Here is a 72,089-nt window from a genome sequence, read left to right on the forward strand (position 1 = left end):
TACTGGCATCACCTATTTGCTCTGACACCCGATGCCCTACAGAGCATAAACAGAAAACACATGAGGAAAATAGTCAGGAAAACAGACAGAAGACTGTTACTGGGTTTACATTTTCCAGGCCTGATTTGCTGTAAATAGTTGAGTTTTACTGCCAAGGTAAGGGGCACTGGGATCCAGAGTGAGACCTGGTATTCTTGGCAAACAGAATTAACAGTGGCAATGATAGCACGGGGCTTGCACTGGAAGTGGGCAGACAGGGAAACCATGCTGAAAAAGTCATTTGTATTTTCTGAGGGCTCTGGTCCTCAGCTGCAAATTTCAACACTGAATCCATCACTGCTGAGACTTTTGATTAACAAAGAGCACCCTCCTGAACAGATTATTTTACTCCTCATAAAAGAAGTTTTATGACGATGAATCAGGTTTTATATGAGATAGTAGAGTAGTGAAATATATCCCACCTAATTTGGGAAGACTCAATCCCTACCTACACTGAATTCTAGATAAACAAAATCCGTATGCTGTACTTCTCACAGACCCAGTTCTGATCAGTCACAATACACTTCTGTCTGCAATAACTGCAAGTTCTGCTCAAAAAATGGTACCTAAAAGTGGTTTCCCTTGTGGCAGCATCTTGGTTTCTGAAAACAGACTGGAGAGATACAAACATCACAGTCCACCTCTGTAATGTCACAGCTTTTAAAGCTGGTTAGACCTCTTCAAATCCAAAGGTCTGCAGACACAATCAAGGCAAACTCCTCTTCAGTACCACCCTTGGCCTTTCCTGACCCCAAATGTGATGGAGGCTTTTCCAGTCCCTGCATTTACTGTTCATGTTATTTATGTTTCAACATAGCATTTGTGGCAGCCTCTGTTCTAATTCAGGCATTGGGAATATGGGGCATAGGAGGGATGGCTAGATTCAGCTGCATGGCAAAAATAATGAAGATTTCTTGACGCCTATGCCATGCTCTGTGTTGTACTTCAAGTGCAAGTGCATCCTCCACCTGTTTTCTTTTTTCCTATAGAGATATATCTTGAAATAATTAAAGCAAAGCAATATCTGAGCATTGCTTCTTTCTGCTACAGTCCAAGAACTATAAGCAAATGCACCAGACTTGTTGGTCCTAACTAATATTGTCTGCATGTCCAGAGTTAATGCAGTACATGTTAAAATGCTCTCAGAATGTACAAAAACTGAACAGAGTAGTAACTTCTGAGTTTGCTCAAATGCCTTATTAGAGTCTCCTTCCAAGCCCAAGTTCACTTTTCCTTACATCTTTTGATAACTGTAGAGACTGGCAAGGTCAAAAGTTTCCAAAAGTGACTGCCCAGAGCTTTAAAAATGCCCCAACAATTAAAATCCATGACAGTTAAAATGGTCACTGTTCAACTGGGAAGACTCAAGCTCTTAACTTATCAGTTACAGAAAAATGGTCTCTTTCCCTTCATCCCTGGAGCCTGTGAGCCTGCCCTGTTGGGATAGGGATAGCAGGCTCCCAGGGCCCCATTCCACTGCTATATGCTGCAGAAGACCCAGGGTAAGGGGTTGATCAGCTCTCTCTTGAACATTGTCCCAGGAAACCTAAAAGGGCTGATTTTGTCATCTTTTGTCACTTTTTTTCAAGGGTGCACAAAGGAGTGGGGGACTTGGGACTTGCTGACAGAGCCCAACTTCTCTACAGCCTCAGGAAACATGGCCTCTGAGAAACACACAGTGGTTCACATTTACACACTGTGAGTTTGGTATACATCCATTTAACCAAGCATGCCAACATTATGTATTCATTTGGCCCATGAGGTCTCCCCATTCATAAAAAAAGTAAAAACAGAGCCCTGGCTACCCAATTGCTCTAATTATTTAAAGATGTTTCTGATGCTGGCAAGGGCTACAGCACACATAATTCAGCCTCCCTACCTTTCTCAAAAACTAGACAAACACATCAGTGTATTTTATATAAGCCTTACAGGACATTGGTTATTTTATTTACCTCAGGCCCATTTCAATATAAGTGCTTTAAGCAGCTAAAGCCAAACAATGTTAACCCCCTAGCTGCCTTGCCATCCCAATTATAGTTTGAACTTCCCACTCTGTTCTCTCTGGCTTGTTTTTTTCAGGTATAAATAGTTTTTAAGAAGAATTTGCCTTAGGTGTAATAATGAGTAAGTTAAGCTTTTATTTCACAGAGTTTGAGAAATGTGGAAAAACTGCAGAATTTGAACTCCACTGCCACTTGTTAGGAGTTAACTCTAACATGTGCAACCATGCTCTCTTTGAACAGAGCCAGCACTGCCAGGCTGTGCGTGACATCTTGGGGTGTTGTAAGATTCTGCTCTCTGATTCCTGTGGCAGTACTTGGTTAAAAAGGCTCGAGGGTAATTGCTTGAGAGCAGAAAACTTTTTCCTTTCCGTTTAAGCACCTGGATGGGATTAGATGTGACATAGCTACATGTTGTCTTGCAGAAATCATTTAATCATTTAATTAGTCTGTTTTCTGTCCTTGTGTGAGGAGTCAGGACTGCCTTATCAAGCCCACAGTTATCAGCTGAGGAGATACATTCAGCACTTCCCGTGTAATGATCACAAACTAGTTAGTTCAGTCTTGGGTCTTATATGTTTCCTACTCCTAGCCTGGAGAGCAAATGATTTCATGATTTTAGAAGAGTGGCCACAGCCTCATGCCAGATGAGCAGTGCACCTTGGGTCCCACAAGTGGGGCAAAGATCTGGTATGTGAGACCCATTCCCAGGAAAAATTTCTCTAAAAATTGTGCAGGCATATCTTGTTTTATAACATACCTGAAGAGTATTTTCTTTGCCTATACCTACAGAAGTGGAGGCAGAAATTCCTCTTAGTGTTGGGGAGATGAACAGAATGGGTTGGACTGCAGCACATACCTGCCCCAAAGGATCTATATGCCTGTCAACCCTTTGCACAGACCTCTTGGAAGCAATTTATGACCTTTGAAATCACTATCCTCTGCTCTCACTTATATTTTGATCTATTCTGTGAACTCTCTTTCTCTCTTCCTCTTTCAACAAGTTTGACCTGTTCATGTGAATAACTACAGAAAGGCCAGCTATGATCAAAAGATAATGGACCAAGTCAGTAATGAACTTGGACTGAATTTGGACATGTAAGTGTAAAAAGTGCAAAACTATAACTTTCTCTGATGGTCCCTCACAGTAGCCTCTTCTCAGATCAGGAGCCATACCAGTTGGTGAGCATCAAACCCAGAACTTGTGAGTTTACTTGTGTTTCAAAATAGGGGAGCTTTTCCCTATTTCATTTACCCATGAATGACTGCATGCAAAGAGAGGGAAGCATGAGGAATCCTACATTGTTTTGTTGGCTGAAATATATGTCCACTAGCTATGTCATTAAAAAATGCTTTGTTAAAAGTTGTTGAAGTCAGATTTTAATGAGGATTAGATTAAGTGCAGTGAGCTTCCCTTCAGTGAATTCAGATTTTCAGCTGCTACCACCCAGCTGTTACCCAAAGCAATGTTTTTTTTAAACAAACACTATGTACCTTGAAAATTCTGCATGACATATGCTCTCAAAATGCAGATCTGTGACTAAGGCTGCTACCTCTGTTTGAAAATACCAAACTTTCTTACTGAGTCTTGGCCAGATTATCTCTTCTGTCAGTGCTAACACTGCTTACATACATCATATCTCTTTTTCTGCTGTTTTATCTTCCAGAGTGAGTAGGTCACTAAATTTTCTTCAAAAACTTAAGAACCTTCTCAACTCTCTTTGACTCTCTCGTCTTCTTCACTGGCTGCTTCAGGGGACAGATAAGTGGTCTGCATCCTTTTGCTTTCAGGCTTTGTTTCAATGGGTCATGATAAATCCTGCTTTAACTTACATGCAAATGAAAATACAGCACAGTAAAACTTTAAAAACTACTACCACGAATACTACTAAGCAGAAAACTCAGATGGAGGCCTCAGACTAGAAGCAATGGTGGGAGACATGAACATATAGAGATACAGAGCACTTGTCCATCCCATAGAAAATTGTGTTCAATGCCTTTTGTCTTCAAATTAGTGGCTTCCTGACTGCACAGCCATCTCTTTTGCAAACAAATCTTTCCCTGTGGCAAATCCCAGCACCAAAGTAGAGCCATTCAGTGTGGCCTACCTCTTGTTTCTTTGTGGTGCCAGCTCTTGGGTGGTTGGAAATTGCCTCTGTCAGGAAAGAGCACAGGCGATGGCACTCAGAAATGTTGTGATAAAAAGAGACAGTCAATGCCCTCCTCAATGTTTTGTTTTGATACTCTTCAGTTCTCCATTACAAATGATAATGAGAGGGTGAATACCCTGAATAATAACAAACCTGATAGTTTTCTTTTTCTGCCCACTCAGTGTTTCTGCTTCACAGTTCCTGGGATGCCCATTTCCCGGATGCCAGGTTAGCTCACACGCAGCAACACAGAAATGTGCCACCCAGCTGGCAGCATTCTTGATCCTGAGCCAGAAGTGGAGCCAGTAAGACTGGGAGAACAAGGTGGGTGCAGAGTGGACAGAGCTGCACCATTGCTGTGTTTCTGGAAGCAACAAAGCTCTGTTCTCACACCGCTGCATTTGAGCAAAGTCCTGCCAGGACCACGCTGGCTCTTTGCCTGTGGTACAGTTTACCCACAAATAAGATAATTCATCCATGGAAAATGAAAAGTGGATCTATCAGCTGTTTCTTTTGTAAAACTGCCACCCTGCAGCAACAACAATGAAGCATGACCTTGGTGTAGGCGCTGTTGCTCTCGCTTTGACGCCTTGTCGACAACGTTCCACATGGCAACAGCTCCAACCCTCAGTGAGCTGACACGGGTACCAGAAGATGAACCTCAGGAGGACTTTTTGCCTGTAGCAGTTATCCCAATCATTTGCTGTGTCTGGTTTCTCAGTTCCACCACTCAACACCAGTCCAGCTAGTTTGATGCAGTCCTGTTGTATGCTCTGTATGTGCCTTTGCCACCCAACCATGGTTTGGTTTGTCACAAGCTCAGTCTTCAGTCCTCTCACTTGCACTGTTTGAGATCAAGATTCTCTGGTAACCCACTGACCTGAGACTGTAAAGCAATACAGGCAAATCAACATCTACATAGATTCCCACAGATTTCTGAAAAATAAGCTGCTTGAATGGAAAGTGGCTAAAGCTGTGCCCAAGGATTTTTGAATATATCTATCAGCCTCTGCAGGTAAGGATTTGTCATGGGGACTTCAGCCTTTCACCAGCACTGGGAAATTACACATAGCCACTTAGCTACAGAACCCCAGTGTTTAGATATTTGTCCCCTACTACCTATATACCTCTAAACTTGTAGTCCTAAGGTCTTGGTCCTTTTTTCCTCATTATCTGAATAATTAAAACTCACAAAGCCCTCATCAAAAGGGCGATGATATTCTGAAATTGTTAACTTGAATTAATAAGACTTGGGGCGGTAGGGGGAGGTTATTTCAGTAGATGTTCTAGGTAGAACTGCTAACAGATTTGCTGTCTGAAGAGGCTTTCTGCCAGTCCACTGCATCCTGCCTTGCATGGACTTACCATGGCAAGCCAGAGCTCCTGTATTAAGAGAATCAAATGAATTATGGAACATTATATCTTAGTAACATAGTTGGAACTTGTTGATAAGCTTTTGATATTGTACTGTTTTTTAATATGCTGAGCTGTTACACAGTTACTACAGGTACTGGAGTAGATATTTACAAGAACCAGGTAACCACTTTCCCTTTGAACTAAACACATTTAGGAGATTGTTATATCAGGAATTATATGTCTTTCTAATGTGTGTTTTGAAGTCAGTCTCCTGTATACTAGATTTTTATTTCATCCATAATTATCGTAGATTAAACAGTGCATGTTCACCCATGGATGTTATCTATAAAATTCTGAATCCCTAGATGGAATAGCAAATTATAAGTTTACATTCTAGTATCCTGGAATATGACACCCGCACTTTCTGTGATAATCTTGTAAATGCTATGATCTTGATAATCTCAATACATTTTTCTTCTTAAAGTTACCCAAGAATTTTAGGAGATCTGTGTACAGATACTTAAAGAAATTAGTCCTTCTGTATATTTCATTTGGCCAGGTCCCACTTAACAAGTGTGTATTAGCCTTTGAGAGCATTTAACTAAATTCTCACATCCAACTTCATCAGAAAGAACCCTCATGCCATACTTTTATTTCTCTGTGCCCAGACTCGCAGAGTTATTCTGTCACTAATCCTTTGACTTCAGGGAAACTGCTGGGGGAATACGATGCTATTCACGTAAGTAAAGGCATCACAGTCTGTCTTTTCAAAAGATATTTTTTCTCTTTAAACCTGATCTGCATCTAACTAATCTGGTAGCTAAAATCTTAAAGGCTGTGTGGTTTACTCTCATCTACTAGTTCTAGTCATTTCACTACTGTGCTGAAATGCATGGGGAGACTGAAAAAAATGAGCCACAACATCAGTTGAGTAAAGCTTCACTTCACAAAAGAGAAAAAACTTGACAAATCTGACAGGCTAGTGCAAAAGGAGCATAGAAATCCCTACCAAAAATATGTGGGAGGGAACGTATATTTAAAATAGGACCGCCTAATTCGGCTGCTAAATCAGTGTAAGGAGCTCTGTACGTCTGTGTGTGCGGGAGGGAAAGGGAAAGACAGAGAGAGAGAGACAGAGAGGGAGAGAGGAGCAGAGGGAGGGAGGGGGGGGAAAGAGAGCAATGTGCCTTTCACAGAGCTCGGAGCTTGATGGGAATGTTTGATTAGCTCCTCTCTGAAAGAAAAAAGGTGTCCAGGCCTCCCTCTGCTGCCTGCCTCTCCTTCTCTAGAATAATGTTGGCTGGAGTTTGGGGTACAGAAAAGCTTGGAAAAAAAACCACTTTCATACAGTGTGGAGAAAAGGAATAAAAAGTTGCACACCTCAAGCAAGGTAATTCTGATGTTGTTTTTCTCCTATATTCATTTAGGGGGGGAGAGGGGGAAGTTGTATTTTTTGCCTGTTGATAATAGTTAAATGTTTTCACTGCTGAGAAACTGTAGGGACATAATGTTTTATTTAGCATTCCAGCTGTGTGCTTAGGATCAAAGACCTAAGAAGGTGAAGACATAAATGTAGAATGAAACTGTACTTTACTCATATATACTTCATAAAGTATTTATGAAAGTATTAAGCCCCTACTGTTAAAGTGGACACATATACTCACTGCCTGAACAGCAAGGGCTTAACTATGTGATAAAGAATGGTGTATATAAGCCACACACCAATAGACATATTCAAGCCTTCTGTTCAAACAGTTTGTGATAGACAATGCAACTTGTTCCTCAGTTTAAAACAGTTTTGGTTTCAAGCCTTTTTCACAAAGTCTTTTTGATCAATAGAAAGGTGTGTGTTGTTTCATTAATAAACACTACCTGACACTGGGGAGCACTAATCTCAAAGGCACAGAATGGAATATGGCATTATTCCAGTGATGTGTGTTTATGTGGTGTGAAGTCTCCTGGTAATGGATAGATGCAGATGTATGAACAGTACAGTAGCCTAGACACTACACATCCTTTTGTGCTGAGTGCTTGTTTTGGTGGTGAGGCTCCAAAAATGAATAGCATTGTCAAGCCTGCCACAGCCGCTCAGCTCTCTGCAGAGAGATTAGAGTCCTGATAAGTCTCTTCAAAATGTGATTTCTCTCCAACTAGTACAAACATGAACCAAATGCCCCAAGCTAAATATAAACTCTAGTTAATATTTTGTTCCTAGAGTTTACGGGAACTACACCGCATTCAGAGCAGAAAGCAAAATTACATATTACAGAGGCAAGTTCTCCTCAGAGCACATTGTTTTTTCTCTACCCTCTCCAAAATTTAAACAAAACATCAAAACAAGAAAACACACACAGAGAAAATTTTGTGTAGATGTCTTTTAAAATATATTTTACTGAGAAAAGCCATGGAGTTGTATATGTTTATAGCTTGTGTTTTCCTATATACACTCTGAAGTTAAAAACACTTTGCATTTGTCTACACTCAAAGAAAATCTTATGTTTTTCTGTGTTACCATCTTCTTCAGACTTTACTCAGTTCATCACTTGAATGACAGTCATGGCTCTAAGACTGATCTCTTTCAGAGATGCAAAGAGAATTCAAGCAAAAATAACTCCATTACAAACACATTAATTTTCAAATACTAAGTTAATATCTTATATTAAACAGGCTTATTTTGCTTGCATGTTTTACTTAATCCTTTGAGTTGTTTCACTGGGATGATAAAAAGGGCTTCCTGCCTTTTAGTTATTCAGGACATTAAAAGTATATTTTTAAGAATAAACCTTTTGCAAATACTGTGTTTCCACCTGTAGTAGTAATGTTATGTTCTTAACTTGGTCTTTAATTGTTCCTACCTTTACTTAACATAAGACACTTTTTTCCCTAGTGGTATAATTACAGCACTTACCACTGACTGGTTGAACCAAGCAGTTTTACTAGCTACACCAGGTTTCCTCACACGTGGAATGAAAGAAATATAATCCACGTGGATTCTTTTTTGTCTAACAAGCATGAGATCCTACAGAAGCCTTTCCTTTAGAGGAGGCATTAACAAGGTGTTCCCTTTTCACCCAGTTACTGATTTTACAGAAGTAGCAGGAAAAAATTGCACTCCTTTTTGTCAAAATTAATTGGAGTATTTCTAAAAGGGGACTATCTGAGCCACAGCGTGAACACAGAAGCTGAAAAACAGGCCAATTTCTTAATGTGAAACATCAGAATTATCTATTATTTCTGGCCATTGCTTCTTAGAAAACATTGCTAAAAATAAACCTGAAGTTTATGTAACAATGGCATCAAAAACTTGGCTGTATCTGATCTGCCTGGAGAATTTTGAACTTTTTCCCTTTTCCCTCTGAACCACAAATAAAGCTCTAGTCAGAAAACACTTCATGTGACATCCACAATTTCTCTGGACAAGCTGTGGCAGTGCCTCAGCACCCTCACAGTGAAGAATTTCTTCCAAATATCTAATCTAAACCTACTCTCTTTCAGTTTAAGTGTTGATAGGTAAGTCATTTAAGGCACCTGGAAGAAATGAGCAAGAAAAAGTGATAGCTCAGTTTACTACCTGTAACTATGACTGTATTCCTGAAAAAAAAGATGCTGTGGCACTCATAGGCATGAACTGCCCATGAAGAGTGGGACTGGCATGGGCAGGGCTAGAGCAGCGAGGTGTGTGCTGGCCCATTGCAATTGGCTGGGGTGGCAGTGTCTTTTCTGGATGGGTAAGGAAAAACAAAAGTTGGGATTTCCCGGCAGTCCTGGAGGGATGTTCTGCCCCCCCGAAGCTCTGGGTACACACCAGGGCTCCTCCAACCTGCAGCAGCATCAGCTGAGGTTCAGGTTTCTCATTCAGGGCTCAGGAAGTGGACACTGAACATACAATATGTCCTTCCTTCTAAAAACCTGTCCATCATACAGATCCCATTAATCTGTGTCGAAAAACAGAAACACAGAACTGCAAAACTGATGGTTTGGGGTGGGTTTTTTTTTTGTTTTGTTTTGTTCTTAACAAAATAAAAATAATAATCATATGTATTGTATAAAAAGCCAGGGAGGATGCAGCTACTGTAGTCACGGGTCTGTCCTCCACATCTTTCTCTTGTGGAGTAGATTTTTAAGTCCAGAGTCGGAGAGAGAAATAGGTGCTTAACACCTACTTAGAGCACTTGAATTCCTCTTTTGAACTTGCCGGGGCACAAGGAGCCCCCTTGTCCCAGGGCTGCCTGGGGAGCCTGTGCTGGAGCTCAGCTGGGACCTGGGACAATGCAGCCCCTGTTCTGGGCCCGGCTGTCGCACAGAGACTGTAATTATCTCTCTTCTAATGACCAGCCAGGCAAGATAACAGTTTTCATGCTATGTTTAGAAAACAATGTCTTACTACAAATTGACGGTTCATTCGTCTGTAAAAGAGCCTCTCTAACAGTCCTAAAGCAGCTGCCACTCTTGTGCATCCCAGTCCCTTTATTTGCTGCACATTTCCTTCTTGGAAAACCTGGGTAAATGCTGCACAGGCAGCACAGCTTCCCACTGCCACACAAGAGGCTCAGAAAGGCACAGAAATGCCCAGAAAATCTGTAGCTGTTTAGATTGTATCTCTGTTAGTAAATTAAACTCTGTGTGTCTGTCCTGCCAGAGCCTGCATCGCCCTTGTGAACTCTGTAAGCCCCCAGCCCAAAGGGGCTGCAGGCACCGCTGTGAGCACACAGGGCTGGAGTAAAACTGCTTTGTGCTGACTCGTGATAATGCCCTGTGGATAGCAAGCTGATGGAAAAAAAAAAAAAAAAAAAAAGAGGGATGTGAAGGGACTTGTTCAGATAAAACAGGAGCATGTATTGCTGATGAACTTTTCTTCCAGCTCTGTGGCCCACAGACAAATCAGGATCTAGTGAAATGTGTAGGTTCCAAAGGCATCTATGGGGTATCTGTACTGCCCAGCTGTGATTGCAGCTTGTGTGGGTACAGCTGCCCTGGCAAACACCAGGAGGTGCCAGGTTTGGGCAGTCCTGGCAGCGTGGCACTCATGGGCTAGCTACCCAAGTATTTGCTCTGGGCTCTGCAAACATTCTGCACCTAGCTCTGTTCTGGGGCAGCTCTACATTTAGTGGTGTCTGAGGGCTGCTACCACACCCTCTGCAGGTGCCCTGCCAGCAGAGAACAGAGCCCACTCCCTCTTTCTGCAGCCAGCTCACCCTCGTCTCTTGCTATCTTCTCTGTTCTCCTCTGCAGCAGGACGTGGCTGGGTTGCCTTGGGCTGCCTTTCCTCTTTGGGCCCATTTTTCAGTGACTGAGGCCTGGAAAAAAAACCAGAAATTGTTGATCAGAACGAAAATTTCCCAACGCCTTGGAAGCATCAATATTTCTCAGGAAGATTCATTTCAATTTAAAAAACAAAACAAAACAACAACAACAATAAAAAAGAAACAAAACAAAACAAAAAAAACCCCACAAAAATAATCCACCATCTGCAGCTTTTTCCTTCCCTTTTAAAGCAGAACACCCAAATCTATATCACATATCCTGAACAGGAAACACACTCACATTCGGAACAGTATTTATAACCATCTCTGGTTCATTCAAATTATCTAGGTTTAAGCAGCTCTTACAGCATCAGTCTTGCTGTAGTGGCTGAACTGACTTTCTAGCACCCATAAAGTCCATCTCACCTTTGCTTTATCTCCAGAGCTTCAGAGTGCATTAAGAGGTCAGTGGCACATTAAGAACACAATCTGTGTCAGTTATCCTCAATGTGCCTCATTCTAAAGAACATCCCATAGACACAGATATAAAAAATACACTCAGTTTGCGTTTGCAGACTGTTAGTCAGCCTATCACCTTATAAAATATCTTTGTAAATGTAACACATGTAACACAGCAGCCAACAGTCCTTCAGCTGGCAGCTTGTTTCATATGAAAAAAAAGCACGGAATTGCCAAGTGACAGTTACGCATGCGCCAAAATTTTCGGGAAAATTCTGAATGTTCTTGTGTAGCTTCATGCAGTGCTTTAATGTCCCCACCAGGATGATCTGGGGATTTCCAACACCTTCAGGCTTGTACACAAAACTGTGGAAATTTTTACCTCTCAAAAATCACTCATTTCCAAGGAAGTTTGGGCTCGGCCATGTCTGTGACTCTCGATCTCCCTGCCAGGTTCCTTTAGGGACTCAGAAGGCTCCATTCTTTTTTGTTTCCCCCAGATACATCATTTACCCTTCAGCCCATAGAACAGGGCTGAGACATAGAGGAAAGCTGGCAGCAGGGCTGTGTATTCTGGCTGTGGACAGCTTCAGTGAGTCAGAGCTACAAAAGGGTAAGGACTCCCTGACTACAGGGGTATTTTCACAGCTGCCAGCCAGCTAAGGATGATGGAAGTCCATCCTGCTTGCCTTGGTGGGAGCCCATCCTTCTCACCTCTTTTGAAATGCATCTTCCACATTTGAGAATTTTGTTCTTCTAGGCTTGGTTGAAAAAATTTTAGGACATGAAGCACAGGAAGAAAGAGGCTGTTTGGAAATGAGGCTACATGGGAAGGAGAGGAATGTCCAGATGAGGAGGGTGAGAGGTTAGACAAGTTTAGAGTAGTTCCAATGGAACAACTTGGTACAAATGTTACAAAGGCAAATACTGGCATAACATAAGTCAGAAAAGCCTACTTGCACCCTGTTTTGGAGAAAGCCTTTCCACCAAACTGCATCTCAAAATATGTGGCAATTTGGGTCAGAAAGTCAGTCTTCTGTGGTCTACATCTTCTATTCTTATTGGTGAAATCTGTATATGGAAAGAAATACATAGGTTAGGCAATAATTAGATTTGAAGTAGAAGCTCTTATGGTAATCTCCTAAAGCCAGAGTTCAAATCCTGAGCATGGAAGTAGATTATGCAATACCGAGGACTTCAAGCTTAGTTTGTTTTCAAAACAAAAGACCACAAATTACAAGTTCCTGCTTCCAGTCCATGTGGTTTCCCTTTTTGATCTTGGTTTCTCAGAAACAGAATCCTGTGATTCATCTCTATGCAAAACCAGCAGGTTTTAAAATATTCTAATATGCAAAATCAGGAAAACAATGTTAGCCTGGTTCTGAGACACATTTCTCAGCAATTTCTGGCTGCACCTACATTGTCACAGTATCCAGGACAGGTCTCTGAAGGCCTCTTTCTCCACCACCATGTTTTCTAGCTCTTCATTTCCTCTCCAGGGCACTCAGATGCTGGGGAATGTAGTTTCGAAGCTGAGCTATTCCCCATGTTGTCCACATGACCCATATGTTAGAGACACCTCTCCTGCCAGTTGCCAAGGGCTGCCAACACACATTCCATAAGGCTGCACAGCTTGGCCCTGCTATGTCATGTCTCTCACCAGCACCTCCACCAACAGCATGTCTTCAGGAAACCAGCACTACCAGTAATAGCCTCTTTTATAATGCTGGCACTCATTCTAACCCCCAGCTCACTTCCCTCCCAAAGGCAGCTTGGAGCCCCAAGGTGTCTTCTTCAGTCACTAAAGAATGGAAAGGCTACTCACAGGTCCAAGGTTTTCAAACTGTTCCCCAGAACAGCCCCATCAGGTGAGAGACCTCAGCCTGAGAGCACCTGCTGGGTTGCAGGTGGGCTGCAGACCAGCACCAGCTGGGAGGGATACAACTGGAACAGCCTGCAGCAAAGCCAAAGCAGCAATGAGCACTGGCTGGGGAGGGTGGCCATGCAGAACATCCTGGGATGTGGGACTGGGCATCCTGGCCCTCAGCAGCTGACCCTGCAAGGAGACAAGTGATTTGGAGGTCCCAACAGAGCAGCAGTAGAAGATGACTCAGGGGCAGAAAGTGGTTCGGAGTTGTTTTCTGATTTGCCTTTGGTAGCAACCTCCCTTTTAGAGCAGGTTAGTTTTTTCTAAACTAATGGTATCAGAAAGATAGTTAATGGAGAAGGCTTGGAGAAAACATTTCCAAATAGAAGTAATGCTTCCTGATTTACTGAAGACCTTTTGTAAAAGATGCTTCCTTGGTCAAGTCATTACTAGATATAAATTAATTTCACCACTTTCTGCCTTACTTCAAATAAGTGCCACGTGCAAGGGTAGTACCGGATATTGTTTTTATTGCAAATATTTTCCGAATCCTTATCCAACCAGTCCATGGCTTTGGCATGGGACATCACTAACAATACAAACTGTAGGAGATACTGGATCAATAAAAGTTTTCTGTGAGCTGTTGTATAAATTTACTTGCATGCTTGAGCATGAGTTTGGCTTTTGATCCAGACACATAATTCACTTTTGTAGTAAAGGGTTATGTGTAGCTCTAAGCAGAGAGTAAATACCCTAAAGTTTCTCTAAATTTCTGCATCTAAGTTTCTACCTAAAAATATGTTGTTTTGTTTGAACATGCTACAGAAATTCCAAAACCATCCCCAAGGTTATGTGCAGTTTTTTCAGTGCCTTTAACAGAAATTCTTTGCTTTTAGACTAACTATGTACCTCCAGGGGAATTCTGACACACGACACTAATTCTTAGTTTGCAGGCATCACAATAGCACGGTTACTCAGTGCTCTTTATTGTGCATCCAATCTGAGAAACCATGTATTGCACTTTAAAGTCACTTAGACTTGTTTAAACCATTTGTTGGAAATAGCAAATGGCACATTTTCTGGGGAAAAAAAAAAAAAAAAAAAAAAAAAGAAAAGAAAGAAATGCCACCACAAATCTCATGCTACAAAGCTAGCACAGCCCTCCGGCACTACTGAATTGCAAGTATTTTCCTCTGCCCTCTGTTTCTTGGGAAAATGGGAGTGCCAGAGATCGATGGCACCTGCCTGGGGTCTGAATGATGTTAAGCAGAAATAGTAGTCAAATTAGAAAAGTAGAAAAAGTTTGCCTGAGAGTGAGGGGGGCAGATACACGAGCAGACATGGTGGGGAGGAGAACAGAGGGAGGAAGTTTTATGGACAGGGATTCACAGGTTTAAGCTAAGAGCAATTCCCAATGAGGCATGAAAGCTGTGCATCAAAATGAAAAATTAATTCAAATTAGCAGAAACCAGGAAAGTACAGTGAATGGCCCCCAACAAAATCATCATACAGATAGTCTAAATTATATTTTCTCTGTGGGTGGGTGACATATTCTAAATGTATCTCTTCCTTTGCTGGAAGGGGCAGGTCAGACCAACATAATTGATGGTTTTCTTGCTGAGACAGATGAAAATGTATAATCATTGCTGTTTTATTTAAGCTCTGAGAAAGGTCTGGCAAGTTAAATCACACTGTAGTCTTAAATTACTTTCTGAAAGAGCTCTGTGGAAAGTAGAGAAGTCATCATCACTGTTACTCCAACCTTACGTTTTAATTTCAGGGCATTGCATGAACACAAAATGAGTAGTACAAGGCTGCTTGCATGTTTCTATTTGTCTCTAAATTTCTGGGTATATCATCTCTTCATTATACCTACCTGAATGAGAGCTATTTTGAACTAAATTCCTCTTGCCAGCCTGCATATAAACATTTGTTCAATCACCTTGGAAAAAAATTAGTCCTATGCCCAAAATGCAATTTAGGTAGAATTCAGACCTCTTAATCCACCTCACTTCAATGACTTGAGAGTGACTTGAGAGTTACCCTGCAAGAGGTACTGGCTCCAGCAGTCTCCACAGCCCTCTTGTGAATCAGAAATCTCACAGAGCAGAGCAGGCACCATTTAAAACATTATGTGGAAGCCACAACAATCAAAGTCTTGCAGTAAGGAGGAAGTGGTGAGAACCCTTGGTCAGAGATAACTGTCCATGGCCTCAGAGAGTTTGGACCCATGTTCTCCTTGTCACTGAAGAAGTCCCTCACCATCAGACTCCAGGGCACAAAAGGTTGGGAGACACCAATTTTCTGGGACAAAGAAAGAGCCCTGTGCAACCACAAATGACAAACGTGGAGTCAGAATGAAAGCAAGAGAGGAGAGGACCGACTTTCCTCTTGCCTGGGAGCAGAGGAGAGCCAGAATGTCCCTGCCTCCTCTTCCCCATCTGAATGTGCAAACAACAGGGCTGCAGCAAGGAGTGGCTGCCCTGGAGGTGGGGGACCCTCACTGCCTGGGTGTGGGACTCACATGGCCATGGAAAACATCTGGCAAACAGGCTGTGGCTACTGTGGCTCGGAGGCAAAGGAGGATGGTAATGCAAGGACTCTCCAAGGGAAAAGCTTAAGCTGACCCCAGGCCCAGAGACTCCTTCAATAGTGGTGTCCTTGTTCATTTTACTAAACACACAACCACTGAATGTGTGACACGAGATACTCCTTACAACCCCTCTGCCACAAGGAAAACCTGCAACCACAGAAGCTTGGGTTTCCTTGTCAGCTTTTTGAGACAATGGGTAATTAAACAGAGTGTACTACAGTGCTCTGAAGCTCAGCCTTGCTTCCAGGAAGCATTTTTGGGTTCTTTCATCTATGAAGGAAAAGGGGTGAGCATTCATTCACCCTTTTTAATAGCAGTAGGTGATGAAGTCTATGATATTTTTAAATTCCTGGATGCTTGCATTCTGTTTCAAACCACACAAAGAGTAAAGTCTACCCTCCAATGCAAAGATCACCTCACAAAATAGCACCTTGGATCTTACATTTTGTGACCTGGCCAGGTCAGCCTCTAAAATGAACTATAGCTATCAGTTCAACCTTTCTGTCTCAGCAAAACTCAGTACCTCAATTTTTTCAGAAAACAGCCCCTTACATACGGGGTTTTTTTATGTACAAACTTTCAGAGCAATGCAGTGCACTGAGGGTATGTAGCTTCATCCCTCTGGCAAGAAAAGGGGTGAAACTAAATCAAGTGCTAGTCATATTACCTAATGTGCTCCAAAATGAACAGTTCTTGCACTGCCAAGCAAGGTACAATACTATGGATACAGAGTATGAGCATGAAACAAAGAAAGAGTTAAAAAATAATAAAAAATAAAATATATTTAAAAAAAAAAAAAAAAAAAGGAAACCAAAAAAATCTAAAATGTTTTCGTCTAGAAGACAATGAACAACTCTTGTTTATCCAAATCCATTTACTCACACCTACACCAAGCTCACTTGATTTTCCCATAAAGGGCACATATTTAACTCAGCCCACAGTGCTTAGAGATCATGCTGCTAAGTCCATGCTACTTGCTCAAATAGCTTTCAGACAAAGTGCACTTCAATTTTTCTTTATGGTGCCAGTGTTGCTGAGATATTAGAACTCCTTGAAAAGGGAAACAATGACACACACTATTGTGGTACAAAGAGAGTATACAAATTAATTTCTGTGGCACAGGAGATTACAGGAGATAAACTGCTTACTCCTGCAGAGGCAAAGCACATGGCACTAGCAAAGAATTTCAGCTTGCACGTGGAACAGACAGCAGTGCCTGACACCAAAAATCAAGGACTTAAAATCTGCACTTCCTCCAGAAAATGTTACAGTTTCCCATACAGTGACAGTTTATGTGCATTTAAACCATCTGTTTGCTTATAGTAGGTAGCAGCTCTCTCAGATCTTTATAAAAGTCAAGTTGCTAATAAAAGGTCAGTATAAAAATCTTACTTTATACGTAGAAAGAATAGCTTGCTAATTTGTCTCTTCACTAACATTCAAGAGTTTTCAAGTGTTTGTGGTCAGGAAAAAGTAATCAACATTCTTTCAAATAGGACTTTGATTTTTTAAAAGGTAAAATATCAGCAGCACTAGAAAACACCGAAGGAGATACTTCTTACTACATTTGTACTTAGCAGGAATTGAAGCACATGTTACTGTAATGCACATACTTAATAGCTTTTCTGGCATAAAGGTAACTTTTGTTATGACAGTCTGAAAGATTCAGATGAGAAAATGCACTCTGATAAACAGAGATCTAGCATACAGTTTAGGAGATTTTATAGAGACTAGTCACTACTTCCCAGTTTGACTGGGACTGTAAATACTGCCTTAATAGAAATCTGGTTAGGAGAAATCTCAGCAAAACTCATGCTCCAGACTAATACAAAGTAGAAAAATTTTAGTTTTCTTTAATGTGATCTATTCATTTTGTAAAGGAACAAAGGAAGTACAGCTTTGTATTTAACAGCAAAGTAACATTCTTGATCTACAGATCAAACACCCTCAATGACTGACCTCTCAGTGGATCTACACAGACTAAAACGTCTGTTGTAAGCATGGATTTCCCTTCCCAGAGAAACACAAAAACCCACTGCTTTTTTCCAAGCTGTTGCTCCCTTTACCAGTCTGAAGAAGCAGATGCCATGCTAGTGCACAGCATAGGAGATCTCACACAGCTTAAATCAGGTGACACCCAGGCATTCAATACAATGAATGCACATTGATTTCCCACAACAGAAAGCCTGGAGCTTCTATGCCTGATACTTAATAGTCAGCAGTGTAAATCCTCCTGTGCATTTCCCCATGTGACAGCCCAAGGTCTGAAGGCCAGGACCACCCCTTGGAGTACTGTCACCAGAGCTGTGTCACAGGATGTCTCTGCATGTCTCCTGATATGCCAGTGCCTAATGCAGAAATTAATATAGTGGCAAAACCAAGTTTCTTTACTATTATAATTTATTTCCATGAGGATACTAGTATAAACTACACCACCAAAGATACAGAATCCACAATAAGACGCTTTTCTATTTAGCTTTGACAATAAAACTCTTAAGTATATCTAGCAGCCTTGTCTAAATGCTTCCAGTGTCTTTCTTATTGATAAACATCTGCTATTGCAGGCTAAGGGGTCTGCTGAACTCTGCTGAACCCTTGACAGGCTTTAAGTCTTAAATCCTTTTAGAGTTATTGGCTTCTTTCTGCAGTGAATTCATAATAACTTAGGAAAGAAGCCCACTTTCTCTTTCCTTGAAGAGCAATGCCCACCAGCCAACTAGGTAGAGAATGCAACTGCAGCCAAGCCTAGGGTACTGCCACCCAGGAGGACTGGGATGGCTCCCGGGGTGGCTGGCCATGCCCTGGGGACAGCAGGGCCTTCAGGAAGAAATGGGAAGTCTTGTGCAGCCCTGGTTATACAGGTGGTTACACGTTTTGTAAGACAGGAAAAGTTAGGCAGTATTGGACTCTCTGCACACAACACACAGCAGCCCACCCATGAAGCCAGATTTTACATGGATGCTTTACCATCTCAGACCTCTTCTACTCTAATTAAACTGGTGATGAAAACATCTCAGCACCAAGCCAAATACTGCCAGGAAAAGCTCACACAGATCTCTTTGACTTTAAATAAAAATGCCAATGCCGAATTTATTCACTGCAAATTTTGTGAATGCTTATATTAAGATCTTTTGCAAAGTCTAAGCCAGTGTCAGTACAATCTTTAATGGTGCATGGTAATTCTGTAAATGAATTGCAACTCTTATTCTGCCTCTTCTTTTACAGCAATTGACCTGAAGTGAGAATTCCTTGAAAGGGAGCAATTATTTGATAGCTCTGATGTGTTAAGGGGTTGAAATATAAAAGGGAGGAGAAAAGCATCTGAGCTGAACTTCTCTGAGCACTCTTCTAGATCTTGGCGCTATTTCGTTTAAGAGCTTCACAGTGGAAATAAACTGCACTAAATGCTTAAAACGGATTTTTGTTCCCGAAGATGGGCAGCTTTTTAATAGAACCTAACCATGAAAGCAGAATATCACCACTTAACCAATCTTGCTGATATGGCTTTTACAGCCTGGGGCCACCTCCAGTGCACTGCCCATCTTTTTCCAGAAAGACACAGTGACCATGTAGAGCCACTTTCCATACCCTCTGGATTTCAGAGACTTCTGAGAAATCTCTGCTGCTTGCAGCTTGAGCAGCCTAGCAGGAAAACTTTTCAGGGACATCACCAAGGAAAGACATTCTGCTATTAGGAAGTGACACTATTAGTATGTCCTGAGGTTTGAAGTTCTCCAACTGTAGCACAGAAACAAAAATCAGAGGTGGATTTGCTCTATGTAAAAAGAGCTATAAATTATATAGAAAATATATAGAATATATAAATTATATCATTTAGATTAGCATACTATTGTAGTCATCTTCACTCATAGCATGTGGCTTGCTTGAAAAAGAAGAGCAATTAAAGTAAAAATATGGAAACATTATATATGAAGACAGAATGCAGAGTTGGTTTTTTTTCTCTTTCTCTCCTGTATCTGCCTTATTCTCTAAATTTCTTTCTGGGTGACCAAAGCTCTGCTTCTGAGTATATTAATTGCTATGTGAAATCAGATTAAATTTGCCATTCTTTTCAGGAAGCAGATATCTTGCTTTCCCTGGTCATAGGCAGATTTAACATTCTCATTTAACATTCTTTTTTTTTTTTTTTCTGGATAGCTAGCTCTTTTTTTTTTTTAGTGCAAATCTTTCCACTTGTAAGCATGTAGTAAGTTTCTCTGAAGATCAAGTTTATTTTGATCCTCGAGATTCTCCCTATAAAACAGACAGATATATTCTTCCTTTCAGACTTTTTATTCTATTTGTCAAACATTATGTAGTACTTTAATGACTATGATTAACTATGAGTGCCCAACACAGGATTCCCTCGACAATCATGAAATAATAGCAAAAGCAGCAGGTGATACTCAGGAGGGGCTGAGAGGGGTTATCTCTGATAAGTTGATAAGTTTGAATTCTTGTAGCCTGGCCAAGAGCTTCAGGGATGGCAGGGGTCATGAACCATGTATGCAGACCCAGAAGAAAAATGTTTTCCAGATGTTCTGACAGAATCCTCTTAATCTCAGGTGCTCACACACATGTACACACGTACACATCCTCAGAAAATGAAAGAAACCAGTAATTTGGCTCACAAAAGATGGAACAATTGCAAAATACTTTACACAACATCTTTCAGGAGTGAATGGGTTTGTTTATATTCCCCATATCTATGTGAGATTACCTGGTATGCTTTGATGTGCAGAAAATATGATTCTGTGATTATTTCTTAGAAGAGTAGTGAACAGATTTGAATAGATGTCAGAGCATGTCCATGCCCATCAGGCCCTCTCCTGACACTGGCTTCTGAATAAGTATGTGAATCAAATCTTGGTTTCCTGGAGCAAAAGACAAATTTTGGAAAGAAGTAAAAAATTAGTCCATGGGAGTGTGATAACCCAAACATCATCTCCTCTGGGGAAATCAGTTGCTCTAAAAAGTGTAATAAGAGGCTGCAGCATGTGAAGACTGTGAAAGGTTAAAGAAGAGTGCACATTCCCTCTTCCCCCACCACTCCAGTGCCATCTGCAATACCTCCGAATGCAGCCTGATGTACTCTTCTTTTCCTTTTCAGTGCTCCTTAGCAACCCATCCAGATTACTCACCATGAAGGCCACAGTCATTGCAACCTTCTTTGGTAAGTACAGTTGATGTGCAATTAGTAGTTGATGGGTTTGTACTCTGCCATCCTGGATGCCCAGTGGCTACTGACTAATTCTCTTCCCTTTGGACTCCACGGCTGATGAAGCTCTGTGGCAGGTGTAAGCCTTGGCACAGCTTTTCAAAAACAGCTTCACACAAACTTTTTGACTTTGGCATAGAAAAAAATATTAATTATTTGCAGACATCTCCAAGTATATGACCAGTTACATGCAGTCCATATCAGGTGGGCCTGAAAAATGCCTGTAATGTAAAGATTCCCTCTAAAGAAAAATTGGCTGTTTCAATTCTCCCTGTTCTTGTTCTTTCCATGAACAAGAGGTACCAAAGGGTTTTTAGATATGTCTTATTTTCTTTCCCCTGGCAGTCAGACAGGATCTCACTTTTTGGGAACATGTAGAAACTCCAGAACTTGCAATTCATCTTACATGAAAACTCTGGTTCTGACATTCCCAGACAGTATTCCCTCTAGCTGTTATCCTCAAGTCTGTCAGGACAGTTGTTCTTAGTTCAAGTTCACAGCAATCTATGTAGTTCTTCTACATAAATTATATCCGATTACTTTCCCCACATTAGATTATGCTGTAACATTCCAAGTAGTTGAGATATTGCACTTTATTTTCCACTCATGCTTTCATTTTTTTATCTAACTACAATTTTGCCATGCTTACACAAGTGCACCAGTGACAAAAGGCCCAAATACTGCACCTATGCATTATCATTTCACACAGTGTCAGACTGCTTTAACTTTGGAGAAAGTTCTAGGTGTGATCAAATCTAGAAACTCTTTGTAGTCAGTCTAGGGGGAGAAGAGCATAAAAGAAGGAAATTACTTCTGTTGCATATTCTAATAAGAATAGTTCAACAAATGATAAAAGGATCAGCCAGCACATCATAGAGAGTTTCAATTCCCTTTGAAAGCTCAGAGAAAGGAAAGGTGAATAGGAAAGCCAAGATATTTCTAATGCAGTTATCAATTACCCATAATACAGTGCTTATAAAATAAAAACAGAGAATAAAGAGATCTGGTGTGTCATCACTGAGCGAGTAAACATAACATGGTAAGCCAGATGCATATTTTGAGAAGTATCTTTTAATGTAACAGCATATGTCTCTTTTACTGTTACGCTTTTCAAATCATAATCCTGCTTACTGAAGAAAATGAGTGCCCTTGCTGGGACATGCCACCCTAGAACCTCATACATAGTCTGTAATGCTGCCCAGTATCCCACACCTGCTGCCACCAGTGAATGAAATGTCACAACACAAAATTACAGACTAACCTTCCCAAAGGGTTATTAAGAAGAATCTTCGGCTCCCGAACTTCTCAGTTGCTTTATGCACAGAGCACATTGTTTCATTAACATCCCTATCACACCAATTACAAAGAGTTCCCACTGCGTGTGGAAATATTTTGTGGTTTTCTGGACCACATGGACTCCATGGCATTTTTAGATAGTGCGTTCCATAGATGAAACTGATTAGATATGCACTGATCTTTAATCCCCTTCAAAGAACTTCCCCACAGCAGATGCCACCTTTACTGCAAAGTTAACCACCAAGCAGAAGCCTAGATGTGGCCGAAAATATTCCTATTTCAGGTTTTCAACCTGTTGATGCAAATTTGAGAAATCTCATGCAGAGGAGCTTGTGGTGACAGATGTTGATAGTCCACCTTTTTCCTGATACTGTGTTTATTTGTTCTAGGTGTGTTTCTTACATGTACATATACAGCCAAGGAAGCCACAAAGAAGACAAAAAAGGCTAAGCTATGTAAGTGGTCTCAGTAGAAATTTTGCTGTTTTACAGCAGACATGTCCAATGTATAAGAAAGGTGCAAAATGAGATTATATTCTGGTAACTCATCACAACTGTCTAGAGTCAATGGCATGATGTGTTAGCTAAAGGATTCTTTTATTGAAAACAAATCACTAAGTAAAGTGTGTGCCACATAACATTTCTAAAGGGGAAATTTCGTAATTCACTAATAAAATGTATCTTCATAGGTCATTAGGTACTACACAAGGATCAAAGCAAGCACTAAGGTTTTCACAGAGAGAGAGAGACATAAGTGAAATGGACCAGCTGTAACACAAAGCATATGTAGCTGATTAGTGTGAGACAAGTGGTGCATCTCTGTGCACAAAGATGTTTAACTTTCAGCTATCCTGCTGCAGGAGCATTTCTGCCCACAGATTATTTTGCTCGTGTAGCTGACAAACAAGCCTGCTGAGAGCTTGTAAACACACACTTAAATCCCTTGCTCAAAGTAAATTGTACCCAGCAAAAAGTTTTAAAAATTGAGGGCAAGATAATGGGCTGTGACTTCAGCCTGACATTATAGATGGCACAGAGCTACATGAGCACAGCTGGAGGCTTGGGAAGCATCCCTACCCCCTCCTTCCCACGTGTTAACCACAGGCTGGGTGACTACACTTCTTTCTCTCTCCAGCTAAGTGTCATAACGGATATTTCCTTCAGAGAAGCAAACACTGAAGGTCAGAAATAACCGCAGGCTTCCTTATTCCATCCTTAGTTCCTGCCACATCCCTTGGTATGGGGGTTATTATGTATTATGTTGTAGCTGCAGAAGACACAGATGTCTTGTATGCCAAAACCATTGATTTGAAGGCTTAGGGGGGGGCGTCCCTGTCACTCAGTTACTCACTGTCTCATGACATGAGCACTCAGCCATGAAAGCATTCAATCTGACTTTACCAAGACTTTGCATTCACAGATGTACCCCAGATTGATTGTGATGTCAAGGCGGGGAAGATAATCAATCCAGAATTCATTGCAAAATGCCCTCCTGGATGTCAAGATGTAAAATACCGTGTTTATGGCACAGACATTTATGCTTCTTTTTCCAGTGTCTGCAATGCTGCAATTCACAGGTGAGTGAGTTGAAATGAGTGAGGCACTCAGACAAAACATTTCAGTGCAGGGAGCTTCCGACTTCTCAAATTCTTTACAGTTCTCACTTTCCTTGTAGGCTTGATTGCAGGCTGTTGTAGAAAACCTGGGAGCCCATGTGTGATGGAATAGATCCATCCTTACAAAGTGCTGTCAATCCTGTATTCCTATAGAAATTAGTTGTGTTTGAAGAAGTTTCTCAACCTTTGGAGAAGTGTCTTGAGATTTCCAGATCTCTCATTCATGCATAACAAATTACTATTGTACTATTATCATTCAAGTGGAAGATAGAGATGGAGCTGCTACTACTAATAAATCTTCAGAAAAAATAGGCATATCACCAGTGATGAATACATATAACTCTCATGCTTCTGGGATTGGTTTGGTTCTCTGGGTTTGAATTTAACTGTCCTTGACATCAAAGACTGAGTAATGTGCTTTCCTGCCACATAAAAAGACGCTGCACAAGGAAATGAGTAACATAAATTTTGTAGCTAAAGTTTTTCAGAGTTTTATTGGCTATGTAAAAATGTGCATAAAATTCTAATGGAGAATAACTGCACAATCAAAACACACTGCAGTTGGAGGCGGGATGCAGAGGCAGGATGTATCCAGCTAAAAATGCAGCAAGAAGTTAAAAAGCCTGATTGACAACTCGGCTTAGTTGGGAGTTATATGAGCTGCTGCTGTGCTGCCGGTTCCGTGAAATACCTGGGATGTGGGGTGAAGTGGGATAGTCAAGGCTTGGGGAGCTCAGCCCTTGGCTCTGCACCGCTCCGTGCTCGGGCTGTGCGGGCACAGGGCTGCCACCTCCTGGAGATGACTGCCAGGCAGGTGATGGCTTTCCAGCGGCAAATTCCTCCCTCCGACACGAGTGCGCAGTGGAAATTGTCTCGGCATGCAGAATTAGTCCCAAAGGGAAGTTAAAAAATACTGATGGCAACTGCAATCTCCCTGCATCCTGGCTGGCTGTATTGTTACAGCGAAGATTTCAGTTTTTCTCATTTGCCAGCTGGTTTTGTCTTTGTTAGCTTACATGTTGCAGTTCCACAGACAGTGAATTTCTTCTCCATGCATTTATTTTAACAGCAGCTCCTCACAATTACCAGAGCAAAATACACCCATAACATACTCTTCAACCCCGTTTGCTGCCCAGTACTTATTTTGCTGCCTGGTCATTACTGCCAGCCCTGTAATTCCCCTACAGCTGCAGCTGCTTCCAGGTTGACCTGCTATCCTAGTGATGCCCGAGCAGGCTGCATACACTGAAGGTTTTCTTGTTTGTCTTGAGGTACATGTTACAGCGTGTGTTAAACACCATTTGATGTGCACCACTCCTGGAGTCTGCCAGATTTTCCTACAGCTTCCAGCAATATTGTGTTTACTCCAGGCTGAGGTCAGAAACATGTTTGGGTTTTTGCAGAAAACTCATTCACACACATAGCTGGCCTGAAAACTCCTCTGTGAACCTCTGCCTGTATCTTCAGTCATTCAATCAAGCTTGCAGGAATTTTAACAAAGGCAGTAGCTTTTTCTTGTGTGCAACTAGGTCAAGCTTAAACAGAAGACCAGTAGATCAGTGGGAAGAGCAAACAGATCCTGACAGCACTTTGCAACAAACTGCTCTTCTCTATGTGGAAGGAGCACAAATATTTCTTAGCAGCAGGCTTAGTAGTAACATCACAGCCCCCCCACCAGCCCTGCTTTAAAGGTAAAAGGAATCACTCCATAACTCTTGCATTGTAGAAGAGCTTGGAAGGTTTTTGTGGAATTTCTGCCCCCAGTCACTATGTTTCCTCCTTGCAGTGGTATAATTGACAACACAGGTGGGAAGATTCTTGTCCAGAAAGTCGCCGGGCACTCTGGTTACCGCGGCAGCTTCTCCAATGGTGTCCGGTCCCTGTCACTGCCACGCTGGAGGGAATCCTTCCTGGTGTCAGGTACGATTCCAGCCTGGGGCACTCCCCACCACTGACTGCCAAGCAGCAATGGGCACAGGGGGAAGCAGCCTCTCGTTTTACACACCTGGTTAATCACCACAGGCTCACCCCACTGAGCTTTGGCAGGAATTTGGGCATTTGAGACACTTCTTCTGGGCTTGCCGTGCAAAGAGACATGCCCCCTGCCAGCGGTGTGCTCGGCTCAGCCCAGTGCAGGTCTGACCTCCCCTCACCGCAGGACGTGATCCTGCTCTGCACCCAGCCTCGGAAGGCACCTTAACTCCAGCTATCGATGCATAAAATCTACTGCTCTCCATCCTGGTAAGCAGTGCTGCTGAGGGAACTGAAAGGCCTTTTGGCCATTTGAAACATCCTCACCCTGCACCTGAATTTGTATCTCCTGAAGTGATTTCAGACTAATGTCAAATCCCATGTAGCCCTATTGTATGTATGCAAATCCTGTATGAAGCGATTTGACTGGTGCATCCCAAGTATGTCAGGAACTCTCTCTCCATCTGTTAGTCAAATAGTTTTGATATCTAATCAGTGCAGGTAAATCCATCTTAATTTAATGCTGATTCCTTTTTCCTCCCCATAGTATATATAGGAACTCACTTGCATTTACCAATTAAATTCACAGATTTTTAAATATTTTTGCAAATTAGACCCCCTTCACACCAGCTTCAGATTTCTTAAACCTACTTTGCACTCGCTCTACCTGTATGAAAGAGGGTTTGCTTTACATTGCTTTATGTAAAAATTCTAAATCTGACTTCTTGATACATTGGGCCAGTTCTTGCTGGTCTGCAGTTTCAGAGGTTTAAGACAGGTACAACCAATAGTTGTTAGTTTCAGCATTCCTGAAAAAAACCCAACAGCTCAAGCAACTGAACAGCTACTAAAAATAATGTTATTTTCATGTGAAAATCTGTAGACAGCAAAGGAGGTCTCAGAAACTGACCAAAATGAGCTGTCATCTTAATTTTGCATTCATGTATTTGGATGAACTTTTTTACAGTAGTCTGCCATGAGTATATCATATTATGAGAAGGATTTATTTTGGATGAGTAGGAATTTCCTGGAATAGCTGAATTGCTACTTGTACTTGTTGCAGTTTTTTTCTCCAACAAACAGCACATTGTAATTCTGGTACATAAGTGGGAAACAGGATTTTTTTTTTTTAAGCCTCAGCAGCTGCTCAGTTGTCATCCCATAAAACTGTAGAAATTCTTCCACGAAACTGTATTAATTTTTTACTCATGATAATAAGTCATTATTCTTAATTAATGAGACACTATAAAAGAAGATACAAGAGAAAGTTGCAAGCGCATATGAAAGGAGATGATGAGAAATCTGGGTATGCATAGGCATCATGAGATTTGTTCCCTGTGCACTTAATTCTATGCACACTGAGTGCTCTCACTCATGATAGTAGAACTCTTAATTTATAAATTAGCTCAAATGTAAATCTAATATATCTAATAACATACATACCATATTTTATATAGGAACAGGAAGAAAACTTTCACTATACCTACTGAAAATGTGAGAAATTTAGAATTTTAGAGAAATTTAGCATTCTAAAACCCAGGAAGGCTGTGCTACTCATTTCAGCAGCCTGAGGCTGCATGCATACAGATCTCCTGAGAAAGAGAGGAGTTGGAGATGTATTTTTTATGATTATGAGTCATAAAAAGCCGGAGCTGCATAAAACATTCCCCAATAAAAATATAAAGTTACCTAAGGCATCAATTTCAGGACAGCTTTAGAGCTTTAGAACGGAGTCCCCTATTCTCCAGAAATTCTCTTTCATCAGACCAGACCTATGTGCAATACTGTACCCTGGAAACATGCCAACAGCTTATTCCTAGTTAGGATATTGTCACTGAGTTTGTGATGTTTAAATTGTGAATGAACATCCACACAAAAGAGCACAGAGGAGGAATCCTCGGGGGACCCAGGGAATAAGGGGCAGTGGAGAAGGAGGTCTGTCCTCTGTGATTAAAGCAGCCAGCACACCAGGAGGTATGCAAACGCCTTGGTATTCACTTTCAAGCCCTGAAATGCCTTGGCACTCCATTGAATGACTCCATTCAGTTTAGTGGGAGTTTTGCAGATAGTGGGTTAAGGAAATAGTCCTGAACTTCTGGGTTTGCTAGTCACAAATAAGTGTGAGAGGGTGAGCAGCCACTGCACTATGGCAGCCACCATGCCAGAGCTTGTATTTCGATGGCCAAAGCTGTTTTCAGCACACATAAAAACATATTTTTAAGTAGGTTAAGCAAACTCCAACCTAGATGTAACTTTTTCCCAATAGTGAAAAAGACATATTACCATTGCCCCAGAGAGCAGGGCCACATTCAGGTCATCCCTCAGGCCTACCTCTTGTTCACATATGGGATGCAAATTGCTGTTGATCAAAAATCCCAGAATCCAGCCTCCTCACCCTAGCTAGTGTATTTTCACAGCAGCAGGTTTCAAGTTTACGTTAGATTACAGTTTAGCACCCAAATATTCCAAATTGAGATCGGATTATCATGCTATTGCTGCATCCCTGTATCAACTGCTCATACTGACAACTCATTCTCTGTTGGGTATAAAGGAAAACATTTAGAAATCATCTGCAGACCTATAACTTTTCTGTCTTGCAACCAAATTAGTAGATCTCTCCTCCTTCTTGGCCCTGATCCCAGTTTTAGCTCAGGGGGAAATGGATATGAAAACCTGCTGCCCTTCACTTAAACCAGCTTCTGTGAGAGAAGCCCAGAAGGTGGGAAGGAAGTTTATCCAGTTAATCCACGCATGCTGACTTACCAGCTCTGGTCTTTGGTAGATTGGTGTTGACTTTAGTGGAGCTGCTCTCAGCTCATACCACTGTAAATGAGAAATGGAATAGCTTTTCACATCATTACCTCATTAGTAACTCTCACTTCTTTATCTATGGTTTTTTAATGATGTCTGAAATTTCAGAGAAGAGCAAATAAGGAGTTAGAGACATGAAAAGGGACAAAAGACAGGGACTCTCCAGCTCCCCGGACATCCCTGCTCACTGGAGTTCCTCTAGCATGTACCTTTCTTTGTGTGCCATTGATGCTTCAGAGTGGCTACCTAGAACAGAGGCTAGACAGAGTTAAAAGAATAAAGTAGCTGTTTACTAAAGGCCTTCAATAGATACACCTTGGGCAGTGCCAAAGCTTTGCAGAAGCTACATCCAAGAGGGATGACAGTCCCCAGTTTCTCAGACAGATATAAGTTTGGTCTATTTGCATATCAGAGGTTAATTGTCCAATTATAGCTACAGGTAATGAAGTCGTATTCCCCCGGTTTGCTTCCCCCCCAATTCACTTTTGTTTATACTTTTCAGGGCCTGAGGCAGAAGGTGTCCTCAGTTCTCATCCTGGAAGGATTGTTTTACCTGACAAAAATGTGAAGGGAGATTACTAATACTCTATATGGAGTTCAGGTTTTTATACTAATTCAATACAGGATCTGAAAAATATAAAAGCTAAAAACTTAAGGCATCACCATTATGGGGAAAACAGCCTCCAGTTCCCAGGAGTGGCTCAGCCTGTAGGAATTAATTCTGTTCATGCTGCTGGTCTCTGCATTAATCACCCAGGATGACAACTGACATGTTTGCAGTGCCATATGTACCTCCTTAAAGAATCCCCCAAGGGAACAGAGGAGAAATCATCATGACTCAGGTACTGCAGGAGGTGGTCAGGTGCTCACACCAGAGCTGGTCCAGATATGTGACACAGCACAGCATCTCATAGAGACAGTCACCAGGCTCTGGAAGATCTACATCCATCCTCCTAGAGGCCAAAGCAATCTTTCCTGCTGGGTTTCTCTGCAACACTTTTCATTCAGGGATGTATGTCAATATAAAAACTGTCCCAAGGGATGGAATTGCATGGCCACACGTACCAGCAGAGATAGCGCCTGCTCTGGCACTAAAAAGATTTGTGGTTTAAAGTTTAACAGGGAAACATACCTCATTGTTTCAAGACAGGACTCTCATTTTAGATCTAAATATAGGTACCATATGTTCCCACACACAAGCACAGCCTTCTCTCACTGTTATTACTGCAAAAGACTGTTGCCAGAAATGGCATCTTGCTGAAGTGAGGTCAGAGAAGAATGCTGTGTGCGTGATGAAATGAATCCCACATCAAACATGCTTTCCAAATCAACTGCATAGTCAGGCATTGGAGAAGGCTGCCTAGGGAAACTGTGGGTTTAATTAAAAGTTGTACAGATGTCTTTCAGGAATGGTCCCCTTGTGCTTAATATCATTTGAGAGCAAAAGAACAAACTAACTGACCTCTGCAAATCCTCCCCACTACTGTGTTTTCATGCTTTGTAACTCTTTTCTTATGATGCTGGATTTAGGCAACAATATTTTTAGTGGTATGGTTTTGAGATTCTGCCATCAGATGAAAGAAATCTTCATGAAAATTACTTGGACAGTAGAGAAGAGGGATCTGATTCTGAATGCCTGTGTTAGATGAGAAATTTATCAAGAAAACTAAGAATATTTTGTGATGCCTTCTAATATATATCTTTTGTAGAGGGCAAGCCAAGAAAAGGTGTGACATATCCATCAACTCTTGAATATTCTTCTTCAAAAAGTACAGCTGTTAAATCAGGCAAGTATTTGTGACTGACTTTCCCTTACATCCATTCACAACTATCTGTCATAACTTCTCAAATGTGTAACACAAAGACATAACTATTCAGAGGCATAAGTTCAGGCATCCATTAGTATGTTATCCAAATCACTCATGGTATTTTTTTTTCTTAATTATATGGAAATCATTTCAGACAATTTCTATTTTTTGGTCATACCATGTTTCACAGACTTCTGTTTCCAAATAATTTCCCCTTTGGTTTAGATCTGTTACTGAATACGATGTTGTACTGGTTAGATGCAAGCATTTGAGGTTATACATGTAACTTTCTCCTAATGTTACTTATGTTATCTCTTGGGATAGTCAGTGCTGAGAGTATAATATTAAATAGTAATATAATACAAATGACAGAGATGGTAACCACAGCAGCTTAACTAAGAATGCTACAATAAAGAACTACTCTGTATAATCATTTTAGTCAGCATCCTACTCTGTAAGACAACTCAGGTTAAATAATTTAATTGTTTGAAGAGGTCTTTGATCAAGTTTCACACTGGTGAGTAGCTGAGTGAGTAGCACATTCAAGTGCACATGGATTAGTTCTGTCACTGAAATGACACTAGGTTTTGCTCCCTGTTACAGCTGTGTAAGGTTCAGACTCTTCCTTGGGGATGCAAACAAAAAAAAATTAATGTCCCATACTACAGAAAATGTTAAGTATCTTCTCCATGAACTCAAATGCCTGGCATTGGGTGCATTCATCCAATACCACAGAGAGGTTACTTGGAGACCTACTCTTCTCTGTACATTAATGTTTAGAAGAAAAACAGAGCCCTTTTCTCACAGAATCATAGAATAATTATGGTCAGAAAAGGTCACCAAGTACAACTCAGCACTGCCAATAACCATGTCCTGAAGTGCCACATCTACATGTCTTTCAAATATCTCCAGGGATGGTGACTCCATCACTTCCCTGGACAGCCTGCTCCAATGCTTGACAACACTTTCCATGAAGAAATTCTTTCTAATATCCAGTCTAAACCTCCCTTGAAGCAACCTGAGGCCATTTCCTCTTGACTGACTCCCACCTCATTCTACAACCTCCTTTCAGGTACTTGTAGAGAGACATTAAGTCCCCTAGGAGCCTTGGGGGCTTTTTTCCAGGCTAGAACAACTCAGTTCCCTCAACTGCTCCTCTTAAGGCTTGTGCTCCAGCCCCTTCATTGGCTTCATTGCCCTTCTTTTCACTTGAACATAAGCCAATTTAAATCTCAAAGCTGTAGTTGTTCAGACAAATATGTGTCACTCAAGTCCATGCCTTTAATTTGTAATACCTTTGCATTTACAATCAAATAGGTATAGAATTGTTTATTTCTTGACTACATATGCAGAAATTATTTGACCCAGATATTATGCACTGCTAGAAGGGAGGGCAATACCTTAGGAATCTTGACTTTTTCTGAGGAATGTTCATTAAATTACAGCTTGTCATTCCCTAGTGTAGCCACACTTGAAATATCAGCCCAAACATTTCACAGCAGACCAGAGACAATCACAGCCAGGACTGAGCTCAGCAGGCTGTAAGCAATGGTGTCTCCCACCAGCACCACAAGCCATGTAATGTAAGAATCAGTGTAGAAATGGGGAGCATCATCAGTCAGGGTTCTGTCACACAAACAAAATACCAGGAACTAAAGACAAAAATCTTCACTTTGCTCTTGAATCAAATAGTGTGAATGAAAATGCCAGGATCCTAACAACAAAGATAGTGTATTCATGCAGAGAAAGCCCAGGCTTATCAGAGGAGCAAGCAACTATTACATCAAACCCAGTGTCACTGCCTGATTTTGCCCAGTCTTGTCAGACAGGTAGCAAAGAGATCCAGTGGTCACAATCTATCTTCCTCATGCCCTACTTGGCCCTTTAAGCCCTCCTGAGATCTGCCACCTCAACTCAGCCATCTCAGCTCTCTTCTGTTAGAAACAGCTTGTCTCTAAGATAAAAATCTCTGTAATATGCAGCCAGGGCCATCTTGTGAAAGAGAATTTCCTACTTACTTTTTAATATTTTAAAAAAGCTACTTTTTTCTTCTAATTTTAATTACAGAGACCACACTGTTCACTTTGATTCTCAAATCCATTATCCGCAGGAGGCAAAGGCAGACCTTTGAGTATTACACCCACTGCTGTCAGATGAACAAAAAATCCTACTTCATACCTGATCAGCTGTCAGAGATGCAATTTTAGTCCTCACCCCAGAGATGCCAGAGATTCATAGTGCCTGACATTTCTTTGAATCCTCCTGGTGGTTACATAGCTTCTCAAATGCTGAGCACAGCAGGAAAAACCTACCCAAAACTGTAACTCTTCACAGCCGCTCAAAACTATTAAAATACGTTTAGAAAAAACAGTACAGAATTTTAGGAAAATTTTAGGAAAACATTAATACTGCAGTAAATTCTCAAACAGTTCAAAAGACATAGATAGGTTAAAAAAGAAAAAAAAAAAAAAGGAGAAGAAGAAAATCTTCCAGTACCCAGCCAGATAAAAAAGCAGAATCAGACTACTTTGTGAGGTAGCAGTAAATAAACTGTAATAAGTATTCCAAGTATGTTGATGTCTCTGGGTCTTAGAAATAAAAAAGAAGAACAAAAAAATCTCCCTTTTCCTTCTAAGCTAGTCCACGGCATTGAGGATTTGGCCCCATAATGATCTCAAAATGTCAGGCAAGAAAGAAATAGATCTGAACATGAATTAGTGACTGAAAGATTGCACACTAGCAAGTATTTCCCAAACAACATACACATCATGACCCTGGTTCTCAGGGTGCTACGACTCAGAGGAAAAAAATATGATGCATTAAATCTTATGAGTATTGGCTTATTGGTGGCAAACCCCTATACTTCTCACTCACTTCAGAAATTCTATATTGACACTGGCAGGACTTTTGGGCTGTAAAAATGCCTAAGTTTGGCATGAAGGATAGGGGGTGACAACTCCCTAGTCATTGCTTTTACTCAGTAGGTGATAAAGCTCTGATAGGACTGCCAGACCTAACTAATGGCATGTGCCAGGATGCCTTCCTTTGGGGACTGATAATCTCTAAATGGGAGACTTGAAATTATTTTCTTACAGAGCTGCCTTTTCTAATGTGCTCAATTTTGCTTCAGAGCCTAAAAAACCAGAGCAAGACCTAAAAGGTACGAAGAATGCAGACACCACTAACACATCAGGAAAAGCATCAGACCAAGGTAAGGGATCTTGGTGCTCTTTACAGTATCCAACCTACCTGATCTGCCTGCAGGTACTTATAGGAAGCATTTTGACACTGGTTACACAGACAACTTTACCTCCCCCATCCAACCTCCTCTCCACAGCCCCTTTCTCACCAAACCAAACTGCAATGGTACTTGAAGGAATTCTGCTAATTCAGAGAAGAGGGCACCCACAGGGTTTAATTTGTTTGTGCTTTGAATGAGTTCAGGCTTTGTGAACTTGAAAATCTTGCATCATGGTTCTTGGCAATTTCCTATTCAAGGCACGTGCCCTGCAAACCCTTTGAAGACACTGAGAAAGAGATGGGTACCCTGCCCATGGGAGCACTGGGAACAGCTACCCCTCAAGAGCCCTCCCCTTGTGTTAAAGGATTCACAAGAAACCCAGCCAACATGCACCAAGGCAACAGCTTTTCTCTGCGCTTACTATGCTGCTTCCTCAGGTTTTCTGCTAATACTGTAGCTTCCAGCTTCCTTGCTCCTCACAGACTGGTATAAAGCTGGCCAGTGTGCCTGTTCCCTACTCCAGCAGCACAGGATCACAGGGGAAGACTCACTGTGCCCTCTGTTTTCTTTCTTTTAGCACAGTTTCATGGAGCAGCGTACTGTTCAGCCCAAAAAGAGCCATTCATGCTGATTTTTTTCAGCTGAGTTGTTTTGTTTTTCTTCTGAGCCCTCTTTCAGCATTATTCCATTAAAACTGTCTGAGATCTGAGTTTTTCACTGCCTAGCATTAGGTGATAATTAATCCACCAGACAGTTTCCCAACGATGCCTTCCAAAAGGAGAACATCCAGAAATAGCAATAAAATACAAGCTTGTGTTGTGCAGTAGTGAATAGAGTATGCACCATTCCCTTTCAATGCAGACAGTGTGTCAGGCCATCCCCAGGGCTATCGGCAGGGAGGAGAGGAACAAGACCGAGGTTAACATGGAATAAATATATTTTAGGGCAGTTTTTTTGTGGCTAGATGGAAAAGATAAAAGTGAAGGACCTTTTTTGAGAAAATTACTTGGAAGAACCTAAGCATGTTGATGATTTTCTATAAGGATATTTAGGATATATATTTTGCAACTAGAATTGTCACTGTTCTCACAACAGATGATACATTTTAAAAGTAGTAGCAACTGTGAGATGAGTCAAGCTTAGATGAGATTGGCACCTTGCAGGTGGTGCTCTCCCCCACTCCCCTCAGCCAAAGCCCTGATGCTCCCTGCTCTGGCTCTGACCCACTCCCCCAAATCACCTTTATCTGAAAGTTGTCTTTCTGTCAAAACCATTTCAGTGCTGCAACTTTTTTCTGGTCTATGACTCAGATTGGCCATCTTTACTGCCAGATGCCAGCTGATTTCCATTTATATGGACCTTCTAAGTGCTGAATTACACTGAGAAAAGATGATGCCAAAACAGACTCTACAACTGGCTTGTTGAACCATTTCATAGGTCTGAGACATCTGTCAGTTGGATAAGTGCTCCTGGCCAAAGCAGGAAAGTGTAGGGGGAACATTAATGCTGCAACAGGCTGTTGTCAGAACCCTCCGAGAGCAGAGTGTGACAGGCACCTGCACTACACATCCACAAGGAAGGCACTAATGACTCCACATATGAGGGTGCTTGTGGGCATCCTGAAGAGAATGCCAGTTTCTGGGCTGCCTTAAACGTTGAGTGCTGCTGCTGCTGCTTCCATACCTGTCACACATCCAGCCACAGTGACATGTCATATTCCTACAGGGGACACAGTCCGCAAAGAGCATCAGACAACTCCGGTGCCGACCCCAGCCACACAAATGGCCACCACAACCCCCACACCGACCACCACCACGACAGATCCTTCCACCACAGTGCCACAGCCAACCACAACACCTGCAGCAACCAGAACCACAGCAGCTCCAGCCAAGACTGGACCTGGACTGCACAGGGTCAGAGATATGGGTCAGTAGCATGGACGTTTGCATTGCGTTCCTCCGGACTGACAGTTTTCCTAAAATTTAAGGAACAAGATATATAGCTCGAGATACCATGATTCAGGGGATCATGAGTTCAGTAATTCAATGTAGAAATACCAGGAGTGGAAAATAATATCTAAGTCCAGCAGATCAATTCATGTGAGAGTAAGCTCATCCTCAAATGATGTGATGATTTTCAGGTATAGAAGTCAATAAATAGTTCTTTGATTCTCTTGTCTAGACTGAGAGTTCAACAGACAGGTGAAGATTCATTTTAGAATTAATTTTGTGATAACTTTCAATAGATTAAAATTGTAATATAATTTTTCTAACAGCTTTTAAATTTCAAAGATTAAAACACTGTGAAGGAATTATCATACTTTTTTTGCACACCTGATTTTCCTTAATTTTTCCTTCTTCATTTATTATTATTCATTCGCATTGTGGGGTTTTGCTTCAATAGCTGAAAATCAAAATCTCTCATTTTTAGGTTCTAGCAGTGTCCACCCAGCATATGCATCTGTGGTAGCTGCAGCAGCAAGTAAGTATGGTGAAGTAAGTATGCCACAAGGCATGCAGCACGGTGTATTTTAGGACAGCAATGATTCAATAACCTTTCAAGCCTCAGAAAACTCAATGACTGAATCCAAGTCTGGATTTAAACTAAAAAACAGACGCTTGGCCTGAATGTCAAAGATGCTGATCAGCCATAGTTCTGAGGAAGCCTTTCTAGTGAGTATCTGCCCATTTCAGCTCTTACAAAAGCTGGATTTGCAGAACTTGAGACAAAGATTTTGCTGTTTGAATCATGTTTTCCCATTACTTCCTTCTGTCATACTCTTACAAAGGGAGACTTGATTTAGTTGCAAAATACACGACGCAGAGGGCAGCACAGCCCTCTAAGCTTAGGGCTGAAAGCTCTGAAATGCTGACATACATTAAAGCACTCTTCTCTCAAAAACCTCAGGCTGTGGTTCTGAGCCTGGCATACATGTGATGTTATTCCTGGCTTGCCACTTGTTATTGACAGCAGAATGGCAGCTGCTCAGAGCTCTGCATCGTGGTCCAGGAGCCGATCCAGGAGCCAGGGCTCCCAGTCCAGCCCACAGCCTGCAATACAAGTACATAGAGGTGTTTTTCCATACACTGTGCAATTGCTCAGCTGTGTAGTCAAGAAAAGGAGAATATTTCCAACTGGTTGAAAGGCTCTGAGCATGGGGATATGATTGCTTTTGAGTGAAAGGGCAGCTGGGCTATCATTAGCTTTCATGCTCCATAGCTATTTCTGAGCGCTTTCAACTCAGCTTTCCTCTCACATACATTACTGCAGTCATCCCCACTGCCAAGTAATTCACAGCCAAGAACATGGCAGGGCAAGTATCTTTTGGGTAATTCAGGTCTTGAAGAGAAGCATAATTAATGAAAATTCAATTTTGAGTGCAGAATAAACGCAGGGGCTGGAGGGGTTAATCTTATCAAGTCAAATGTGCAGGTAGTTATGTGCATGGCAGGATTTACAGAAGTGACCACACGATTCAAAGGAGTTTAAATTCTGTGGAAATCTGCATCATTCAGTAGCTAATGTGCCTGCTAACTTGGTTCTGCTTGTTGCTATCTTTTCTGTTTCCTATTCCCACAGGCTGAGTACAGAGGAGGCCTTTACTAGCAATTAGGAATCCCTGTTTGAGGTTCCCCAGTCAGGAAGAGATGTGTGTTGAGAGTAAAGTTTTGGCAACACTGAAATCAGTGGGAAGGTTGTATTTGTCTTCAATAAGACAAGTAATTTAGTCAAAAAAATTGAAAACAAACCCCAAACAAATCAAAACAAACAAAAAAACCAAAACAAAAACACACACGCACACACACAAAAACCCAACCCAAAACAAACAAAAAACAACAACAAAAACAAACAAACAAAAACCACAAAAAACAACAAAAACAAATAAGCAAACAAAAACCACAAAAAAACAAGGACCCCAAAACAAAAACTCTCAAATTTTCCAATGCTTTTAGATGTCGCTTGATTGTAATTTGGATCCATCTTTCTTCATAATTTTCTTTACAGAAGTTCTAAGCATAAATTAATTTCCAAAATATTAAAGTGATCAGAACTAAGAACAGGTTCTTGTGAGCTGGAGTGGTAGAGACCCACTTCTGGTTTCACAGACTTCATTTCTAGGATTATGTCCAGCATGTCAGTACCTGATATGTGGCTTCCTGAATTCTCCTGACCCCTTCTTGATTCTGATAGAGAAAAGCTGGATAAATAAAAAAATACAGAAATTACAAATATAATTTTGATGTTATGACCATGCAAAAAGCAGTTTATTGGTTTTCTCTGTCTGAGGAGCCTTTAGGACCCACTGCTATTATTCAGGCCAGAGTTTCTGCTTGTTGGTCTTAACCAGCATTTGGCTTGACTGAGCAGAATCAAGTGTTCTCCTGGCTCACAGAGACACACAAATCTACCTCTCACTGTGCATTGGTCATTTGCCTGCAAAAGACACCTCAAAAGTAAATAGCTGTGAAACAGAGCACAGTCAGGATGAACACACCGTTTCCATTTCCAGCCACTGGTACTGGCAATAGTTCACAGGAGCAAAAGAAAAGCAGGACTTGCAGATTAGAGCATGAGAGCAGGGGCAAAACTGCTGCCCTAGTTCTTGCTGTTCTTTCCCCTTTATCTTCTGTTTGTCAAAGATAGAGTAACACAAAAAATAATGGAGACTCTGCTCCATTGCCAGATCCCTGCTTCAAATACTTGATGTGCCAGAACTGCCAAAACTGCTAAATGAAAGAACACTAATGTGACTGGTGTGCCCTATGATAGCTGGTTCCTGCCTGCCCTCCCAGGGCTTCTGCCTCTGTCCAACAGCAGTTTACCCAGCACATTCCCAAGGGCTACAAGCTCACTTGTTCTCTCCCATCCCAGCTCCTCAATCAATCCTTTCTTGCACAGCAGCTTGGACCCTAGATGAGGACTGGGACTAAATCCAGTGCTTTTGTGAACACTGCAATCATAAATGATGTCATAATCCTTGGTGCCACGTTGAAGCACCGAGCTGGCAACCAAGCATCAGGCAGTGATTGCTGGGTTTCCTCAGGTGAGGTGTTTTTCTGCCCTCTGTGCCCAAATGGGTTCAATGGTTGCATCTATTTTCAGACAGGGACTTTAAGCTGGGCACTGCTTACCATGGTAAATGCACAGATTTCATCCCCAGCTGTGACTTCATAGGGCAGTAAACAGAAAAGTACTGAAAGGACATGAGCCAGTGGTAGTGTAAGTGTTAGAGAGGGCATTGAAAGCTCTTCTCCAGCAGGAAGACCAGTAGGGCTCATGCTTTCCAGAAGCACAACCATTCCATCCTGACACCAAGGAGAACAGCTGGTGTTTCTTTTTGGATGCTGCCTTTCTCCCCAAGTTATCCCCGACCACTTAAGCCCATCAATGGTGCTGACCAAGCTGCAGATGGCCAGACATGCTTTGTGCAGAGTAGCTTCTTTTCTTCTCAAATCAGTTCTTGTTTTTTACAAGATTCACTCTAAACTGCACATAAACTGCTGTTCCCATCATCTCCTGCCTCCATGCCTCTCTGCTCACCACAGCACTTCCTTCCAACCAAGGTTTCTCTGTTCCACTACTTTAATTTTTGACCCAGTTATTGGAATTTGTTCGGTGACTGTCCATCCCCAGTCTGTTATAAACTTCTCTTAGTCCTGGCTCAGCCTCCACCTTGCACAGAGCTCCATTCTAATGAACACATATTCCCATGCCACAGCCTCCCTGGCATCTCAAATTTGAAGGAAGAACAAGCCTTGCAACCTGGTAGTGCAATTCCAACTTTTCCTCCTCTATGATTACCATGTTTGCCCCAGCCAACAAAAGCCTGGCAGAGAGCAGCTTACTGCAGGCATGGGGGAAATGTGCCTTTGGGAGGTACAGCAAGAGGGAGCAGCCCCACAGCCCAGCACAGTCAAAAGGTGCATAGAGAGAAATACACATTGCTAACATGACATTAAAATTTAAAAGTGGCATAAAATACTTGGATACTGAGGCAATCTCTCTTTTACCCTCTTGTGCTCTGTTTCTACTGACCTTGTAAAGAGTGTTAGGTACACACTGGGGCTCAGTCGTGGCAAACATGAAACAAAGGCAGCTCTGAGACTCAGAGTTAATTTTCTACCACCACTTTGGCACATACTGATCTCCTGTGTGTAAAGCCTGCTCTGCACAATCCCATACAACACTGACTGCTGCTCACACAGATTCTTCCCTCCAAAATCTGAATACTCAGCCTGGTATAGCTGTGGTCCATCTGGAGCCTTATAAGCTTGGATTTTAAAAGCCTTGCCAGTTTTGGCAGATGAGCCCATTACTTCCATAAACAGGATCTCTTTGGCATCTGGAGTTTATAAGGTCTCTCAGGACATCTCCTAGAAATCCCATCAAAGACCTTCTAGTGGCCTGGAAGGTTCAAGTTTGGGTCAAACACAAGCTACTTACTGTCACCTAATTTTGCAATGTCAAGTTCCCAAGGAGCAGCAATTCCTGTTTTCTAAGACACCCATTCAAAATGGTCTCATTGATGACATCTTATTGATAAATTAACCTCCTGGGCCCCTGTCCAGTGTTCACAGAATCAGCTAGAACATTCCCACTGATTTCACCAGGATTTCAAATTAATCTTTCTGGAAAAACTAATGAATTAAGGCTTGTTAAAGGATAAGTTTGTTAATAGGCTTCTTAAGAATAATTAATGAAATGAAAGGCATGATTAAAGACATGGTTTTCATCTGCAAATGCTTTGAGCTTTTAGTATTTTTGAACAATGGGAATTTAATAACCGAATCACCTTTAAAAAAGCCTTTTGTGTAGAAGACATGTCAGATACATTAAATCTCCCACATTATTTTTCCACTATCTCATTACTTACAGTCTACCCGCTTGCTCATATCCACTTAATCCCTGCAGAAAGGGTAGTATCTGGTCTGGGGGGTTGTTTTGGGGTTGGGGTTAAAACCTTCCTCACACAACCAGGACAACTGGATGGTACTGAAATAGAGATAAACACAGACCACCAGTGTGAGTGAGAGAAAGAAAATTACAAAGGAGAGAAAACCACAGAAGTAACTGCAGATCTTTTAAATGTAGACAAGAGACCTTTACAAGTAATATCCATAACCGAAGGGAACGTTAACAAGGCTAATCTGTATGACAGACAGAGCAAGACAATTCTTTTTAAGCAGGCTCAAAATATCTAGTTAACATCTAAGAAAGTCTATTAATGACAACTCTATATATGAACCATTAACTCTGACAGCTATAAAGTGAGATTCAGTGAAAAAGCTAGGTAGGAGTAGTACTGAACCAAACATGGTTCAGTAAATAAATCACACTTTTCCACTTTGATTTCTACTCAGGACAGGTTCAGGCCGCACAAGGAAGAGGACAGAATACAGGTATGTTTTAATTTAACAACAACCAGTAGATTTTTACTGCTCAAATACTGGAAAATCTTGTGTTTAAGTTCCATGTGCTAACCACTGTAATATTTTCAAAGCATTCAGGGCCACTTCCACCTCTACAAGTAACAGGAATATTTTACGACACAATACAGGTAAAGGCATTGCAGCCCTTCTCCATTTCCTCCCTGCAGATATTTTTACCACTACCCTCTACCAAGTCATGCAGTAACACTGTTTTTCCCTCCTAACCATGCTCATAGCAGGATGCAGTGAGAGAAGATATCACAGTAGTCATTGTGTGACAATAGTGCAACTTTTAACATTTTTTAATATTTTTAAACATGTTTTAACATTTGCTGCTGCAAAATGAGAGGTGAGAATTGTGTCTGTGCAAGTTTGCAGGACTAGGGCCTGACCCAGTTCACAGGCCCTAAGTATGGTCAGCATCCCAAGACCCACCACCAGTTGTTCCAGTGGACCAGCTAACAGCTGCACCATGCAGCACCTGCTGACATTTAAACTCTTTTGCCAGCCTCTTCCAGGCCTTTTTTTTTTAATTAATTCATAGTTTTCATCCTCCTTTTCTTTGTGGTTTGAAAACGTGCAGAAAGACAGTTTGGGGTGACTGGATCCCTTGGGATGATGCTTCTCTCTCCTCAGCCACTGGCACCTATTTAACCTCTCTCCTCTCTGTCCGATCACGCAGGTGCTCAGCGCCAAGAGCCTGTTGCCACCTTCCAGAGGGCTGCCAGCTCTCCAGTCCACCTGGGTGAGCAAGACTGCTAGCAGCAGATTTTCCACTCTCTTTAACAGTTCTAGCAACCACAAATTAGCCCAGTGTGTACTGCGCGTTGTTTTCCTGCATCCTGGATGAGGACCAGGGCAAGACTGAACACCAACGAGCAGCTTCCTAAAAGGGAAAGGCAAAGGAAAGCTCAGTCTCTGGTGACTTGTTGTTTCAGGCCATGGGAATTGACATCTACAAAGTGTTTTCAAATTTTCTTATTTGTTAGTCAAAACAGGAAACAAGCAAACAGCTCTGTGCAGCCTATCAGGTCTTCAGTGGAGCTAGATCTTTTCTTCCTGTGGTTCCCAGAAACCTCTAGGCTGCCAGTCAAAGTAGAGGTCGCTTTTAATACTGAGGGTAGAAACACCACCTGTATTGTTCTCTCTTCCTGGAAGTGCTTCCCCAGCAAGCAGCCCAGCCAGCAGGCACTTTGCAAGGCTGCAACAACTTCCCAGGGGCTCCAGAGCTCCCAGCACACACACCAAACACTCCCTCTCCTGTGATGGATGGCAGAGTTTCTCTGAGACAGATTCTGTCTGGGAGCACCCAGGGTGGGGTCCAGGGGTGCAGCAAGGCATACAGGGCTGCACCGAGGCTGCAGATCACAAAACCCCAACAAGGGCAGCAGAGCAGGTCCCGTGGTGGTTCCCAGGATGACCCAGCAGCCCAGGCTGCCAGGCAAGTCCCCAGCAATGGGGCAGGTCTGACCAGCTGGGCAGGGCACCAGGTAAGAGAGGCAAGCTCTGGGGTAAGATAGCCAGGCACAAGCCAAGGCACAGGTACAAGGAGCAAAGGCGAGTGTGTGCACCTCTGTGCTGTGCCATGGGTGCTTCCCACAGCCCTTCCTCACACACAGCCCTGGCCAAGGCAAGCACTGCCCTGTACTAGTGCTGACCTCTGGCATGGGCAGCCAAACCCTCTGGGGAGGGAGAGACTCCAGCAGAGGAAGGTGCCCCTGGGCCCTGAGGCTTTGGTGAGAACTGGGAATCACAGGAGGTGTGGTGCTGCAGGGAAGAGCCAAGCAATCACTCACACTGAGGTTAGAGGATGTTATTATGCACGATATGTTATTATCTTTCCATATAATTCCAGCCAAGTAATCTCACCCAGCAATCTCCTGATCAAAATGACAATTTGTAGTTGACATAGTTGCAGCATATTCAAAATGCACTCATCCTAAGATGTACTCCATTCTCTCACTTTTCTACTCCTCCTCACTTCAATCTCCTTCTCTTCCTTCTGTTTTCCATCTGTATTGTCTTTCTCAGACCTTGTTGGCCATCTCCCATAGGATGTGGTGGCTAATTCTCAGCCTAGCCAAATACAGAAAAACAGGAGAATACTGCTAAGTCTTACTTAAATCAGTGTTTGAGCCCACCTAATTGCTGAAGGCACCTTAAGGTCACCCTAAGTGATTATAAAGCACAAATTTCCCATCATAAATCATTCTGTTTTCTTCACCACAGAACAAGAAGGAAAGGAAATACAAACATAGAGTTGCTGTATTCCCAGTAAATCCTGACCTTTTTTTAGTCCAGAATGTGGCAGCTCAGATGTGTTGCTTTCAAGCAGCAAATTTTTCTAACTATCAAAGGAAAATTCCTGAACAGGTCCTTGCTTTCTTGGAAAGGCAGGTTGTTTTTCTCGATCCCACCAAGTGTGTGCAAGCAGCAGCAGACAATTCTAAGGGTTTGGCTTTCATGTCGAGGAATTTCCTCTCATCAGTTCAGGTTACTAAAAAAAGGTGTGCTGGGAAAACCCCTTCCCCAACACACCAATTACTTGTGCAATGCACATAAACTCTCTTGAAATCCCATACTCACTTTGTCTTGAGTTTTCAAGAATGTTTTTCAAGGCAAATATACTGAAGAGTTTTGGTGGTGGTGTCTTTCTCTTTTTTAAAGAGACTGGTCTTGGAATACTTTAAAAATCAACCCTCTTTTAAATGGGGATCTTCAAATGAGGGGAGGAAAAAAGCCCTAGTTATGAAAATTGTCATTTCACTTTCAGATATGCATTTCATGGACAGTTTTCTTCACTGTCTATAGGACAGTATGCAAGAAATAGAGCTTTTGCCTGGATAAACAGGTCACTCAAAAAGCTGTGTATTTTGCATATTTGCAGCCAGCTACTCCAAATTCTTGGTACTTATCTTGTGTTCTTGGTACTTATCTTCTTCATTAGGATAGTAGACTGCTACAGAAAGTTCTAAATGGGTGAACTGAGAAGACTGGTTGAAGAAGAAATAGACAGCTCCTACCCACAGAGATTTGGACAGAGTACCTGTGGACGTCTAAGCTAAAGTTGTTAATAATTACCTAGAAAAACCTCAGGATTGCTCCTACTGATGAAAAACAGTCTTTTTCAGCATCTGTCTTTCTGAAAAGCATCTGCCTGTCTTTTGTAAACAGTCAGAGATGTTAGAGAAGCTTGGTTTCTGAGGATACTCCCTGACAATGAGGTGGCAGCAGAAACAAACCTGTGACACATGAGATGGGCACATTCCATTGCTCTGATCCTTCAGCTCACAACACTACATATGAAGAAGAGAAGGCAAATCTTTATGCAGATCCTCAGCTGATTCCACATGCCATACAGTTCCTACTGCTTTAAACAGGTTTGCCACTGCAACTCACAGAGCAGCATATTTGTATAGAAGATTTGAGAAGTGCAGGGTCTTCTTCATAATTTGCTCTTTGTCTGGTTTTTATTTTCAGCTGGTCAGGATGAAAAGCAGCTTAATAAGAATCTCTTTTTTTCACAATCACTGGGTGCTCCTCCAGCCTGGGAGGAGGAAGTACACCTTTTGAGATTATCTACTCACAAAATGGTTTCACTGAAATTTGTTCTTCTCAGTGACACCATTCAGGAGACATGTTGGCCACTCTGATAACAAATTACCATCAACACTTGTCTGTGGGTAGCGTCCCTCTGCTCTGCAACCATCACTCCTAGCTCCTGTCGCTGTGTTCGCTCATGACTGCTGAAGAATGTAAAAAGCTGGCAAATAACACTGCCAGAATATAGGAATATTCCTCCTGGTTTTCCTCTTGATTCTTTTCCCATCACCCAGGCCTTGCCTTCCTTTATCCTACTTCTCCTCCTATGCAAAATCACAAAAAAACTTGTGTGTGCATCATGATTGACTTAGCCCTTTGCTTCCCTCAGTTTTCAGATCCGTCATAGGGTGTTTGAGTAGTGCTCAGCATAAGGAGGGAAATCACCCTAGCAATGAAACATGACAGGGTTCCTCCTACTCTAAGGCAGACACACATCGTATTCAGCCATCAGTCTCATCCAACAAGTCTCCCTCCCAAGGAAAAGCTGGTAGCTCCTCACGGGAAAGGAAAGCTAAGGACAAGGTCAGTGCTCTCTCTAGACTGGAGCACACTGGCAAGCTGATGCAGAACTTTGCTGAAGCCTACATTGCAGTTCACCCCCTGGCTCTAGTCAAGGGCACACCAGCTCTGGGCAGCTTATTGAATCTTCAATAGAGTTAAATCTTTTCTTCCTGAGATTCCCAGGAACTCTTTCCTTTCCTAGTCAGATGCAAGGGCAGTCATCAGGCTGACCAAAACGTCACTTTTTGGGAACATCTTTCAGCAGGTTCCAAAAACAAAGACATTTTGGGATTTATTTATAATGGGAGCAATTTTGATGAAGCTATCCACGCCTAATAAGGGGCAAGCATTTTTTAGACAACTTCTTTGTGTTTGGGTGGGCTGAGGAGATAGAGAAATCTGTAGGTGAGAGGTATTTGCAGATTTTCAGTGAAAAACAACCTAAAAACCCAAAAAAATACTGGGGTCTGTGCTTCAGTATCAATGCAATTTAGAGGAACAAGACCAAAACAGATCTAGAGAGGTGTATTTAAAACCTTAAAAAAGGTTAGTGCTCTGAGGGCAGTGATATAAGGCTCCTAATTATGGGTTGAAATGTGCACATAAAAGTTCTCAGGTTTATTGATTTCCTCACGTCCTAAGTTGTTAATATTGTTATTGTCCAAACTGACCTTTCTAAATTGAGACAGAACTTTGTGATCTCTAATATTTGTACTATTATCAGTCATATTTTTTTTTCTCTTTCATGTGTGAAAGCAATGGAAATAGACTCATGGAAACCTGGACTGAGCCTTTTTGACACAGGTAATATTTAAAGCCTCTAGTAACTAGTCTGGGAGTAAGTGGTTTCCATCACACACAGGAAAAGCAAAATCTATTTATTCAATAGGCCCATGACACTGGTGATAATAATCTCATTTTAAGAAGTAATTACAGCATTTAAAATTATAAATAAGGCATGTTGTTTACATCTTATAAGATTATTCTGTGCTTCCGTCATTCTTGAGTTCCTGCTTAAAGCAGGAGCAGAAGAGATGAGCTCTGGAAAGAGTTGGCAGCTACACTACAGGAAAGGGGTTCTAGCTACTGAAATCCATTTGTATATCAGAAGCTATTTTGGGAATGTGACAGCTGAGATCACAGTTTAGAGCTGCAATCAGTGAAGAACATGACAGATTATCCTGATGTCAATGTACTTAGGGAAGACATTCAGATAAGAAAAGGACGGTTTATGTCAAATGTAAAGAATAATGATCATTGAAATTTTCTGACATTTTCACCTGAAAAACTGACAACATGGAGATAAGAATATTTTTATGAGTACTGGTGAAAGAAAAAATCCCCTACATTTGTAACAGGCTCTAGTAGCAACAAGACTCAGACTTGTACAGCCCTTAACCAGGAGCAGTTCCCAACTGCAGATTTAACAGCTCCGTTTCCTCGGGATAATTAAAAGCAGACTACAAGAGATACAGACCAATTCATGACGTGGTACTCTCCCCCTTACAAGGGGCCTGACCATCCACTATAAGAGGTCTTTCCCACCACTGGTTTTGATGCTGGAGAGGGCTGTGCTGGTGGCCCTTGTAAAGGCCATTTCCTTGGATACTCTTCTGGCTTCAATGCCATTAGTGTGCTTATTCAGGAAAAGCTACAGCATGAGGGCCAGGGTGCAGAGGGATATTTTGAGGCAGAAAATGACAGATTGCATTAAATGCAATGAAAGGTTAGGCATGGGGGAAGGGATGTTGTATTAACAGTTTCTCAGCAACTGAAGTGCTAGCGTAGACCAGTGTGATAAAGTGATGAATTCAGATTGTCACTTCAAAGGAGTGGTTTCTGGCGTGGATATAATCACTGTTGTCTTACTTAAATGAATGGGAAGTCTAATCAGTATGGACAGCTGTGACAATCAGTGAAGGGAACTTTAATTAGCATGGTGTAGACTGCCCATGCAGTGAGTTGAAATTCCCATGGCAATACCAACACTAAATTGGACTGGCAGAACAGGGAGGCCCATAGAGACTGACTGACCACCTCCCCAATTAGTTGGGGAAGAGTATTTGGTGGGTGACTTTATTGTTCCACTAAGCACAAATCAGCCAGCTGACCCACAACCTTCAAGAACTGATAATTGCACTGGCAAATAAAAATGAAAAATGCTGCACTGCCTACACTTGAGTTTTCCATGCTGACAAAGCTAATTTCAGCTGTATGCCTGGGAAAAGAATATGGATTTTACAGGATGTAGATAAATGCATGAGGCAAATATGAATTATCCTTCATATACAATTTAGTTGCTAAAATGGATGGCACATGTTAATTTCTAATTTCACTACAGTGTTAAATCCACCTACTTTCTGTTCTGCAAATAAGGCAAGGTGGGGGGAGAGGAACTGCACATATGGGATCCCAAGCTGGCACATGTGAGGTATGCAGTGTGCAGGCTGCAGGGTGAAGCGTGGCTTTGGTCTGCTGCTGAGGAACTATTATGTGCCTGTGTAATTAAAGCCTTTACTGGAATATACACAGCCAGGAAGACAGGCTGATGACTATTTCAGGTTTAAAAAAAACCCAAACCAAATCATTGTCATCCATGTGGTTGACAGAGAGAGGCTGTGCATGGCCAAGTCACGTTGCCTTTAATTTCCACATCAGATAAACTAACCATAAACTTGCATAGGATTTGCCTTCCTTCAGTGGCATGTTTGGTCCCTGTCAGCAAGGCCGTCAGGCCTGAGAGGTCAGAAATGTTTCCTGCAGCAGATACCACTGAATGGAACTGTTTGGTGTCACCCCTGTTCCACACCACTTTTCCTCAGTCAGGAACAGTGGCCAGCCTCAGGCAGTGCCGCCCCAGCTCCACCACTCTGCCTCCCCCTGCTGATGTTTCCCCCAACCAAATGGGCTCCCATGGGCAAATACACAACACCAGGTGCATTCTTCCCTGTTCCTTGCTGGGAGCTCATCCCCAGTGTGCAAGACAAGAGGCACTAGCCAGCCGTGTGCCATAAGAGATGAAGCCAGTCGGAGCCTGGCTTGCCAGCCTGCTTTGGAATGCATCCAGCCTACTCTGGCACTAGAGGGCCAGCCCCACTAGCGGTGGGAGAGAGGCGTTTCTGTCACAAGAGCAGTGCCAGCATGGGTGGAGAGCTCCTATTTCCAGTGCAGAAAGTATCCTGTCCAAAGTCTGGGTAAGAGCACAGGGAGGCTGCATGTGCAGGCACTGCAGGCACCACATACACAGTGACAAAAAGTAACACCAGCCCTGGGGCTCTCCTTATCTGGCCAGACATAGCAGGGAAATTTTCAAACAAAACAAAACACAAAGCAATCACCAACTCTTGCTGTAAACAAAGCAGGACAACTCTGTGCCCTTTGCCCACTTCACCCACAGGCAGCCCCGTGGGCTCCCATACAAGACCAAGCACAGTGCTCCAGCTAGTTCCATGTCCTGGCTCCAGCAATGGGCAACAGCAGACGCCTGGGGACAAGCAAAGCAGAGGGAAATCACTGCTTTGGTGCTGCTGTTAGCAGCTCTGTTTAATCCCTGCAGTAGAAACTTTGTGCACTGGCAGCTGAATTTCAAACTGAGAACCCAAACTCGAACTGTCCTGTATGGACACTGTTGTGTGCTTAAGCCTCCCAGCAGGGATCAGGTACCAATCAGGTCAGCTTTACACCAGGTCCTGCACACTCAGACTTAATACAAACATAGTCGCTGACCCAAAACTATGTGCAGCTTTCAGCATGCAGCTAAAAGGACTCAAAAATGTTGTATTTGACAATTATGAGAGGTCAATTTTTAGACTTAATTGGAATAGGAGTGGTTACAGAGGAGGATGAAGCTGATACTTCCCTCCATTTTCCTCACAGTATCTGCCTTATTATGGCTTGGTCCTTAATACCTTCAGCTTAGGCTATTACACCTCCCATCATTTCGGGTGGTGACCTTCCCTGTTGTCCCTTCACATACATTGATGCTCTCGTGCTTGGCTCATGGCTGGCTGCTGTGGAGAGACAAACTCCGTGGTACCTAGTAATTTTTCATCCTTTTCTTTATAAAGCTCACACTTTCTAAAATTACCTTTTCATTATATCTCTGAAGTCAGTAATCTTTCCTCAATTTACTTGGTGATGAAGATTTAAGGAAGTTTTCCTCCTACTTTTCTTTAAAAATCTAATATGCACTTTACAAAAATAGTAAGTTATTCTGCTGTTCTTTAGACCAACAGCTTTCTTGGAGAGTGTTCAGTTTGTAGCTTGTCTGATTGTTGCTGTCTCTTCTGAGGATTATCCCAGCTAAATCCCCTTAATCTTGTCATGCTGTACTGAAAAGAAACGGCTCTTTGCCCTTGCTTGGAAGGGAGATGCTGGACTGTAGGAGAGTCTTTCCAGACATTCAAGTCATGAATGAAGTTCAACATTTTTAGACCTTCTGACGCCAGCCTGATGGTGTCCTGTGAGCTTGCACCTTTCACAAGGACATCAGTTCATATTTTCAAGACTGCTACAAATCAAATACTTCACTAGAACCCACTAGTGACCTATGAGACTTTCCCCCGAGTTAACCATAGCTCTCTGTTACCCTGTCTCTTTTGTGCTTTGCAAAATAACCCAGACTTCTGGGGGCACCTGAGGAGCTGTGGCTTGCATTGCTACCCCAGCTGCAACGAGCTGGAGTGAGCTGCTGCCTGTGCCTTCCTCTCCAGACAGAAAACAACATGATAAATCTGTTGCTTATACCACTTCAGACCTTGTGCAGCTCATTGCAGGGCAGAGCGAACCAGGGGGGTGGCAGTGCTGGTTGTCAGGGAAAGACTGGAAGACCCCATCCCACACCATGGCCACCAGCCTCTGCTGCTGAGGAGCCCACTACCTGTGCATGATGCTCCCAAGCCCTTGCAGTTAGGGGACTGACTCCCCAAGGGAGCACCTCCAAGCTGGTGCTAAGAGAGATTTTGGTGACTTTCCTAGAAAAGTTTCTGCTCTTGTTTTACCCCAAGAGTGATGTAGATGAAAAAGGTAAGTTACAAGGATGTCCTCCCCATCCTCATCTCCCTCCCATATCAATCCTCAGGCCAGAGGGTCTCTGCAGTGACCCTATTGCCCATTTATTTAAAGAGCAAGGTCAGCCACCAAGCACACACTGATAGATCCTTTCCTTTCTCTGTTTAGGATTCAGTACAAAGGAAGAATTGAATCCAAAGCCACTGGAATCCATCTCCCAGGGGAATCAGAGTATGTACTTCAGAATTAACTTCATAATTAAGCAACATTATGAATTACATATTGCTAGTATGCATTCCAATTAAATAGCAAAAGGTAAGTTTTCAAGAAAGCCTAAGAAAATCCAAGAGCACATTTAACCCTCGCAGAAAGAAAGTGAGCACTCTCTGCTGACCCCTCATACGCAGAATTGGTTTTTGCTTCTACAGAGAAGGAAGTAGCATCCAAAATTTAGCTTACCTGGGCAATGAGACAGTGGCTGCTCCCTACCACCTCTTCCCAGGCAGTGTCAGCTCCATGCTCCCAGCGTGCAGAGCTTCTTCATTCAGGTACTTTGGTGGCAGAGGACAGCAATCCAGTGTGCTGCAGCCAGGGTTAGATGAGCAGACCAGAGCAGGCTCCCATGGCTATGCTGTGTGCAGACACCCTTCCCACAGCAGTGGGTGGGAGGGAAGGAAAACACCTGAGAAAGGGACCCAACGCCTGCCACAGCCAGGAGAGAGGATGCAGAGGGAGCATCAAGGACTACTCAAGTTCAGAGAGGAAAATGCAGGTTCCCCTACTCTGAAATCTTCTACAGCCCTTTATAAAGGCAGATTTAACCATTAACCCGTCTTTAGTTGAGGCCTAAAGTAGCAGAAGAAAGAGAAAGCAAGTTCTTAGTGGAGAGATGGGGTCACCTGCCACCTCTTCATTAGAAGCCACCCCAGAGAGAGGGCTCACCCTTCCAACAGTGCCTGGGTCCTCACTTGCCCATCCTTGGGCTGCTGAACACTACCTGGGGTTTTTACAGTAACTACTGAACCAAATGTCTATGTATTCCCAGGCATTCCTCTTAATATTTAAAGAATTCTTTTCCCTATCAAAGATGTCAAATATACCTGAAACTGATACAGAAATAAGGGAAAGAAGAAAAAGGGAAGGCTCTGCCCTACAGACTCCATTGCACTGCAGGAAAACAGAGCTCGGTGCAGTGGAGATGCCAGAAAGGACAGCTGTGTTTCCAGCAGTTAAACTGAAATAAGTCACACCAGAAACGAAATTTTCATCCCACTGATAAGTCTAGGACCATAACAGCCCTAATTCAGATCTTGCCACCCTGAAAATCAGAAAGTGCTCACCTCCCTACGAAGCCCCTCTAGTCTGTGCTCTTGCAGTGTCCGTCTCATGTCCCAGCACCGAATCTGAATCATCCCCAGAATCCAAGTCTGTCTATAAGTGTATGTAAATGTTTGCCTCCCCAGACCCTGCTGGCTAACAAACTGCCCACTTTCTGCATATAGATCTCATGAACTAGTTCCCTTTGAAGGGCAAGAAATTCAGGAAAACTTGGCTGTTAATTGAGGTATTTGTTTTGGGTTCCCGACCTTGCCTCACGATCTGCTGTGAGCGGACACAGTTCTCAGTCACGCTCCTGTAATTCAGCATTATTAGAATTAGAAAAAAGAGACAGCTATGGGAGAAAAAATTGAAGGTAATGAGATGGGAGGCAGTTGCATAAGCCACTAAGAACAATTGGTGCTTTGTAGCCTTTGGGCTACCTAATGATTAAAACACAGTAGTTTGAACAGTCTGATTGGTAGGAGGCATCATCAGAGGGAAATCAAGAGATGGGGATGACCCAGACGCCGGAGGGGGAAAATGTAAATTAGCGCTCTATAAGCCAAATTTTGATCCCACTCCCAGTCGCAGACCAAGGATGAAGTTTTCACCACTAACCTGCAGAAACGTGAAGGCAGGCTGGCAGGGATGAAGACAGCATTTGCAGCACAAGGATGAGGTTCATCTGTGTAATTAAAGGGAAGAGTTTGTTTGGGTACCAGCATACCTTTTATAGAATATTGCTTTTAGCCCAGAGAGGAAACACACAACATCACACTGCTGCTGCTGTACACACAGGTACAAGGCTACAGTAACACGCAAAAGAACAGTCCCCACTCAGTCTGAACATCCAAGCAAAATCATCATCCTTGATGTTAGCTTCATCCCAGAAGGAAACTGATGAACAATTCTCATTCAGAAATGCAGAGCTGCCAGGATTGTTGCCAGTAATCCTGGATTGCAATCGCCTTGAAGAGACCCCATAGTGTCCTTCCCCTGAGGCACATCCCAGGCATCACACATTTCAGGAATTTCCCACCCTTCTGAGCAACATTAACACAGTAACTGTTCCTGCCATGTCTATTACATCAATTAAGTCCACAAAAGTGTCACTAAGGAAATCCCCTTAGTTTGTGCTCTGCAGGTGGCCACCTGCACCATGGCTGGTTTTACAAACTCCCATCACCTCTGGACTGCAAATAAAGTGTGCTGAGCCCAAGACGTGGCTCTGAGGGCACAGGATATACAAGTCAGCGTGCTCCTGCAGGGCCCCCAAAATGCGGTGCTCCCAGACTGACCCCTGTGAAAAGATTCTTGCCCCTTCATCACACAGCCAAGCTCAGATGTTGTATGGGACAAAGTCAGCCCAAGAACTGTGTTTACCAATGAGTAGGACAGACTTGAGCTGCCAACTGTGACTTGCCCTTGTCAAAAGCTATTTTGTAGAATTTGCACAGCAGGACAAGTCACTGGATGCAGACTTTTCAGGCTTTTGCTGCTTGCAAGAAGCAGAGCAATCAGAAAGGACTAAAAATATCTTCTGTGTTTCTTTATCTCTCCTCAGATTGCAAGGTTGATTTGTCCTTCTTAATGGATGGGAGCTGGAGCATTGGCAAACGCCGCTTTCAGCTCCAGAAGCGCTTCCTTGGTAACGTGGCTCAAGCCCTTGGCATCGGCAGCGCTGGTCCTCTGATGGGCATTGTTCAGTATGGGTAAGGGTTTCCCAGACATTCCCATTGCCCCAGGGCATGGCTGCACACTCTGGCACCTGTAGCTCTAAGCTGATACGTGCTAAAGGCCTCGCCAGCTTGCACTCAGGAGCCAGGTAGCACAGCCCAGCCCTATGGCTTTTGTGTTGTATGTAAAGCAAAACACTGACATTTGCTCTGATTTCTCCTTTTAGTGATGACCCTTCCACAGAATTTAACTTAAAAACTTATGTCAACTCCAAGGATCTAAGGAATGCCATTGAGAAAATTCAACAGAAAGGGGGACTTTCCAACGTTGGTAGGTGATGGGGTTGCTTGCACATCCTCAGCTCATGGAGGGCTTCAGAGCCTGGGGTATAGCAAGCCCACATCTCCTCACAGCATAGAGAGACTGGGACCAAACATTGCTTAGTGCTAGGGCTGGGATGGTGAGGGAGCACTGCTCCCACTGTGACCTCCAGGTGTTGATCCCAGGCACTGCAAATCCATCACAAATTGACAGGACATACCTGTCTCCTTGTGGGCAGTTCCCATTAATGCTGTGGGGATCCTTGATAAACCCATTGCCCTCAGCCTCTCTGGAGCACAGGGAGGGGGTTCAGTGCAGGAGGGCTCAGGAGGCACTGGCACCAGCTGCTCATACAGCCATAGAAACTGCTTTCCCCAGCTCTCTGCAGCCTCCAAGACTTGAGTCAGCTCTCCGCCTATTTCATGGGATATTATCAGACAGAGTGTTTCCAGATCCGTAACTCTCCCTCAACTCCTCTTCTATTGCAGGGAAGGCACTTTCATTTGTTAACAAAAACTTCTTTCTGGATGCTAATGGAAACCGAGGTGGAGCACCCAATGTGGTTGTAGTGATGGTGGATGGGTGGCCGACCGACCGGGTGGAAGAGGCCTCCAGGCTGGCCAGGGAATCAGGGATCAACATTTTCTTTGTCACTGTTGAAGCAGCTGCTCAAAGTGAAAAGCAGAACGTTATGGAACCAAACTTTGTGGATAAGGTACTTTGTGGGCTGAGTCTGACCTGGAGCTTGGCTCTGACTAAACTTTCCAGCCTACTTCATTCAGAGCACTTCCCTTTCCTTCTTACCATTAATGATCATTTCTTTTCCTTCTTGTACATACTGTCTTGAGCTTCTCTATACAAAAACCAGGCAGTAATGCTGAGGTCAGAAAGGGGATGAAGTCAGTAAAGTTCTGCTTTAAGGTACATCATCGAGCAAATGGCTTTTGACCAATTAAACCTTAGCACACACCTGCAGTTGTACTGAGACGAGAGGTTTTCCAAATACACAGTAGTGTGACCAAGTACAGTTACAGCCTGAGCAATTTCAAATTGTTTTTTCCATGAACCTCCTGCTGTGCATTGCCCACTAGGGAAAGGGTGAGGAGCCCTGTCAACCTAATGTCAATGTTGCATTTACAAACAGGTCCCACACAAGCAAAGGTTGGCACAGTCCCAACGAAGACACATCCTAGTTTTTCAGCTATACTGGATAACTCAAACATTCTCCTTTCACTGTTGATGAAGGATATTTTTCAGTTATTTGTTTCTGTGGCTATGGACTTCATGGTAGCTCTTGGAAAAAGGGTAAATCCATGCCATGTGCAGAAAAAAAAGAGAATGCAAGCTTTGATTGATTTGTATTTGGCACCAACACTGTCTGATCAACAGTGCTTCAGGACAAGCTGGTACCCAGTTAGGGCAGGAGATATCTACCAGGTGGCAGACCAGACTGAGCCTAGGAAACAGGGTTGAGTTTTATGGTATTTTCAGAAAAGAGATTCCCCATCTGAGCTGGGTTGCTCTGCCTTGAAATAATCTCCCATGAGTTTCAGAGCTGCTCCAAAGAGCTGCACTGTCTCTGGTCAGCATATAATTGGATTGTAATCTCATTTGCATTTAATGTTTCTAAAAAACCAAAGCTACAGTGAGTCTCCGCAAACATGCCAGGGACACACTTGAAGTGAGAGTAGAGAAGGAAGGTAAGGAGAGAATGGTGGCTTGATACTGCTGCATCATAACACTAAAATAGAAGTAGACAGTAAGAAGAGCAGATGAGAGCAGGACACCATGAGGAGCCCAGACTGGAGGGAACTGTAACTCCCTTGGAGCTGTTACGCTTCATTCAAGACCAGTGCTTTGGTCTTTTAAAAGTCAGACACACACTATCACAAAGCTGATAAAGCCAGGCTTAACAAAATATTCTCACCCAGAGATCTGAGGAATTGGCATTTAAAAGACACTAAAGCCAAAGGCAATTTCATCCAGCCTGTTTCTGTCACTCCCCTCTTTGCCCCATCCTTCCCCTCCTCCACCCTTTTATCCTCTCCCACCTTCTCTCCTTGCCAGCAGATCTTGCCCTAATGAGCATTTACTTATGAAAGTTAAGGGGTTTTTTTCGTTTGTTTTTTAACTGTTTGGCAGAGCCAACACAATGAGCCTGGGTTTTCTCTGCTCAGAAGAGCATGAACCAAGTTAGCCTCAGCTTAAGCCCCAGGTTTCATTTCAAAGCAATAGGGTTTGTCAGCAGGCAAAACTTTCCTTCTTGTCCTGAATGATGGGAGCTGAAGTTGCTACCTGGCAAACACACAGGCTCCTGTAACATCCATGGGAGCCACGCTAAGAGCAGCTCCGTGATTTGGACGCTTTTCCCACGAACAATGTAACTCACATAAAACAGCCTGACAGGTGGCAAACTTGCTTATTACAGTTCTTTCATCCCACAGTTTTAAAAAAAGGCAGGAAAAACTGTCACATTACACAAGTATCTGTGATGTTACACTGACATCATTTCCTAGGGAAGCAGATGGTGATTGCAGGAGAGGCCATTTCAGACTCCAGCACTGCTCTTTCCAGGAGCCTATATTTACAATTTAGCTACATACCCCAGCACAAACAGGCAGACTGCATTTCCGTGGCATTTATCCTCGTGTTGCTTGCAGGCAGTGTGCAGGACAAATGGTTTCTACTCCATCAACGTGCCCAGCTGGTTCAGCCTGCACAAGGTGGTGCAGCCCTTGGTGAAGCGGGTGTGCGATACCGACCGGCTGGCCTGCAGCAAGACCTGCCTCAACGCCGCCGACATCGGCTTCGTCATCGACGGCTCCAGCAGCGTCGGCACCGGAAACTTCCGCACGGTTCTCCAGTTTGTGGCCAACATCAGCAAGGAGTTCGAGATTTCCGACACCGACACGCGCATCGGAGCTGTGCAGTACACCTACGAGCAGAGGCTGGAGTTCAGCTTTGACAAGTACAGCACGAAGCAGGACGTGCTGAACGCTATCAAAAGGATCAGTTACTGGAGTGGGGGCACCAGCACGGGAGCAGCCATCAGCTACGCCTCAGAGCAGCTGTTCAGCAAGTCCAAACCCAACAAAAGGAAGATCATGATTCTCATCACAGATGGCAGGTCTTACGACGATGTCAGCGTGCCAGCCATGGCAGCTCACCAAAATGGTAAGGTCTTCTATCACTGCCTGCTCTCCCCTCATGCCTCAGCACTTATCCAGGTCAGATAAATGCAGTTTGCTGTAATTTGAAGGCACTGGATGAAACCTTATGAAGGAAGAGTACTATTTTCCCTGGGGTCCCACTGAGCTGCAGCAAGATCAGCATCTGCTTAATAGCTGAATAAGGAACTTCAGAAAAAAAACTTATAAATCATCACAAATGCAGCTATGTCTAGGAGGTGTCAAGGGATTTTTGCTGTCCTAGTAACAGATGACTCCTTTGGCTTTCCAGTCAAGATAGGCACGTATCTTCCAAGACATTTGCACTGGAGCAAGATCCTGTTGTCCATGATCCTGTTGTTTGGATCCATTGTTTAGACCCAGAGCAAAAATTTCACTATTGTTTAAACCTTTTTGCTGTTGGCAGAAGGTATTTCCAAAGCACAAGCTAGAACTTTCCTCCAATTTGAAAACACCCATTTTATACAGGGAGCACTGAAACTCACTGCCCATTTTTTTTGTGGCCTGGAAACTACATTTGCAGTATTGAACTTAAATTAGATTTACCGCAATGAAAACTTTTATGCTTTTCTAAACTTTGGGTTTCTTTCCAGGAGTCATCGCTTATTCCATTGGAGTTGCTTGGGCAGCCCCAGATGAACTGGAAGCCATTGCATCAGACCCTGCTAAGGAGCATTCCTTCTTTGTGGATGAATTTGACAACCTCTACCGCTATGTTAATCAGCTCATCCAAAACATCTGCACAGAGTTTAATTCCCAGCCAAGGAACTGATGGACTCAAGCAAGGCAGGACCCTTGGGTGCTGTGCTGAAGGCACACCAAGTGCCACAGAAATAATGCCAGTCAGTTCAAGAAACACTGAAGGTGTTTCCCTCTGGCACTTTTCAGTCAGCAAGGTTGATTGCAGCTCTGTCCCTGTGCATGATAATGCTCTGTGTAGACTGTTGTTGGTTGTTTTCTTTTCCCTTGTGGGCATCAGAAACTCTGATTTAGATGCATAGCAGAAGAGACAGTAAACATGGAGGAAATAACTGCAGCTGTTTGAAGAGCTGCTTCCAGCATAGAGCCCCAGCTTGCCCAATTCTCACCTCTGGACACATGCAAGTTCCTTAAAACATGCCACCTGCTCCCTGAAGTGAGCAGGTCCCTTCAGGGAATGGCCAAGCTGCACTGCCCATCAGATGACACACAGATCAGGGCTCAAATACCAGATGCTTCTTTTGGAGGGGGAACACAACTTCATTTGAGTGCCTTCTTAAAAGCAGGTACTCTCTCCATACTGCTGTCTTGTCAGTAAGTTAACCTTCAGCTAGTGTCAACTCAAGCACTGGGATTTGCCCAAACTCTGACAAACTGGAAAGCAAGAGAGAGGCAAGGTTCAATCCCTGGAACCCTACAACCCTTTGCCTTCTTTACAACCCTACAACCCCAATAAAGCCTCGAATCCACAAGGCAACCAACATGCAGGAACTGGAATCTAGTCTCCCACAACACTGTATTAATTACTTGATCCTGAGAAGTGTCTTTCCCCCTCAGCTTCATCCTTCACTGTTGGGTGGTTCAAGTCCAGCAGGACAACAGGAGTGTTGCCAGGACACAGGAGACTCTGAGAAAAATAGTGGGCTTAAGTAGCTCACAATCAGAAAAGTGTTTAAGAACTATCACTGTCATTAAACCAACACTTGGAATTGCAGGCTCTAGTGTCAGGAGAGCTATTCAAGAGTTATTAACAGGATTTAAGAGGGAATTATCTGAATTATTGTATTAACACTGGGAAAAGCAGAATTTCAAGCATTTGCAGACACTCTCCCTCAAATTTAGGACTGACTTCTCTTCTATGGACTGTTTTCAAAATGTACCTATTAGAGCCCTGGATCAGTCAGGAACACACGGCGGTTTCTTAAGTGGAGAACTACTCACATCACTAGTCAGTGTGGGAGGAGGGACACACTAGGAGGACCAAAATAACTGCACTTTATTTAGGAAGCAGCAGTTGCTGGTTATGTTCCATCCAGTATCATTTAAGAAAACACATTCATTAAGAGAAGTTATCAAAGGAGCCAATAAAAACATGAGCGTTCACACTCCTTACGGCAATCAAAGCCATGCTGTGCCAGGCTTGTGGAACTAACAGGAAATGGAAAAAAATCAAAACTCAAATTTTCCATATTACTTGCAAATCAGGCTCTTAACAGCAGTTATAGTTTTAATAACCATGAACCAAGATATTTATTAGCCCCATAAATTCTAATTGAATTGCCATAAGGGAAACTCATTTTATCAGCAAAAGTAGCACAATTTTTTAAAATGTTATGTTTGGAAATATAACTGAAGTAGCTCATAACCTGTCAACTAAGTATGCATAATGCAAATAAATGAAAACAGCAGATTCTGCATGATCCCCCTGGTGGGGTAACATAAGCCAGGCTGGGGTCCTCTCAAGAGGTTATCAAAACCAATTTTGGATGAAACAGTGGTTTTACACAGTGAAAGTTCATCCCTTCCCCTTAGAAGAAACATTAAGTTCCAGCTTTAACTGAATATCATCAATTCAACTGCTCTACCCAGACTGAAGGCACAGGACACTGTCAGCTTCCACAAATATATTTGTATGCAGAGTTTTTACCACTAATCTGTGCTGCTGCACTTCACAGCAATAGCTTTTGGCTTGAAAAAATGATTAAGGATAGAGAGTTAGGCATGAGCAGAGCAACTCTGATAACCCCCATTTCCTGACCCTGCTCCTCACTACCATTCTGCTGAACACATCTTTCTCTATCAACAAGGGACATTACATGAGCTGGACAAAACTCAAACCAAACTGAATTTACTGGGGACTTCAGTTCAGACACCAGATTTATTGTCTGAAAATCTGTTTGTTTGGGGCTTGATTTGGGGCAGCCTGAGAAGCCTAAATCCTAACTTACAGTTACCCTGAATACTGTGGTTTAATTTTTAATGCAGCAGCTCCCCACCACATATTGTTCTCCATACTGAATGTATCCTTGCAGCACCAAAGACTGGTGCCATGCAGAGACCCCCCCCCAATGCTTCACTTGTGCTCTGCCAAAAGCACCGCAGTGATGGCCAAGACATTAGGAACAGCTAGAGCACACATGTTCTTTAAGATGTGCATAAGGGATTATGCATATGGGATATAATTTTTTCCTAAAGCTTAAACTTCAAGCAATGATATTAAGCTTTCAAATGCTTTTTCACAGGAAAGTTGCACAGCTATCTTTTGTCAAGCATTTATAAAGGGCACTTCAGGGTTTGTTGTTGTTCAAATGGTTTATCTTAAGTTTACAGAACTATGGCGCTTGTTTCTCGATGTGCATTTTTATTTACTTCTTGGGACGATCTTGAAATTGTCAAATCTCAAACTGTGAAAGTGGTTTAATCCAACTCTTGTCTAAACATAGATTTCCTATTCATAAACACTGCACACTTAAACGGAAGCCTCAAAATGTTGAATACTCCCTTCCATGCAATCACAAAACACACTCCTCTTCACCTTTACCTTTCATAGCAATCAAATTCTTGCTGCCTACTAAAATCTCTAAATACTGTTTTATTAAAAAACCAAGATAACTTACATATATAGATAAATGTTCAAAGGGGTATATTTGTTTGAAGAAAGCAGAACTCTTTCTGTAACATGCACAAGCTATTTTGAGCTTATCAACATAAGTTGCTATATCTTTTGCAATAAAATTGTCCTAAAGGCACATGCAGTGCATGTCATTTCACATGGGGTTAAAAAATAAACGGCAAATAGAGCACAAGACATTTTAGTTTCTGAAACACAACTGAGGTTATTACTACATTATGGAAGACTTAGCAAGCCTGGCAAAGCCCCAGGTGCTTCAGTGTTGTCTTTTACATGCTCAGATGAAAAAGATCCTTAGAGCGAGCTACCACAAAATTACCTGTCAGAGGAATCAGTCAACTGAAGCAGAGCCTAATGACTGAAGAGCATCAAAACTGTGTGTACTTTCCAAGGTCTTCAAGATCATATCTTACCTGGAACCAGACTTCCTTTGGAAGCTGAAAAAAAACAACACAGGCTCTACACACTTTCTAGATGTGGGACAGAATCAAGAGGATCAAGATGTCCTGTCACTTGACGCTGGGTCACACAGTTTCAGATGTCTGACCAGTGCAGTGGAACCTGCTGTCTGGCAGAGGCATCCCCAAGAGAAGAGATGGGAGCTGTCTGAACTAGTCACTGCATACACATTCTAGAGGGTGTTGTCTGCTCACCCTCTCCCTAAGAAATAAGCATCTTTGCACTCAGAGTTGAGCTGGTGGCTTATCACTGCTCAGCAATCACAATGCACAACACCCACCTGGAAATACCTACTGATCCATGCTCTGGAAGCCTTGGCAGAGCTCAGTCTCAGCATCTCTTCCCAACTCCAGCATCAGCGACTCACATTTTCAGTGAGCCACCAAATTTGATTAGGAGTTCAGCCATTTCTTCAGAGAGAAGGAACTCAAAGTCCTGTTTCCCCAGAGCAGGAGACTCAGCATTTCTGCTGTCACTGTGCCACCCTGCTCAGCAGGCACTGCCCGCAGTGTGCACCTTCTGCTCCTCAGCTGCTGCTGCTTTGCTGGTTTGGCAAGAGGAGAGTTTCTCCATGGCAGCTGCTGACAGGTGAGCAGACAAGCTTCCCCCTCCTCCTCTTACTCCCTCCCCCACAGCTCTCCAGCACACAGGGGGAACCATACCAGTAATCAGGAAAAGCTCTGGAGTTAAGCATCCAGCCAGGATCAACCCAATCTAAACATATTCAGTGATTTAACACCCTACCTGTAGCCTCACAGGAAATGATCCATGTTATCTACGTAGGAAGTCAAAGCAAGCACTAAGCAGTATCAGAAATACTACCTAGACACCAAATTTAAGTCACTTTTCCATGGTATACATACCTTAAATTACTTCATGGTTGAACAAAGCCACTATCATTCTGCTAGCTATTTTTCTCTGTCCATGAGCAACATATGGAAACAACTTAAACCCTTTTCCATTCCCATCTCATTTTGAGACATCTTAGACAGTATCAGGCCATTTACATTCCCTAAGTCACCTACATACTGAAAACACTGCATATGTACCTCTATGCAGCTGAATGCTTCAAATTCCACAAAATAATTATTTTTCCTTGTTAATCTGGGGGACGAGGGGGTATGAGGGTTTTAGCACTGCATCAGCAACACTGCTCACAATCAACTGTGTCAGTCTTACTGAATGGCAAAAAACATGTTATTTTTCTTAACACCACGTTTAACCCCTTCTGATTTCTAATGAGAACTCTGATACTGCAGTCCAAGAACTTCAGTTCAAGAAGTCGCAGAAATTACTCATTTTTAAGCACAAGAAATTGTAGAAGCTCCACTGTATCACCAAGTATACTCGTTTTCCTCACATGCAAATCATCATGGGGCCATGTCTTGTTCATAGGCAACCCATAAGCATGTTAAGAAGGCCACCCACATGTGAGGGTCACTCATACATTATTCACTATATCTTCTTTCCCCCTATCTCAGGAATCTTCTAGAGGCATTCACACTGGGGTGAATGAGATGGTGCTGTCAATTCATAAAGTGATTCCTCTTTTCCCATGTGGCAGGAAGATGAGTAGGACCAAATCAGGCTATTTTATACCTACCAAGAAAAGATGAGGCCTTTGCTTAATCCACCTACAAGCTCAGAAAAAACAGGATGGGCTCACTGACAACTGTTCTGCTCAGTTCTGTGTAGGTTCTCCTGCCACCCCCTCACAGTGCCGTTTTGAGCACCTTCCTGTAGCAACACAGCTGCCATCTGTGATGTGTGGTTTGCTCTCCCTCCTCCCTTCCCCAGGGGCACAACCACACATTTATTATTACGTTGAATGAACACTGTCCTGGGGAAGAGCCACGTGTCTGACTGTGAGCAACACCTGCTGACAGACCAGCTCCTGCACAACCGCACCCACTCCGCATGTCTGCTCACCCCACGTTCACCCCCACACAGGGACCACGTGCCTCAGCACATGGAAGGACGTGGGGTGTCAACAGAGCCAAGCTGGCGCAGCAGTACAGAACCAAGACATATGGAGAACACAAAAACCAAGGCAGTCCTGTGAACAGTAACATGCTGCACAGTTCAGCAGGAATTTCACATGGAGTTACCTCAAGCCCCTCCAAACAAGTCTACTTGTCTTACTCTTAATGCACTTCCCCCTCCTAGCACTCACTCCAAAACCAATCTTGTATCTTGTGATAAAATGCAGAATTACGAACACAATGCAAAATGTTGAAAAATAGTATTTATTAGCACCCAATTTACATAATTATATGGTACAAATGACACTTGCTGCTGCAACATTAAATAAAGCTGCTCTTAAAAACCATTGCTTATTTCTGGAAGTCCGTGTGATTTTGCTCAGCACAGAACGCGGGTACAGTACACAGATACCCCACTTCACTACTGTCATACCAACACAAATACCTGCATGGTTACCTCAATGGGGTCTCATTTTAAATGGCACACTAACATAAGCAGATCTATATAATTTTAAATGACAAAATATTTATTTGACTTATTCAGGCAAGTGAATGTAGCTTTAAATATAACCTACCCAAGAAGTTTCACAAAATATGAACTGCAGTGAAAAAGAGAAAATTCAGGGCTGCACTTGAGAAGCTCAAAATTACACTGGCATATTTCAAAATAATCTCCCTCTGAAGTTTCTATCTTTGCCATTTTAGATATTCATCCAGCATTTTAAACTACTGAGTTTTAGTAAGAAGTTTAATACTAAGTTTTTGAAGAAGCATTTCCATTTAAAGCAAAAATTTATTATTTAATAATAAACGCTAAACAAATCTTTAGAGAATGAATCGCTTTCATTTTTCTCAAGTCTCATGATTAATAATCCTTTTCAAAATCATGAAATATATTACATTTATGGATGCTTACTCCCAATAAAACTATTTCCTTCATAAATTAGAAAACAGAATTTCTCACTCAAAATAACATTCACTTTTGTACAACAGTCGCATTTAAACAAGGTAATTTTGGTGGTACTGCAATTCTGACACAGCCTTGTACTGAGCCACACAGAAAAAAATGACAAGCAGACTATCACACAACAAATAGGTATTTCTCATTTGGATCCAAAATTCTGCAAGACACTTGAAGCCCAACATTGTTTCAAAGTAGTCATTCAAAATTGGAGTATAAAATCATAACCTCAGCATTGTTCTGAAGGGGAATCTTAATTTCCTTTAGCTGTTTGTATATCAGCCACAGTAGCCTTTTCATATCAACAATCTGCCATGGAAGTGACCCAGAACAGAAGGGAAGCCACTGCAATTATTAATGTGTTAGTGGTTATCACCTATAGTAACTTCTAAAGAGAGCTGCCAGGTATTTCTAAGTTCTAGTAGAAAAGAAGAAAGTGTATTAATATAAGCAAAAACAACAACAAAAAAATTCAAGCTACAGTCCATATGGCAAAGAAATTTGTCTTTTTTAACCTGACAGTCAACTGAAGATAATTATGCAAAATACAATGCAAAGCTGACAAATGCCAACAGAGAACAGCAACAGCAACAAAAGTCATCTCATCATGGAGTTCCTTCTACAAGTTCTTTCAGATGCACTATTCAAAGAAAACATAGCAAAAGACTGCTTTTCAGTCTGCTTAGACTATAAAGGTACAAGAAATCATTAGATAACATGCTCAGTTTGCATTTCCAAAAGAAGTGCTAACACATATGAGACAGTTTTCAAAACTGATGCACATTTGCAAACATCCAACTGCAAGGAAACAATTCTAGGAGCCATACATCTGAAAACAAGCTACATTCGAAAGCATGTATCTTGATGACAGGAAGCATAAAAAAATAAATTCTTAATGGAAAAATATTAGCTTGAAGTTCATCATTTATCCCTTATACAATGTTTTTGGCTGCTTTTCACAACTAATCAAAAAATAATTACAGTATTTGGCTTGGCAGTAAGTTATCCTTTCCCTTTCCGAATCATACAAATCCAGCTGTATAAGTCTTTTCTCAACACCACAGTCTAATACTCTGGTGTGAGGACCAAGGGTTACTCAAAATAGCCAGAAAGTAATTTTGGAAGCTTGCAATTCAAACTTGAGGGAATCAAAGTAGACTAGCCTGGAGGACAATGTCAACACAAGACTTTGAGCAGCTCAAAACACATGCACAGGGCATGGTTTAAACACTGGTGTGACCTCTCAGGATCACAGCATGGGTTGGCAGCATGAGCAGGGAAAAACTAGTCTAACACACAATATCACAATCTACAGTTAAGCAGGAAGAAGTTGGGACAAGAAGAATATAAATATTGTTAAATGCCTTTTTAGCTCAGCCACAGTTTTGGATTTTGCAGCCTAACAACAGGTCTCTCCTGACAACAAACCAGATGAGATCCACAAATTATACTATTCAACTGGATTTATGTCTTCTGTAGTGGAATCTACATTCTCAAAAATATCTTAAACGCTATAGCAATTCATAAGCTCTCATAACTGACTACAGAGCAGCAAAACCAACAGGCTAAGAGATACACACCAGAATTAAATTAACTGGGTGTAAGGAAGAACAATCGGCCTTTTGGTGGTGAGAGGGATGGGGCTGAAGCTGAAACTCTGTCACCCTTCAAAAAACCACTCCAAGAGAAAAGTCAGTAGTCCTTTATGAAACTTATCCTGCAGTAAGAGCTCACTGCAGATGAGATTTTAAGACTCTCAGAAAATGTACCCTAAAGTAAAATTTAAGTGGGAAGATAAAAAGCACATATCAAAAGGATAGATAACCTGAACAGGTGTGGTCATTAGTACAGGCACAGACATTTTTTTAAACATCACATTTACAATCATCCTCCCTCCTGAGAACATTCCCACCGGCTAAACAAGTGCATTTGCCTGAACAACTATTTACACAAGAGTCATCCTAGTCCTTCCCCACCCTCCCCAGGAGTTTGTTCATTTGCTTCGCTGTTTAACATTATCTTTTATAATAGGGGCTATTTTTTGTAGAACACCCCTGACATAACTGGATGGATCAACACTGCTGTCCATCAGTTTCTCTGCTGCTCAGCAGGAACGTGGCAGAGGCTTTCACTGGCAGTTTACAGGCAAATTGTTTCTGTAACTGTCTCTAAGCTTAAAGACACTGATTATGAAAGAGTCAAGACTGTTCACCCATTGTAACTCTCTTCAACTAAACACATTGTCAGATTTAGATAAATTATTCTCAACACCTTCATGTGCCTATGGAAAAAAGGAGTTTCCTGAAACATCTGAGCATTTTTTTCAGGGATATCTTTTCATCCTTTCAGCCACTTGATAGTAACAACTATGTTAAGCATCTCTACGATGCTCATGAACTGCAGCTGCCCAAGAAAACTCATATTGCCATGCCAAAGATTGCTACATCTTATACAAACCAGTTTACCACATGGAAGAGGTTAACTATTGCATTCTGATTTCTTAATTTCTAACAGTGTAGTCCCAATCAACTTCCACTAAATGCCACAAATTTCAGCATGGAAAAGCACAATGGCTGCATTTTCTTCTTTAATGCATTTCGGGTTGACTAGGTATTTTCACACAGGCACCAAGCAGGCTCTTGGAAACCTGGGACAGTCTGCAAACACACTGCCAAGCCACAGCCTGCAAATGTTTCCAAATACACATCTTGAAAGGCATCAATAAAACCAAGACTTGATTATCCGATAGTTATGCCCACTTTTCAACTGCTTGTTTCCAAACTTGTGCCCATTAAATACTGCTCAAAAAGCATGTGAGCTTACAGAAATTGCTGCTCCCCAAAATTACATTGTTAAAATCTAAGGAGACAGGGAAAGGGGACACATCTGTGATCCAAAAAATGTACTGAAAAGGTAGTGTAAGTAAGTCCTTTATCTCTCACACATTTATTCAAAAGAACAATGTCTCTGGTTACTTTAAATTCACAACTGAAAAACAGTATTGTATGACCTAATCACAAAACTGTATGGTAAACACCACACACTTTAATCAAATTACATGGGACTCCTTTAACATAATATTATTTGAAAATATTTGTCCTAAAAAATAGCTTACAGTATATGGCATATAGTTCTACTGGCTTCTTGCTAAAGAACATATTTCATATGTTCTTTATAAAATAAAGATGAATGAGATGAAAGTGTGAATCTTTTATGTGGAAGTTTTCTCTCTGAGGCCCAAAAATAAATGCAGACACTAGGATTTTGTAAGAGTGACACAACATATCTAGAACTTCTTCCAAGCTACACCAAATCATTCTGTGCAAGAGTTTTGGTAACTGAATCAAACATGCAAAAGCAAACGGGCAAGTGAAGTAAATTAAGAGTAAAAGCGAGAGTATTTAAACCCAGTGGACCAACTTTCAACATACAGAAGGACTGAAAATTCTCCCATTAAATTAATTAGTAAAATCAAAATCATTAGCACAGGCTAACATACACAAAAAATTATATGAGCTAACCATTAAAAATTACCATGTAAATTAGATATGGGAAAAATAGTAATGGTAAAATGCTATATACTGATACTGCAGAAAAATGTTTTTTCCAAGAATAAGACTTGGGTCCAGTTTTGTTTACACTTTCAATAAACACATGTATCACACTAATGAAAGTTACTAATTATACTGAACCAGGAAGAACTGCACATAAAAGGGGAACATATAAAAATAATTCAGTGCCCTCAGAGGTCAGAAGTTCAAAGCGTGTAAGATCCAGGATAATCATGAAACAGGAATTAAGTCTCTAGATGCAAAAGAATAACAACATACTAAAAGTGAAGAAGAAACTTGAAAAGTAGCAATGCTCAAATGTTATTTAAAGGAGTTGTCATAAATAAAGAAATACGATTTAGGTTTGTCAGACATCAAAAGCTTGGTTTTCCTACACAAAAGCATGGCATTACAGAGGATAAAGCCAACCAAATAACAACCATACTTAACAGATGACCCTCAGACTAAGTCCAACAAATCATGCATGTGGAATGGTGGTATGGGCACTAATTTTTGGAGAATTTAGCTTAAAGGGTGAAAACAAGAAAACGTTGTGCAAAAAAAGCAGACTAAAAAAATAGCTTTAAGAAAGCAGAAAGGAATGAAAATATACCAACTTCCGGAACCAGTGTGTGCATGCAGGTTCCAAATTACAAGACTATGAAGAATATGTAAAATGGCACAAAACATGGCTTGGAATACCGGCATGAAGTTACAAAAAAGAGCTACTAAATATCACATAAATCCTCCTGCCAGCGAGATGTAATTATTGAAATAATCTTTAAAAGGAAGCCTAATTGTTTCAGAACATATAAAATCTCACTGGTCAAGACAATACCAGAATGCACAAGTCTACAATCCTGCTTTAGCAAGCAGATGGACTAGATAACCTAAATAATTTTTTCAACCCTATCTCCTATGATGATGCTCAGAAGATCTGACAGGCTCATGCACAATACCCTGCAGTACTACAAGTATGTGAGCAAGTACAGTAAAAAGACATTGACATCAATTATGAAGACAAGCACAAAAATATAGATATATTCCACAACCTCTTTGTAAGGCTACATTTGTTTTGTTTTGTTTTTTAAAGGCACCTCATCCTCTAGCTATTGCCAGCTTTTAAAAAAATCACTTTTCAGTTTGAGCAAGAGCTCAATAGTGAGAAGGAAACATCTTTCAATTCACATTTGAACAGCCACTTCTTACATTCCAATTGTAATCAGAATGACAGTCTTTAAAAACAAGCATGCTGGCCTATTAGTTTTTATGTACAGCAATTTAAACAACTGTGACTACATATTGTATTGTGTAAGCAAAAGCACAACATTCATTTCATACTCACACCATTACCCTTTGTATACACAAACTCAAGAGAACTCTTAATACTAAAACATTAAAATGCACCCATGGAGTCTTCCCTTACTAGACACATTTAATACATGTTTACAATATATATACACATATATAATATACATAACTTTTAGATTTTTTCAAATAAATCTTTGTAATTTTCTCTTCAAAAAGAAATAAAATAATGACACTGAAAGAATATGAGTCAAGTACACAGAACTCTCACAAAATTGAATGCTCAGTTTTGCAGCCAAGTTTCCTCCTTTTCATCATAACCAAAACATTTTATAAAAACTAAATAATCTGTATTATTATTGTAGTCATCTGTTTCATGGTAAAAGTTCTAATCTTATCTAAGGAAATATATTGCATATCAATATCATGAAGTGACATATGTGAATATTCTGAGCAATAAAAGGTATTCCAGGATATTTTAGCAGTACATATAATATGTTGCAGGCTCAAACAGCACAGGTCAACCTTTTATTCTAAATAATCTACTTGGTTTAAACTCTGAGATCAACTTCAAATGTGGTCCCATCCCCAAATGGCACTCTAAAAATGACATAGTCAAACCTTATGTTGATATCTTTCAATGACTCCTGATTACAAAGTGTCAGTTTAAAGGTAAAGATTTATTTATCAGTTTCCAGTCTTAACCTCAGGCTGGTATATGAAGAGTTGCACTGGGTTTTTTCCTACTCATATCTGCACCAGAAATCAACTCCAGCAGAAATTCTGCTTCTATTCCCAATGGAGATAAACATCAGCTTCGTGCTTATGAATAGTTATAATTCTGATGATGACACATAACAAAAGAATCCACTCACCTTCCTTTAAGAAGGGATGAAAAAACTAACAGATTGGATTAAAAGTTATTTGTCAAATCAACAGAGAAACTCTGAATAGATAAACAAAGCACATCTGTTGAGTAATTACAAGAAGCATTCATTCTTCAGGTAACCCAATCAATGGCACATACACCCAGTAAAGTGGACAAGGTAAAAAGCCCCTCAAATGGTGCAGCTGGGAAATGTATCTAGCAGTAGCAGAATCTCTCAAACTGATGGAACTTTGTATAGTTCCCACGAATTCCACTAAAAGGACTCATACAAAGCATCAGATTTAATCTTCAAACGAAGTATTTCACTGTTATCCTTAATGCCCAGAATGATACCCTTTTTAGCAGGAACAAAAAGAGGAGATGAATGTTTGATAGCTAAAATTGTAGGACAGCTTCTTTGGAAAGTCTTGTGATAATTTCTTATGCCAGATCTCCAAAAAGCAGCATTAAACAGCATTAAAATCTGAATAAGTTAAATTTGCTACTAAAGTATACACAGACTGTGTCAGTCTGTTGTTAATTGGGATTTAGACTAAAGGCTCAGTTTCTAGCCATACGCTAATACAGTCTTAAAAAAATTATATAAATTGTTTTGCAAACTAAATATTTACTGAGAAACACGGAAGATGCAACAGAAACTTTACTGCATTTTAATTTATGTTAGTAATTTGCTTTCCTTTAATTGCATTTATCTTAGGCTAGCAGCCAGGTGGCTGAGATCAACTATCCACTACTGCTCTCTGAACAAGATCTATTTTATTCATACCAAAGGGATGACAAGGTGCCTCTCACATGATATGAGCATGTGAACTGACTTTGAATCACTTTTTCCAGGTGATTTGAGTACATTAAGATTAAGATCAATGAGAAGCATCCCAGGAAGTTTCCCTCTTTTCCTACTCCCTGATGCAATTAGACCCCTTCTTTCCAGTACTCCATTTTATTAATAGAGAATATGTAGACCTAGTTTCACCCAAGGCCTGCCTGGACGAAAATTCACACCCTCTAAATAAAAGCTTTTTTTTTTTTAACTATTTGAAACTGAGAGATTCCAAGCTCTCAGCACCAGCTGAGCTCACAGAAACCAGAACAAATGTCAATTTAGAAAACAGCACCCTGCAAAACTAAACACTTACAAACATTCTCTGAATTATAGGGCAAGATAAAACAACTCATGCCCTCCTCTTCTCTTTTGTGCAGCTGGTTAAATATATACAAAGCTAAAGTTGAATGGGAAGCACTCTGTCATACAAACACTTTAGCCAGGGCATCTGCTCCTGCACTGGCAATATAACATTTGGATGGGTGGAATGCCACATCATGAATGGACTCATCAAACTTTTTGCGATGAGCAGTAAATTCTTGAATGCAGGTCTTGCTTTCAAGATTCCACAAGCGAATCGAGCAGTCATGGCCTAAAGAAAGGGAAAACAGTTTTCTTTATAATTTGCATGCCTTACAAGAGAAAAAAAAAAAAAAGAAATCTGAATGTACTTACTGCCAGACATCAAATACAAGCCATTAGGATCAACAGCTAAACTTGTAACTGCATCTAAGTGAGCCACCATGGAGTGGATCAGTTTTCCTTTGAAAGAAAAGATTTATTTAGGTTATTTTCTGCAGTTTGTTATCTGAATTCACTGCTTATGACCCTATCACAGCTGATATAAACACAAGAAGATCTTGTCCCACAGTTGAATCATTAAAATTATACAAGAAGTCAGTATTTTAATGTTTACAGCTCCCAAGAACCACAGTAGCAGTATCATCAACATTTATGAGACCTTTGCTTTAAGGCACCCTGACACTGCAATCACCGTGCATTTCAAATATCTGCCCCTTAAGTAAATTAAGTGAGTTCTCAAGTAAGATCTTGAATGGGAAGGAAAACAGGGGCTGAGCATACTAAAAGCAATGAATATAAACTACATGGGAATAGGGGATAATGTTAGTTGCCTCAGAGAGAATTAATGCTTTATCACAGCTTTTTATAATTACAGCAACGATTTCATGTTAAAAGTAAGAGATCATGGGTCAAATGTGGCAGAGGCCTAGGAAGCACTAAAGGATTGCCAGAGGTTCCTGCTCTCAAGAGCAAAATAGTAGACAACTAATAGAAGAAACATAAACCTAAGAATATGAAGATTTTGAAAAAGATGCCTTTTATGTTATATATTTATAAACCCCCTACATAGGGCATTCTAAAAGAATGGACAGAGAGACACAGAAAAGAATGGGCAGAGAGACTTATCACTTTGCCAACAAAGCTTTAAGTGGGCTAGCAATCTTTAGACTCTATTGGTGATGAGAGATTTCTGCTTCAGAGGCTATCCAATTCTTGATATCCCTCAGCATTTGTGTGAATAATACTGGGAATATGATTTATATTATACAATGGCTATGGCTAAGACCTGCTGGAAAGATGCATACCTGTATTGTTGTCGTAGAATTTGATGTGTCTGTCTTCATGAGCAGTAATACTAATTGGAAGAGTTGGATGGCTGATGACTCTGTTTATCTGACAGGAAGAACTGACTGCTAAGAAAAAACCCATGCACATCAGTATATGTAAATTGCTAAGTTCTTTGAAAGATTGCTACTAAGAAATAAAT

The 72,089-nt window shown here is 41.7% G+C and overlaps 2 protein-coding genes across 12 annotated transcripts in view; one reads left to right on the top strand and one right to left on the bottom strand.

Annotated features, from left to right (window-relative positions):
- Window positions 1-6,715: 6,715 nt before the first annotated feature.
- Window positions 6,716-60,445, top strand: VIT (vitrin). 8 transcript variants are annotated; one of them, XM_088161357.1, is made up of 19 exons: window positions 6,716-6,935; window positions 20,818-20,880; window positions 22,611-22,676; window positions 23,626-23,797; window positions 25,623-25,756; window positions 30,328-30,405; window positions 33,557-33,637; window positions 35,393-35,593; window positions 36,098-36,148; window positions 41,029-41,067; window positions 41,169-41,225; window positions 41,780-41,842; window positions 45,958-46,005; window positions 50,380-50,442; window positions 53,096-53,243; window positions 53,435-53,538; window positions 54,018-54,244; window positions 56,190-56,703; window positions 57,311-60,445. In XM_088161357.1, exons 2-19 carry the CDS (start codon window positions 20,850-20,852, stop codon window positions 57,487-57,489), a joined length of 2,256 nt encoding a protein of 751 aa, XP_088017483.1. In that variant the 5' UTR covers window positions 6,716-6,935; window positions 20,818-20,849; the 3' UTR covers window positions 57,490-60,445. The 8 variants fall into 8 exon arrangements, with proteins under 8 accessions (XP_088017483.1, XP_088017485.1, XP_088017486.1 ...); XM_014874553.2 differs by having other exon boundaries at window positions 6,717-6,935; window positions 23,641-23,797; XM_088161359.1 differs by lacking the exon at window positions 45,958-46,005.
- Window positions 60,446-63,016: 2,571 nt separating this feature from the next.
- The window catches only part of STRN (striatin), a 67,505-nt gene continuing 58,432 nt past the window's right edge, over window positions 63,017-72,089 (bottom strand). For 3 of the 4 annotated variants that reach the window (XM_088161356.1, XM_014876692.2, XM_014876684.2), the window contains 3 exons: window positions 71,908-72,015; window positions 70,976-71,062; window positions 63,017-70,892 (listed from right to left, as the gene is read on the bottom strand). In XM_088161356.1, the coding sequence (XP_088017482.1) occupies window positions 70,723-70,892; window positions 70,976-71,062; window positions 71,908-72,015 (365 nt within the window). In that variant the 3' untranslated portion in view covers window positions 63,017-70,722. The remainder of the gene's footprint in view (window positions 70,893-70,975; window positions 71,063-71,907; window positions 72,016-72,089) is intronic. The other variant, XM_014876708.2, reaches the window with a different exon arrangement.

Source organism: Sturnus vulgaris, chromosome 3 (assembly GCF_052056855.1).
Source record: "Sturnus vulgaris isolate bStuVul1 chromosome 3, bStuVul1.hap1, whole genome shotgun sequence".
NCBI classification, from domain to species: domain Eukaryota; kingdom Metazoa; phylum Chordata; class Aves; order Passeriformes; family Sturnidae; genus Sturnus; species Sturnus vulgaris.

Excerpts from the sequence above, each read along its gene's own strand:
- VIT (XM_088161357.1), top strand. The coding sequence starts at position 20,850 with ATGAAGGCCACAGTCATTGCAACCTTCTTTG. Across the intron at positions 22,677-23,625 it reads GACAAAAAAGGCTAAGCTAT|ACTTTGCATTCACAGATGTA; the intron begins GTAAGTGGTCTC and ends GACTTTACCAAG. Across the intron at positions 54,245-56,189 it reads AACCAAACTTTGTGGATAAG|GCAGTGTGCAGGACAAATGG; the intron begins GTACTTTGTGGG and ends TGTTGCTTGCAG.